Genomic DNA, 72,089 nt, shown 5'->3' with positions numbered 1-72,089 from the left:
ACAAGGATTTGTATAGTATACAAATCCTTGCTTTTAATTACTGTTGATTGAATTTTGATTGCTGAAATTAACAGAAACCAGTGGCGGATCCAGAAATTTTCATAAGTGGGGGCCCACTGACTGACCTAAGAGGGGGCCCGCTCCAGTCACGCTTCACTGAGTGATTCCCTATATAAGCAACCAAATTTTTCGGCGAAATTGTAGACTGACTGCAACACATTCAATTATATACACACAACGCAACACTTTACTAAAAAATAAAATCAGGGCGAACGGACTCGGAGCAAACAGGTATTAGGGCGAACAGAAACTAGGGCGAACCAGAATCAGGGCGGACGGACCCGGATTCTTTATTTCAGGGCTTTTAATACATTGTAGCTGACTATGCGGTAAGGGCTTTGCTCATTGTTGAAGGCCGTAAGGAGACCTATAGTTGTTAATGTCTGGGTCATTTTGATCTCTTGTGGACAGTTGTCTCATTAGCAATCATACCACATCTTCCTTTTTTATATATATTTAACTTACAAGTGGAAGTGCTCTACTAGTACTACTACTACATATTAAAATTCGAACTCTTAGTTATTTATACCTTTGCCGAAAACAACATCCACTTTTCAAACAGGTTTTCTGTGGCTGATAAGCCCTCCATTTTTATCAAATTGTCAACTATATCTACGCCTTTCCATTTTAGTTACTTATCGAGTTATTTTGCAAGAACTTCATGTAACAGGAAGTTGTCGGCACTTCATCTTCGGGTGACACTAAAGACCAAAATAAACAGGGATTACTACAAAAGGTTTCTGGAAACATATTGTATAGTGTGTATTATTTTTGCTACAGACAATTTGTGTAAACTAAATTTAGTTGATAAGGATTGTGTAGATATTAATTAACGTATCGATGTATGGGGAAAGGATACCATTTGGGGTGCTCCTCAGAAAGGAGGAACGTACGAGCTAGTAATTTCGTACCTTGAGCAGTTCGTACCGTTACAATATTTCGTATCCAAAACTACCCTTTTTCATTCAGCACGGTACCTTATTGGCAATCTTCTTATGTCGTACATAAAAGACTTAACGCATGTTTATTATTTCGTTCGAATTTGTTTTTTATGAACCAACTTTAATATGACGTGTTCTTTATTTTGCCATTAATTTGATAAAGGACTTTCATTAGAATTTTCCTTGGAGTTCGGTATTTTTGTTGATCTTTGTTATTTACCCTATTTTTTTTCTCATCCAAGATAGTATTATAAGAGGGGCAAAGGGTTTAACTGTTATCCTTTTTTTTTGGGGGGGGGGGGGCAATTTAAATTTTTGTTCTTTTGTTAATCTGTTATTCTGAAACTATATTTCATATTGCTTTAGCTGTTATTGGACTATCAGGGTTTTTTGTTATCTGTTTAATATTGTGAGAATGTATTTGCTGTTAACTGTTATTGAAAATTGGAATGTTAGCATTTTGACAGCTAATCTTCAGTAGAAATTGAAGATCCTTGAACATTAGTGTCTTTCCACTAGTCGGATATGGTGGTCCCGTATTCGGAGAAGAATTCCAATAATTAGCTACGAGATACATAAAAAAATATAAAATATGAATTTTTTTTTCAAACATTAATGAAAGTGAAATAGTGGAATTCACTTTTAGAGGCAAGTATGATCCATTTTGTCAAAATAAGCTCAGAAACATTGATGATGAATTATTCACTTGCAAGTCACGGAATAATTTGACCTCATTGAATCCGTTTTCATGTGCACTTCAATTAAACCCCTTAACCAGAGATTGATTACGCATGAGTTGTATGCGTGTTTGATTATTTAAAGGAAAAGAATGCCAACACTGAAAGTGAAACCGATTGACCGATTCGATCATCAAAAAAAAATTCTTATGCAGGTAAAATGAAAAATAATGATTTTTAATCTTAAAATGAAATTAAATAGACCTAGATGAATCCGATTCCACGAGTTCCGCTATCTATTTATATATTTCAGAGGATGATTTAGAGGGGGCTGCCCCCCCCCATTTTCTAGGAAAAAATTAGTTGCTTATTTAGGGGATCACTGAAGCATAACCGGAGCGGGTCCCCTCTTAGGCAGTCAGTGGACCCCCACTTGTGAAAATTTCTGGATACGCCAGTGTATTTATATCGATCATTTATATGGGCATCGGTGGTATGCGGGATGACTTTAGAGGTTAACTCGATATTTAATTAGTTGGCGTCTAGACCAAAATACACACGAAACGAAACTATATAGTATCATGCTTATGCCCTGTAAATTGTTTATTTTTTGGATAAATGTTTTACATTGTTATAAATCAAATATGAGAATTTGGGTAAAATCGGTGATCATGAATTAACATATACACATCACAGATAATCACACATATATATGTATATCATGTATATGTTACAGTGAATTAGTATAATGATATGGTTTATACTTTATAACAAAATTAAGTCAATAAGCTGGACGAAAAAAAGTGTTGTATATTGATTATCCCAGGACCATAACTCTACACAAAATCGTCAGAACGGAACACAATTTATACTTGATCTGTTACTTGTCATGATTAAACATGTTAAACAATACACCAAACTTCAAATCATGATCTTCAAGCACGAAGAAAAGAAATGTGGAAAACTGATTTGCCGGATTGTCAGACACACAGACGGAGTGCAAACGTCGTCGGTATGGGACTGATAACTGATCATATACCAAGTAAACGCAACCAGTTATTCGGAATCATTAAGTCTACTCTCTAGGACTGTTTGGCCAATTAAAAGTACTGGATGGTCAGCATTGTGTCAAATGGTATATGGTGGAGTATTTCCGGGAAAATCGAGCATAGTTTATTTGCCAATGATTGACATGAACCCGAGTGACCTTACATGCATAAACTCAACGCTGCATTTCATCTCTAAAGAAGCAAGACGACACAATGCAGATCCTGTTGTTACATTCGATCAGCCCTTATACTGGAAAGCAGTGAATATTATCCTGAATGAAGCAGAAAGTAGTTCCTTGAAATCCATGGTTGTCCGACTTGGTGGATTTCACACTGAGATGAGTTTTCTCGGATCTATAGGACACATTATGAATAGCTCCGGTCTTTCAGAACTATTAGAAACTGTTTATGCTTCTACTGCTGTTGGTCATATGCTTAGTGGTAAAGCCATTTCCCGTGCTGTTCGTGGTCATTTTCTTACTCAAACAGCTTTGACTCTTCTCATTACATCAGAAATATACAATTTTCTACAATATACACCTGGAACTGATACTGACGATCCTTCTCAATCATATTTAGATGACAAAGAAAACTTTCCAAAAGCGGATACAACTTGTGTTGATAATGAAAAGCCGTTAGAATCGAACCAAATTCTACCATCTGAAATCGAGCAATTGATAATAGTTTTTGAAGGTATCATACAAAGTAATATCTCGATCGAATCATTGAATGACAACCCAACTTTAAATATTATATCTGAACGCATAAGCTTATTTCGAAAATCTTTGAAAAATTGCCGCACTGCTTCCCTTTGGTTCCAGTATATGGATATGGTTGAACTTCTCCGTCAATTTATCACTGCTGAAAGGACAGGGAACTGGAACTTACACTTGAAAAGTCTCCAGCAGATGCTCCCTTATCTAGCTGCTTCAGGACACAACCTATATGCAAAATCAGTTCACATTTATTTACAACAAATGCAAAATCTGCCTGCAACGCATCCTTCCTTAGACAATTTATTCAAAACAGGACATCATGTTATCAGACGAACTGATCGTTTTTGGGTCGGTTTGTCTACTGATCTGGTAATAGAGCAAGCCCTTATGAGAAGTTTAAAGACAACAGGTGGTCTGACCAGAGGCCGTGGTTTGAGCGAATCGCAAAGACTTCAGTGGCTGTTATCAATGCCACAATGTTCACAAATGAATGAAGCAATGCAGAAACTTACTGATGTGAACTATAATACAAGTGAGCAGCACAAAGAACTTGGGAAAAGTAGGATAAATCAAGACAAAAAAGACGTTCAAATATTTAAGTCATTTTTGGGGGAAAGAAATCCTTTCAGTTCTGATATTAGTTTACGGAATATTGAAACTGGTACACTAGCTGATGAGAAAGTTAACGTAGAAAGATCAGTGGATATAGGAAAAGAAATATTAAAGTCTATGGAGGATCAGTATGCAGACGATTTTGTTTTCAAAAAGAACAAACAGGTGGTAACTTTAGCAAGTAAAACCAATATAAAGATTGATGGCGAAGAAGTGGTTGTTGACCCCCAGTTGCTATTTCAACGACTTGTTGCAGAGGCAAACAACATTTTTCCTGATATTTCTGAAGTTTTCAAGTTTGAACTGTCAAGTACTCCAGCGGCATTATTCGAACCGTCAGGACTAATGCGACAAGCTCAAAAGGCAACATTAGGCGATGCCTTATGGAACATTGGAGACTGTGCTGTAAACAGAAAACTTGACTCTGAGCTACATTATGTCATTGACGGAGGTTCTTTAATTCAATGCCTACCATGGAATAAAGGGTCAACTTTCGGAGAGATCTGTCAACAATATGTGGATTACATAAAACGACGATATGACCATGCAGTTATCGTATTTGACGGCTACACATCAGGGCCTAGCACAAAAGATCATGTACATATGCGCCGCACAAAAGGAGTGGAAGGAGCTAAAATCATTTTTAAAACAACGACCCCTTTTAGAAGTAAAAAAGAAAATTTTCTAACTAACAATGAAAATAAACAAAATTTCATAAATATGCTAAGTGATGCCTTAGTAAAAAACGACTTTCAGACAGAACATGCAGATGCTGATGCTGATGTTCTAATAGCAAAGACAGGTGTCAATCAATCAATATCACACCCTACAGTTGTCATCGGGGAAGACACAGATGTTCTAGTTCTTCTTATATTTCACTGTACACTTAGTTCACATGGACTTTTTTACAGATCTGATCAGAGCAATCGAAAACTCAGTTCGAACAAAGTTTGGGATATTCAAAAAACTAAGCTGTTGTTGGGACCAGAAGTTAGCAAATTACTTCCGTTCATACACTCAGTTACAAGATGTCAGTGACACGACCTCAAGACTGTACGGTATTGGAAAAGGTCCCGTACTCAAAAAGATGTCCGAAAATGAAGAACTTCGTAAATTAGCATTACCATTTCTTAGCAGGTGTTCATCTGTGAAAGACATTGTAAATTGTGGTGTGCAGATAATTGCTTATTTGTATGGTGGTGTTCCGCACGAAAGTCTAGACATCATTCGCTACAGAAAATTTGCAAACAAAGTACTGTCGAACTCAGTTACATTTCTACAAGTTCAAACGCTACCACCAACATCAGCTGAAGCAGAACAACACTGTAAGAGAGTGTTCTACCAAATAATAAAGTGGACAGAAGAAACAAATCTTAATCCTTTGGACTGGGGTTGGTCAATCACAAATGACAGATTGACACCTATAAAAACTACCCTTCCAGCAGCTCCGGATAAACTGTTAAACATAATAAGATGCAAGTGTAAAACAAATTGTGACACACGTAGGTGTACATGTCGAAAACACGGTCTCGATTGCACAATCGCCTGTTCTGAGTGCAAAGGACATTTATGTACTAACGCAGAAAAGATAGTATTTGAAGAAGACCAAAACGAATAAAACTATAATTGATATCAAAGTTCGTTTTTATTACATTATTATATTGCTCAAAAGACAAGATCGTTCAACATCTGTTATACTTGGTATTTTTTAACTAAAAGTGTTCAATTTTAAACCTCTGAACGAATTTGATGTTATCATTTTTTTAAACGTAGAAGACTCTATTCTACAAATTGTACGAGACACATGTAAAAAATTATGTCAGATTAAAAGAGAATTTTTAAAAAATCCAGTTTTCAGCGATTTTTCACCGAAAAAGTCTCAATTTACCACAAAATTACAATTTTCTTAACGAAATTGATGTTTATCGTCCTTTATATCATAGAAAGCTCTATTCTGCAAATTTTACGAGACTTGTGTTCAAAAAATTATGTCAGATTAGAAAAAAAATAAAATTTTCCGGTTTTCAGCGATTTTTCATCAAAAAGCCAATATTTACCCTAAAATTACGATTTTCCCATGGTCTGACACTTGCCGATTTTTTCTATGTCAAAGATATGGGGTGATACTGCCTTGTAAGCATAAAATAGTTTCTGTTGCAATTACTTTGAGGTCGGGTAAATTTTGAGCTAGAATGACTGGACTAATAACTTGATTTTTAAGTATGGGGGTAAAGTTCCGTGTATCCCTAAATCACGGTACACTTTTTTTTAAATTCTAATAGTTCTGAATGCTCATATCACAATAATATGAATAACGAAATTTTCAAAACATATGGCCAGGGATACATAATAAAGATCGCCTATAAGGCCTGTGTCGTTAGAACTAGTTAACTTAAAATTCTTTTATATGATAAAGAACACAGACCTGGGACTATTATACTAGGATGAAAGTCCTAATACAAGACTCAGACAGCTAAAGTATGTGTTAGTTTCCTTAACAATACACACAGGCACTTGTCTCAGAAAAAAACTCCTATATACCTTGTTATAACACTGTATATATAATAAGGTATATAGGAAATTTTTTTCTGAGACAAGTGCCTGTGACAATACAAGATAAATGCTGTAAAAAGTATTCCATTACAAAAAAATATTATCATACATTGAGTAAACAAATTCTAGATATATAACTCTATAAACATGTTCATAGAAAGTGGAATTCAATGCTGTCGGCTCTAATAAAATTATCTTAATTCATGCCAGCAAAATATCACATTTCTATAGAAATGGCTATGAGTTAACAGCATCAGCAATATAGTGAATCGGTTATTTTGCCATTTCTTTGTAAAAGAGTTAAATTTAATATTTACTATATTAAAATACTATGAAAATGTGCAACGGTCAACATAAAATAACCAAAAAATGACTGTTAACATGGTTAAAAATCTTTTGGAAAATCAATAGGACTTTAGATGCAGACATGTCTTCAAAAAGTAATTCTGTAGAAAACAAAATTTAGGAGGGAGGGAAAAGGTAATGATTGAAAATAGGAACATAAAAGGCAATTAAAGAGGGACGAAAGATACCAAAGGGACAGTCAAACTCATAAATCTAACACAAACTGACAACGCCATGGCTAAAAATAAAAAAGACACACAGAAAAACAATAGTACACACGACACAACATAGAAAACTAAAGAATAAACAACACGAACCCCACCAAAAACTAGGGGTGATCTCAGGTGCTCCGGAAGGGTAAGCAGATCCTGCTCCACATGTGGCACCCGTCGTGTTGCTTAAGTGATTACAAATCCGGTAAATAGTCTAATTCGGTAGGTCATATTCATGAAAGGGAAGGGGATTGTAGTTACGACGTAAGGAACATATCCGATATCATTTGTGAAACAGTTATTCCATAACGGTCAACCAACTCGTGATGGCGTCCGTAAAATTTACGAAGGGATGATTTCAACTTCACCATTTGGAACTCTTGGTTTAATAGCTTCCTTGTGAGCAACAAACCTCTATCAAGAAAATCATGATAGGAAATGCAAGCACGGGAATATCGTATCAATTGGGAGATATATACCCCGTATGCAGGTGCTACTGGAATGTTGCTACTTAGAAATGGAAAGTTCACAATTGGAAAGCTGAAATCATCTCTTTTGTCGTAAAGTTTTGTTTTCAACCGACCCTCATTGTCAATTTCTAGATGTAAGTCAAGATATGAAGCCGACTTAACTGTATCTGTAGTATCCTTTATCTCTAGTTCGATTGGATAGATGCGTTCCACATAGTCACCAAATTTTGAATTGTTTAGTGAAAGAACATCATCTATATAGCGGAAAGTAGAGTTAAAGGATATTGCTAACTTCTTATCTTTCTTCCTAAGAAGTTCCTGCATGAAGTCAGCCTCATAATAATAAAGAAATCTATACTCAAAAACCCTTTCAGTTGTGATTTTTCTTGAAAACTGTTGAAGATGTAGGTTATACGTAAAAAAGACTTCAATCAAACGACAAACAAACTATAATATGTGGTCTCTTGTGGAGATTTGTCTCATTGGCAATCATACCACTTCTTCTGTTTATATTAGGACATCAAGAGGGCAACATATAGTATAGTTTTCTACATATAGAGATGGTTAGACCGTATATATTTACGCCAAACATTTGTCATTTTAAACTGACAAAATAGTTTAGAATGTTATGTCAAAATAGATTTTGCAAATTGCCCTTCACATTTCAAAGTTAATTGTTTTGAAACATGTCAGAAATTGCTTTTGAAGTCACTTTTGAAAAAAACATTTTCTTAATGAGATTTGAGATTTATTATATCAATGTGATTACAATTTTTGATTTCACAACTATATTAAGAAAATAATGAAAAGTTTGTGTTCAAAATTATTTACTTTATCAACAGTTTGAATAAATAAAATGATGCCTAACGTAGAGCATTTTCATTTTACTTTGCAATATTAAATTTTGAAAATTGATCCAATCTGCAGAATTTTTTTTTAATTTTTAATGAGTAGAAAATGTAGAACGAAATGAAATTCGTGTCAATATTTGTGTTTTTAATTTTCAAATTTTCGACACTATTATTAAATGTTTCATGGTTTCTTTCTTTTTACTTATATAGATATCTTGAAGAACTTGTTATTGATGTATACGTATGCACTGTATATGTTGTTTCAACTAATTCCGAACATGAGTTAGTATACTGAAAAGTACAGTAATGACCACAAAGCTCTGAGGTTTTATTAATTAGTTTACCCGCAAAACATACACAACCTTATACCTACAAGTGTCTGGAACATGCCAAATATCTTTGTATATGTATATATGATAACATTGAGAATAGCAATGTGGAACGCGTAACAGAGACAAACCCAATCAAAGAGCAGAAAAGAGCTCAAAGCCACCAATTGGTCTCAAAACAGCGAGGAAATCCAGCAACGGAGGCGCGCTTCATACAGCTTTCCCCTTAAAAAACGTGTACTTGTTCAGTGAAAATGAAGTCTCACTAAAATCTATAATATAAATAAAAATGAATGAATTAAAATTGAAAAAAAAACCAAGCAGGAATAACAAAAGCTGATTTCTGCTCTTTGATCGGGTTGTTGTCTTTCGTGCAAAGTCCCCATTTCCATTCTCAATGTTATCATATATATTAACGGATATGTGACATGTTCCACACACATGTCGTTTTACAGTTGTGTGTTTTGTGGGTAAAGTCAATCATAAAAAATCAAATTTAAGGGATGATTACCATACTTTTCAGTATACTACCCTTTTTCGCATTAGTTGATACCACACACAGTGCATATACATCATTAACAAGTTCTTCAAGTTTAGCTTAAGGGCATACGATACAGTTTTGAACCTGTATTTACAAGTTGATGAAAATTTGCATATAGGCTATTTTTTTACCTTATTGAATCAAATATGTAATAAAAAATATAACTTCATGTGCTACTTTTTGAGTAAAATGAGGTCGAAATTTTGTATATTTGCTCAAAATTCAGATTTGTGTCCGTATTTTCTTTTTCGAAAGAAAGACATAACTTTTTTGTTTTAAAAGATAAACACAAATTGTTTTTTGTTAAATAATCGGTAATTTCTGTATTTTATAAGTATCATTAAAAATTATGCAATTTTATTCCAAAATAACTCTATATTTATCAAATGTTCATGAATAGAGGAAAAAAACGTTATTTTTTGCTGCATGTTTATCAAAATTAAAAAAACTGCGCTATTTACAGTTTTATAAAATTTGGTTCACATAATCTCTTTGCAAAATGAAACAAATTGCTGTTTTAAAAAGTAGGGATTTATGCACTCGTTTTCAAATTAAATCAGTTTGAATGATAAAAATCAGTCGAAAAATGCATCTTTTCCCGATATGTCATAGTTTGACGTCGCGAAAATAACATTTTACGTTAGCAACGTCATTACCTCCCCTGTAACTGTATCGTATGCCCTTAAAACAAGGAGAAAAAACTTTTTAAAAAAACCAGTGATCTATTTAAAATTGGTGTCGACAATTTGAAAATTTAAAACACCTATATTGAAGCAAATTTCATTTGTTCTGCACAATATAAATTAGAAAAAATGATACATATCGGAAGATTTTTCATAATTTAATATTGCAAAGTAAAATGAAAAATACTCTACGTTAGAGCATTTTTTCATTTTTCAATTTATAGTCAAAAGGAAAATACTTCAATATTTCAAGTCAAATTGAAAATTGCTCCACATTGGAGCATTTTTAATTTTTCAATTCTTCAAGTCAAATTGAAAAATGCTCCACGTTGGAGAGTTTTTCATTTTTCAATATTTAATATTTTCTTTTTTACAATGAAATTGAAATATGTTTTTTTTTCTAAAACAAGCAAATGCAAAGATTTTAATTTATTCAAATAATTTTTAACACAAACGTATTATTATTTTTCTCAATATCCTCGTCAAATAAAAAAATGTGATCTTATGATGTGATTATGGACTTTCCCAATTGATCTTCCTCTAAGTTCAGTATTTTTGTGATTTTACTTTTTATGAAAATTATACATTTCAAATCTCATTAAGGAAAATAAAATTATGAAGTGACTTCAAAAGATTTTTTTTACATTTTCCCTAGCAATTAACCTTAAAAGTTGCATAGCAATTTTCAAAATCTGACTATTTTCCCTTTTAAATGACAAATGTTTGGCGTAAATGTACACGGACGAGTAGTTTTCAACATTCGATTTTCAATTTTCAACAATGGTTTTCAACATTCAACATTTCTTTTAAACATTCAAAACTAGTTTTCAACATTCGATTTTCAATTTTCAACAATGGTTTTCAAATTCACCATTCTTTTTCAACATTCAATTTTCAATATTCAACATTCGTTATCAACATTCAGAATTCGTTTCCAACATTCAACAATAGTTTTCAAATTCAACATTTGTTTTCAACATTCAACATTTGTTTTAACATTCTTCTTCAGCATTCAATTTTCAACATTCAACATTCGTTTCCAACATTCAAAATAAGTTTTCAACATTCGATTTTTAATTTTCGACAATGGTTTTCAAAATTCAACATATTTTTTCAACATTCAACATTTGTTTTCAACATTCAATATTCGTTTCCAACATTCAAAATTAGTTTTAACATTCGTTTTCAGCATTCAATTTTTCAACATTCAACATTCGTTTCCAACATTCTACATTAGTTTTCAACATTCGATTTTCAATTTTCAACAATGGTTTTCAAAATTCGACATTCGTTTTTAACATTCAATTTTCAATTTTCAACAATGGTTTTCAAAATTCAGCATTTTTTTTTCAACATTCAACATTTGTTTTAAAATTCGATTTTAAACTTTTTAAAAATGGTTTTCAACATTCAGCATTCGTTTCCAATATTAAATTTTCGTTTCCACTAAGACTCGCCAGCTCCGTACGGCAAAGTTGGCCACCAGACATGGCTCAAATGAATGGGTATAACTTGGGTAAGACCCCACTGAAATGAATTTTTGGGAGTTAGGCCCATTTGGGAATTGCTGTGGTTTATAGTTTCTGTTAAGAAAAAAACCGTATATAACCTGCATTATTTTGGTAAGACTCGTCAGCTCCGTACGGCAAAGTTCACCGGGAAATGGCTGAAATGAAAGGGTATAACCGGGGGAAGGTCCCACTGAAATGATTTTTTGGGAGTTATGCCCATTTGTTAATTGCTGTGGTTCATAGTTGATGTTAAGAGAAAAAAAATACGTATACAACCTACATTATTTCGGTAAGACTCGCCAGCTCCGTACGGCAAAGTTCGCCAACGGACATGGCTCAAATGAAAGGGTATAACTGGGGAAAGGCCCCACTGAAATGATTGTTTGGGAGTAAGTCCCATTTGGGAATTGCTGTGGTTCATAGCTGCTGTTAAGAAAAAAATACGTATACAACCTACAGTATTTCGGTAAGACTCGCCAGCTCCGTACGGCAAAGTTCGCTACCGGTCAAGGCTCAGATGAAAGGGAATAACTTGGGGAAGGCCTCTATGAAATGAATTTTTGGGAGTTAGGCCCATTTGGGAATTGCTGTGGTTTATAGTTTCTGTTAAGAAAAAACCCGTATATAACCTGCATTATTTTGATAAGACTCGTCAGCTCCGTACGGCAAAGTTCACCGGGAAATGGCTGAAATGAAAGGGTATAACCGGGGGAAGGTCCCACTGAAATGATTTTTTGGGAGTTATGCCCATTTGGTAATTGCTGTGGTTCATAGTTGCTGTTAAGAGAAAAAAATACGTATACAACCTACATTATTTCGGTAAGACTCGCCAGCTCCGTACGGCAAAGTTCGCCAACGGACATGGCTCAAATGAAAGGGTATAACTGGGGAAAGGCCCCACTGAAATGATTGTTTGGGAGTAAGTCCCATTTGGGAATTGCTGTGGTTCATAGCTGCTGTTAAGAAAAAAATACGTATACAACCTACAGTATTTCGGTAAGACTCGCCAGCTCCGTACGGCAAAGTTCGCTACCGGTCAAGGCTCAGATGAAAGGAAATAACTTGGGGAAGGCCTCTATGAAATGATTTGTTGGGAGTTATGTCCATTTTGGGAGTGCTGTGGTTGAAAGTTGCTGTTGAGAAAAAAAATACGTATACAACCTACATTATTTCGGTAAGAATCGCCAGCTCCGTACGGCAAAGTTCGCCACCGGACATGGCTCAAATGAAAGGGTATAACTGGGTAAAGGCGCCACTAGCTGAAATGATTTTTGGGAGTTAGGCTCATTTGGAAATTGCTGTGGTTTATAGTTGCTGTTATGAAAAAATTATACGTATACAACCAACATTATTTGGTAAGACTCACCAGCTCCGTAAGGCAAAGTTCGCCACCGCACACGGCTCAAATGAAAGGGTATAACTTTGGAAAGACCCCACTGAAATGATTTTTTGGAAGTTATGTCCATTTGGGAATTGCTGGGTTGATAGTTACTGTTCAGAGAAAAAAATACGTAAACAATCTACATTATTTCGGTAAGACTCGCCAGCTCCGTACCGCAAAGTACGCCACCGGACATGGCTTTAATGAAAGGGTATTACTGGGGAAAGGCCCCACTGAAATGATTTTTTTCGGAGTTAGGCCCATTTGGGAATTGCTGTGGTTCATAGTTGCTGTTAAAAAATCCCGTATACAACCTATATTATTTCGGTAAGACTCGCCAGCTCCGTAGGGCAAAGTTGGCCACCGGACATGGCTCAAATGAAAGGGTATAACTGGGGGAAGGCCCCACTGATTTGATTTTTTGGGAGTTAGGCCCATTTGGGAATTGCTGTGGTTCATAGCTGCTGTTAAGAAAAAAATACGTATACAACCTACAGTATTTCGGTAAGACTCGCCAGCTCCGTACGGCAAAGTTCGCTACCGGTCAAGGCTCAGATGAAAGGGAATAACTTGGGGAAGGCCTCTATGAAATGAATTTTTGGGAGTTAGGCCCATTTGGGAATTGCTGTGGTTTATAGTTTCTGTTAAGAAAAAACCCGTATATAACCTGCATTATTTTGATAAGACTCGTCAGCTCCGTACGGCAAAGTTCACCGGGAAATGGCTGAAATGAAAGGGTATAACCGGGGGAAGGTCCCACTGAAATGATTTTTTGGGAGTTATGCCCATTTGGTAATTGCTGTGGTTCATAGTTGCTGTTAAGAGAAAAAAATACGTATACAACCTACATTATTTCGGTAAGACTCGCCAGCTCCGTACGGCAAAGTTCGCCAACGGACATGGCTCAAATGAAAGGGTATAACTGGGGAAAGGCCCCACTGAAATGATTGTTTGGGAGTAAGTCCCATTTGGGAATTGCTGTGGTTCATAGCTGCTGTTAAGAAAAAAATACGTATACAACCTACAGTATTTCGGTAAGACTCGCCAGCTCCGTACGGCAAAGTTCGCTACCGGTCAAGGCTCAGATGAAAGGAAATAACTTGGGGAAGGCCTCTATGAAATGATTTGTTGGGAGTTATGTCCATTTTGGGAGTGCTGTGGTTGAAAGTTGCTGTTGAGAAAAAAAATACGTATACAACCTACATTATTTCGGTAAGAATCGCCAGCTCCGTACGGCAAAGTTCGCCACCGGACATGGCTCAAATGAAAGGGTATAACTGGGTAAAGGCGCCACTAGCTGAAATGATTTTTGGGAGTTAGGCTCATTTGGAAATTGCTGTGGTTTATAGTTGCTGTTATGAAAAAATTATACGTATACAACCAACATTATTTGGTAGGACTCACCAGCTCCGTAAGGCAAAGTTCGCCACCGCACACGGCTCAAATGAAAGGGTATAACTTTGGAAAGACCCCACTGAAATGATTTTTTGGAAGTTATGTCCATTTGGGAATTGCTGGGTTGATAGTTACTGTTCAGAGAAAAAAATACGTAAACAATCTACATTATTTCGGTAAGACTCGCCAGCTCCGTACCGCAAAGTACGCCACCGGACATGGCTTTAATGAAAGGGTATTACTGGGGAAAGGCCCCACTGAAATGATTTTTTTCGGAGTTAGGCCCATTTGGGAATTGCTGTGGTTCATAGTTGCTGTTAAAAAATCCCGTATACAACCTATATTATTTCGGTAAGACTCGCCAGCTCCGTAGGGCAAAGTTGGCCACCGGACATGGCTCAAATGAAAGGGTATAACTGGGGGAAGGCCCCACTGATTTGATTTTTTGGGAGTTAGGCCCATTTGGGAATTGCTGTGGTTCATAGTTGCTGTTAAAAAAAAAATACGTATACAACCGACATTATTTCATTAAGACTCGCCAGCTCCGTACGGCAAAGTTCGCCCCCGGGCATGGCTAAAATAAAAGTGTATAACAGGGGGAATGCCCCACTGAAATGAATTTTTGGAAGTTAGGACATTTGGGAATTGGTGTGGTTCATATTTGTGGTTAAGAAAAAAAATACGTATACAACCTACATTATTTCGGTAAGACTCGCCAGTTTCATACGGCAAAGTTCGCCATCGGACATGGCTCAAATAATAGGGTATAACTGGAAGAAGGCCCCACTGAAATGAATATTTGGGAGTAAGGGCCATTTGGGAATTGCTATTGCTGTTAAGAAAGAAAAATAAGTATATGACCTACATTAATTCGGTATGACTCGCCAGCTTCGTACGGCAAAGTTGCATCGGACACGGCTCAAATGAAAGGGTATAACTGGGGATAGGCCCCACTTATTTGATTTTTTGGGAGTTAGGACCATTTGGGAATTGCTGTGGTTCATAGTTGCTGCTAAGGAAAAAAAATACGTATACAACCTACATTATTTCGGTAAGACTCGCCAGCTCCGTACCGCAAAGTTCGCAACCGGACATGGCTTAAATGAAAGGGTATAACTGGGGAAAGGCCCCACTGATTTGATTTTTTGGGAGTTAGGCCCATTTGGGAATTGCTGTGGTTCATATTTGGTCTTAAGAACAAAAAATACGTATACAACCTACATTATTTTGGTAAGATTCGCCAGCTCTGTACGGCAAAGTTCGCCACCGGACATGGCTCAAATGAAAGGATATAGTTGGGGAAAGACCCCACTGAAATGATTTTTTTGGGAGTTAGGCCCATTTGGGAATTGCTGTGTTTCATAGTTGCTGTTAAGAAAAAAAAAATACGTATACAACCTACATTATTTCGGTAAGACTCGCCAGCTTCTTACGGCAAAGTTGGCCACCGGACATGGCTCAAATGAAAGGGTATAACTGAGGGAAGGCCCATTTGGGAATTGCTGTGGTTCATATTTGGTCTTAAGAAAAAAAAAATACATATACAACCTACATTATTTTGGTAAGATTCGCCAGATCTGTACTGCAAAGTTCGCCACCGGACATGGCTCAAATGAAAGGATATAACTGGGGAAAGACCCCACTGAAATGATATTTTGAGTGTTAGACCTATTTAGGAATTGCTGTGGTTCATAGTTGCTGTTTAGAAGAAAAACCGTATAAAACCGACATTATCTCAGTAAGACTCGCCAGCTCCATACGGCAAAGTTCGGGCATTGCTAAAATGAAAGTGTATAACAGAGGGGAAGGCCCCACTGAAATGAATTTTCGGGAGTTAGGACATTTGGGAATTGGTGTGGTTCATAGTTGTGGTTAAGAAAGAAAAATAAGTATACAACCTACATTATACCGGTAAGACTCACCAGCTCCTTACGGCAAAGTTCGCCACCGGTCATAGCTCAAATGAAAGGGTATAACTGGGGGAAGGCCCCACTGAAATGATTTTTGGGAGTTAGGCCCATTCGGGAATTGATGGGTGGTCATAACATCATTTGAGTCGATTCTGTTTGGTTTTCACTATACATCTTTTTTGTTAGAGGTGGCTTTCCAGTGATAGTTCTATTCATATTTCTAAATAATTGTAGCGCTATGTTTCTTTTTTTTATTATTATTTAATTAAATATTACATATTAAATACATCCTTCATGTTGTTTTATTGATAAAAAACATATATATTACATAAAGACAATTATTTAACTTGCCGGTTTATCTCCAAGGACAACGAAATTTACGACAGCTTGAAGGGGTCATAAAACGTTTGCCTACGTATCTTTTCACTCTTCTTCGCGTTTATTAACATTTTATGATTTTCATATCAATTTGAGTATCGAACCGACTGCTAGCGTCCGGTTGGATATAGAATTTCGAACATCGAATAACGAACCGGTCGCTAACTCTACATATATTAGTTATGTAGAAACTATATATTTCTATACTCATTGGTAATCAATATCCTTGCATTAAGAAATCATGCTAGTTATAGCTTTTATTTACAGACGTCATTGGTGTTGTTTGTCGCACGTTTACTTTTAATGTTGAACATCTTTGGTCATTTAGACCATAAAAAAACAAACTATATCGTATTGGTAGCTAGAATTTCTATTAAACATAACGTTTTTGTTTATTTTAAAACAAACAGTGTCCTCCAAAAAAGTGGCTGCTATCATTATTGGTATTTAAAACGGACTGAAATCTTTTGAGAAACACTAAAAGCCGTGAAATTGTCGAATACCGCTTTGCTTTTGAGATTTTTCGAACGTTTGAGTCTATTACAGTTTTTTGGATTTTTAGACATATCTTCAAAATTGGCTGCTGGGGTAAAAATGGCTGCTATCTTGATTGGTTGCAAAAGTTGCTGTCAAGTTGAGTCATAACTTCCTATGATTCTCTTTTAATGGCTAATCATATATTAAAGAAAATGTTCATAAAGAAAAACCTCATCATAATACATGCAGAGAAAAACCTCATAACAATAGAGAAAACCCTCATAATAATAATGAAAACCCTCATAATAATAATGAAAACACTCATCAAGGAAGCTTTGGGTCAAGTATAGTTATCCTTTTTCTCATGATAAACATTTTGTGTGTGTTTACGAGCAGTCACTGAACCATGAAAATGAGGTAAAAAATAATGGGTCACACTGACACTTTGTAACATGAGGTATTATCCAAACATAAATTTTATACAAATAATTTACGCCGTAGTCGTCACTGTAATTGAAATGTTAGCTTTATCTCAAATTATGCGACTTTCTTCGGAGGCGAGTCATTTTGTGTAAACATAATTATTTTCAACGATACAATATATACAAAAAAAATAAAAAATGACAAGTCCTTGGACGAGTCCTCATAGCAGTTGTTGACCTTCAAACTATTTGAAATCAGTAATAGATAGGCAGAAACTGTAAATCACAAGGCTGTTGAGCTATACAAAAGCTACAAAAACTACCATATTGGAAAACTATCAATTTTATTGCCCTTAAATGTCGTTTTTTTAAATATTTTTTAGTGCTTTTAAATGAACTGGAGAACTATCACAGATAGGTACAAACTGCAAAAGTGATAAGCGTAATTACGAGATAACAAAATGATTATCTCGTTATTACGCGATATTTTTCTCGTAATTACGAGATAATTTTTTTTTGTGAACCTAATAGCTAGGCTTTCGTGATACGAAATATGCCAGGATATTGCCAGGATATTGATTACCAACGAGTATAAAATATATAGTTTCTACATAACTAATATATGTATTCGATGTTCGAAATTCTATATCCAACCGGCTTCTAGTGCTAGCAGTCGGTTCGATACTCAAATTGATATGAAAATCATAAAAATATTAAGCGCGAAGAGGAGTGAAAAGATATGTAATACGAAATAAAATTGAGAATGGAAAATTGAGAAAGCCTCTTAAGGTCACAAAAAAAATTATACGAAAGCCTATTAGGGTCACATTTTTTTTAATAATCTTGTAATAACGAATAAATAACTCGTAATTACGAGAAAACTCTCGCGTAATTACGAGATAATTATTGCGTCATTACGAGAAAACTCTCGCGTTATTAGAGATAATTATTTTTGTTATCTCGTAATTACGAGAAAACTATCGCGTTATCGATAGTTAAAAAAACTTCTTATCTGGTAATAACGCGATAATTTTCTCGTAATTATGCGATGATTATCAATTAATTACGAGATAAAAAAAATCCCATGATTATCTCGTAATTACGCGAGAGTTTTCTCGTAATTACGCGATAGTTTTTTTCGTAATTACGCGATAATTTATCTCGTAATTACGCAATATTTTTGTCGTAATTACGAATGTTTACGAGATAAATATTTTTTTGTGTGACCCTAAAAGACTTTCGTAACAATATAGTATAACAGATTGAAATAAAAGTAAATATGGCGACTCTTGGTCTTTTGATCCTTTTGTTTACATTATCAGAACATGACCTTACTCAATATATAGTCATGCTAGTCATATAAGAAAACTTTGTGTTACTAGTTTAACATTATGCAAATTATTTAAATAATCAAATTCAAACATTGTTTAAAGTAGGAAGTAGGATATTAAATTAATGACAGAATATTCAAACCAACTATAAATGATGACATTATTGGATCTAATTTTAATTGTGTTTTATTTGAAATAAAAAAATTTATTGACGTTAATAAATCATTTTAACGATCTCATACATAACACAATCCCTGTGTCTTTTCATCAAAGTTTTTTGGCTTGTTTTACTGTACACCGGTGTCTGAACATGCACTATACTTTATGCAAATAAAGTACAAAATGTTAAAAGCACAAATGACTTGGAATATCCTTGTCTTAATCTACTAATGACTGAAAACGTGAAAATAATCTTTTTTAAGAATTGTAATATCGCAAAATTTTTACTGAATATGTACAAGCGCATTGAAAAACGCTGCAGATAAGTTTGAGATACGTTTAAGGCACGTTTAGTAAGCCTAAAGATCGTTCATCATTTATTTGGACATGCATTTGAACCTATGCGGGATGTGTCTGAAACAAACGCTCCATGAACGTATAGAACGCACCCATGTCATATTAAAAACGTTTATCTGATATTCAACAAAACTGGAAGGCATATGTCCGTGAATTAACAAAACCAAGGATATCCAGAAGTAACTCTACACACGCTGAAAGCTCGTTATGCAAACGATACAGATATGATTGATAAGTTGAATGCGTTTAAAATTACAAGCGTATTGGCAGCGTAAATGGTTTTTGACCATGGCCGGCGTACGTCGGTGCTATACGCTGATGTGTGACGCCGGTATAAGACTAATCAGAGGTGCACAAATGCTACAAAAGGAGCAACTGTCTCTTGGTTGGGTCAAAGTCATTACCAAACTGCATTTCGAGAGTCAATTAGAACGTGACATGAAATAAGTTTTCCTCTGAGTATTTGATCTCAATATTTTTTAGAATGATAGAAAGGAAAAAGTTTAACACTAACAGTGACTTATGAATAGTAGTTAACTGAAAAGTAAAATCTTATTACATAACATTGTAAACTCTCCAAACTGTACATGTGATCGGTAAGTGCCTATATCTATTTTCCGAGTATTTTTTTTTGTGTTTTGGGGTGAGGTTGGCGTGGACGTGGGGTTGGGCAACACATATACACTAATGATCTGCACAATACATATTAAACACCATTTTTCAATAGATTACAAAATATTGCAACAAACTAGCTGTACTACAGTTTATGCTCTTAAAAATTGAGCAAATAATTCTGATCTTCCTAAATTTAGCTCCTATATGTAAAATCACAACCGATTACTTTATTCCCTCAACAATACTAAAGAAATCTTAAACCAGTATTGAAAGTAGACTCAAGAAAGGAACTATGGTTATATCCTTGTTCCAAACCATTATGCATTTGGATCTAAAAATCAAAATGTTATTTGAATACAGATGTATAGATTCATAACTATAAAATCGTCCTTTTTTTAGGTCATTATACACATGTTTGAAACCGTTTATTAAAACATTCTCCACTGAATGGTTACCTGACGGTCAAAACGTCGTCAACGAATCTAAATTATAAACGTTAAGAATAAAAATCTGAAATGGAAAGTTGTAGGTCCGGTCAGGGTCGATTTTGGCCTCAAATTTCAGGTTCATCTGACGAAAGATTTTGGACACGTTTTAAACACTTACATGTATTAAAGTGTCTATTACAGTTGATTCAATTAGTTTATGCAAAAGATTTTAACTGATTTACTCATTAAAAACGCTCTGATTCTAGCTTAAATATGAAAAACTATCAAATATGCCTAAAAATGTCACTTTTCAGATGGTTTTTGTCAAAAATGAAAGTGGCTGCATCCGTGTTCATCCTCAACGTTTATATATGTTGTGTATTATCACCAAATACAACTTACATTTCAATATTAAGAATGAACACAAATGTATCATGTGGCACCGTTAAAGTCCACAATTCCTCTAAAGTCCACAACACCGCTTAAGTCCACAACAATTTTTCACTAAAGTCCACAACGCCGTTAAAGTCCACAAACTTGCCACTTTCATTTAAGACTAAAATGCTAAAACTATGAAGAGTTCAGTAATTTAGCATGACTTTTATTAAAATGATGCTAGTATCCGATATATGTGCATTGTATTGCCAAAAACAGCCCATATTTATGTAGCAGAAGCTTTCTCCTTTCCAATAAATCACCAAAAGTTTACATTTTAACAATTTTGGAAAACTGCTATATTTTGTGGACAAAAAGGGGTCTTACTGGAACTACTCCTTTCAGAACACGTGTTAAAAATCAAAACACGCGTATCATTTTTAAGATTACATATTAATTCATATGATTTGCATGGTAACTATAGTACTGTAGCATACAGCTAAATAATCGCTATAATACAGGCTTCATATTAGTTTTCACTCGTGTGTTATCTCCTTTGCATTTTGAAATAAGATATCATGTTTTAATTAACTTATTTTATACCTTGGGGACAAAACTTTGTATATTTATAAATGCAGAAATTCATAACAAAAACACAAACATTTTCTATTACATTTCAAACTGCAAAGATTTTCCCTGTTATCTAAATAAATGTGTGTCTTTTTCTTTTGATTTTTTTTTTATTAAATATAGAAATGAAATACACGCACAGAAAAGGGATACTATCTTCTGCCTCAGTTTGTTCAGATTTCTACTAGAATAAGTCGACCGTAGGGAGGAACAAATAGCTCTCGAATGTGAGAATTCATAATTTTGAACAGCCTAAATCTCAGATATTGCATCAATGTCATTTTTAAGATTCTGATATCATAATAATAATAATTGTTTGCTCCGAGATAATGTACCTGTGTGTGTACATGTTTTAGCTGTTAACGGCGTGGTCAGTTTTCTTTTCTATATCACATTTATTTCATACTAATGGCAAATAAGTTCATGTCTGTTTATGCATCCATTATTTCTTTACCTCATTACCAGATACTTCTGGAAAAGGCAGCCAGTCAAATGACGTTTTAATTTAACACATGTGACATTAATTAATGCAGATTACTTCATACCATGAACGACAGATACTGTCCCCTGAAGGTATATCTTAACAGTTGGAAAATGTGTATAAATAGTATAGCATATATAGAAAAACACTATTGGATCGAATGACATATATTGTTGTGCAATTCACTTACATACATGCGGAAACTACTGGAAATTTCGAAAATATCCTTCTTCCAAGGACTGTCTATTGCATATGTGCAATTAATATGTCACAGTGATGCATAGGAATGCACATCAATTCATTCGTTGTATGGAGATAATCTTACGTAGTGACATTATTCACGTCTTATATAGTTATTAAGATAAAATTTATCGTAAACCAAGGAGAAAAAAACCATGGAAGCCGAATCTGGGAAAGAAAGTAAGAACGAAAAAGAAAAACCGGAAGTTGAAAGTACTATGTCAACCTCATCTAGTGTAAGTTTAAAACAATATCCTTCATCATGGAGTTTGAATTCATCATCGCCTTTGTTGCCGCGTCCAAGGAAACGTTCTCTAACCGTGTCGTCTCTTCCGCCTAATCCTGAAGATATTCTAGATAAGAGGGATCCGAAAGGACGAACACCCCTTTTCCTTGCTGTTAAAGATGGTGCCTTACAGGATGCTAAACGTCTGATGGAATTGGGATGTAAGGTGAATTTAACGGACAATTACAATGTCACACCTCTCCATGCAGCAACAGAAAAACTAAATGGGGATATGATAGAACTCTTATTGGAGTACGGTGAGTGCACATGTGTATTAACAATAAAAATAAAAAAATAATTAAATATATAATTTTCCAGAATCTCGTGCATAACAAATAATTCACACTTTCAACATTGTTCATGGTTCTTATAAAATTTAGCCCCAAAAAGACCTGCAGATATTCCCTACCACTGTCTTGGTCTTCTTAGGTTGGATTTACCCATATTTCAATGATTCATGTATACCATCAATTATACACCGCGCTGAAGTACGTCCATTGTTCATAGTTCATTATTCATTGTTCATTAATGAATAATGAAATAGTTCATTATTCACTATTCAATATTAAAAAATGAATAATGAATAATGAAATAGTTTATGTTTCATTATTCAAATTGAAGCGGTGAATAGTGAAATAAATATTAAAAAAAATTGACTGTGACACTATAGCTATATCCTGATTCGCAATGCCCATCAGAGGGTTTACGGAATTATTTAAATGCCACAATATGCGTAAAAAATGAGGAAATAGCCAATTTTGAATAATGAAATGGATATTTTGAATAATGGAATGGACTGGTAGGACCCTTCAGCCCCAAATTACAGATATATATTATACCTCAATCGAAAGCTTATCAAGAGAGGAACAAAATGTATATAGTCAATATGTTCCGCAACGCATATTATAGGATTAACGAAGGACTTAAATATCGAAATACGCGTGAACATTGAGAAATAGCAAATTTTGAATAATGAAATGGATATTTTGAATAATGGAATGGACTGGTAGGACCCTTCAGCCCTAATTACAGATGTATATTATACCTTAATCGAAATCTAATCAATTCAAAATTGGCTATTTCTCAATGTTCACGCGTAATTCGATATTTATGTCCTTCGTTACTCCTGTAATATCCGTTGCGGAACAAATTGACTATATACCTTTTGTTCCTCTCTTGATAAGCTTTCGATTGAGGTATAATATATATATGTAATTAGGGGCTGAAGGGTCATAGAAGTCCATTCCATTATTCAAAATATCCATTTCATTATTCAAAATTGGCTATTTCCTCATTTTTACGCATATTGTGGCATTTAGGTCCTCCGTAAACCCTCTGATGGGCATTGCGAATCAGGATATAGCTATAGTGTCACAGTCAATTTTTTTTATATTTATTTCACTATTCACTGCTTCAATTTGAATAATGAAACATAAACTATTTCATTATTCATTTTTTAATATTGAATAGTGAATAATGAACTATTTCATTATTCATTATTGAATAATGAATAATGAACTATGAATAATGGACGTACTTCAGCGCGGTCAATTGTACCATGTCTCCAAAAAAGATAAAGACAAAATCCTTGCTAGATTTTCTTCTAGATGAAAGATTCGTTTGAAAGTATCTTCTATTGCTTTCAGGAACCAAAATATGACATTTAATGACATTATTCATGTTAGTATAATAGTTCCAGTTTATAGTTGCTTTACACTAGGTTTTTAAGATAACATATACCATTGTTTGAAGTTTGCGGTAGTTATTTAAAGAATTTAATATTAATCAATAAAATAGCATACAAATGAATTATTGGTCATAGATAATGTGAATGTAAATTCGCTTCTCATTTTAAGTTTAAAGACCACATTAAGGGTTATAATAAATTAGAGGGGGAAATATATGACAAGGACATTTATAACCGAACAAAAATGTTGACCCGTTATTGTTCATTAATAACAACATTAACAACATTGACATATGGGACATTCTTAAGAGTTCGCTGTTTTATTGTAGTTTCCTGATTATATACATGCATGCATGTATTTACACATGTCAATTGCACATTGACATCGCCAGTCTAATAGTTACAGTTTATGAGAATGTTGACATTTATCTTTTGAAAGTTGAAGTATTGCGTATAAAAACATTGCCGAATGTTGAAAATATCATGATACAAACACAGTCGCTGGTGAGGAACACGTAAATAACAATAAAAAATCAATTGAATCAAGATTGATTGATTGGTTGTACATGTATGTGCATGTTTGGCGACACTTTCAGCATGGTATTCTAAAAAAAGAAGAAACTTACAAACCAAGAAGACAAACTTTTCATTACAGAAAATTTTACGAAATGCCGCTATGAATATGGTGATTATAGTCGAATAGAAAATTACACTTCCTTATGTATTTTGTTTAACATACCGCTCTTTCAAAACATCTCATTTTCAGTCTGGTTTCATACCCGGCTGCTTTACTTTTCATTCTATCTTGTATGCTTTAGACAATAAACTTTATACAAGTCTTACATCTGCTGATGTAGCGAGGCATTCAACCTAGCGCCTGCTTCAAAAGTTATCAAAGGAATGGTTTGGAAGATTCATCTTGAAAAGATCAAAAATATTTAAGGAATAACAGCACTGAAGATGTGATTTGTCGCTGTCGATTGGCGATTTGATGGTTGCAAATGCAGTGGAGGAAGTTGATGAAATATAGATCAGAATAGTGCTAAAACATCGCTACAATGTCGATGACTAAATATGAAGTCATTCTGTTCTGTACAAATTCAGAAAAAAATGTGACTAAAATGTTTAAAAGTTCAATAAGGAAGCAGGTTTAAGACAGATTCGACAAGTGGACGGACGTTACAACTCATCACTGTTAAGCTGATGACCAAACTATGAGTTCATTCTGTTCAGAATTCACCTTAGAAAAGTGTGATAGAAATATTGTTGGACGAACGAACGACCGGACTGACAAGGTGAATGTATTATATGTAAAGATATAATTACTGTTCGCCTAGTTGATATAAACTGTTGATATACACTGGTTACTGAACAACAAAAGTAATTAGTATATATTGTTTACAACAAACATAACTGAATGACAAGTGGTAAATTAAAAAAACTCTGATGACGCCTTTCTATGACAAATAAGGAAGTTTGTCAGTCAAGATCTGCCAAACACTGATAGCAAAATATTTAATGAAATCGACAAGCCATGTCGAGTTACAAGAACAAAAACATTATCAGTCAAGTAATTTTATGTAAAATTTGTTTACATATAAATCTATAAGAAAACAATAACATAACCTTTAACGGAAATTATGAAACATTTTGGAGATATATATTATTTTTCAATCATATCAGAAAGAGATGTCATGAAAACTATTTATAGTTAATCATGTTTCATGGAAATTTTGTAAATGATGTATACATTAACGTTTCGTTAATGTATTCTCTGTCCGACTATAGCAGCTTTAAGATTAAAGGGACATTAGCTGTCAAATTCATGTTCAGCGATTTTACCTAAATTCTCATATTTGATTTATAACATACTAAAACGTAAATTCAAATTACAAAAGTCACAAAATAAATATGCTTAACACATGACATGGGGAAAATCTCTTTGTTCTTACTGTACCTTTGCTGTGCATTATCCAGATTTTAATGTATTCTCTGTCCGACTATAGCAGCTTTAAGATTAAAGGGACATTAGCTGTCAAATTCATGTTCAGCGATTTTACCTAAATTCTCATATTTGATTTATAACATGCTATGTAAAACGTAAATTCAAATTACAAAAGTCACAAAATAAATATGCCATAAACTTTTAATACCGTATCATCATTTCTGGTGTATTTTAGACTATATCCATCGTGGTGACCTCCGAAGACTACAGACGGTCATATTGATCGATTTAAACATAAATAAAATATAAATAGACAGTAAAGTGCGTGCAATAGTACAATAACGACAGATTTAAAAAATAAATATTTTATCGTTTACCTGTATAAGAATATTTTTCGCGGGTCGAATCAACTAAAGAAATGGTTATGAAACGGTGTTTCCCTTGTTTCACCTTGCAATGTTACACATTATTTATGTACGTGCCTGTCCCAAGTCAGGAGCCTGGAATTCAGTGGTTGTCGTTTGTTTTTGTGTTACATATTTGTTTTTCGTTCATTTTTTTAAATTTAAATAAGGCCGTTTGTTTTCTCGTTTGAATTGTTTTACATTGTCATATCGGGGTCTTTTATAACTGACTATGCCTTGCTCATTGTTGAAGGCCGTACGGTGACCTATAGTTGTTAATGTCTGTGTCATTTTGGTCTCTTGTGGACAGTTGTCTCATTGCAATCATACCACATCTTCTTTTTATATTTACATTTTTTTTAATAAATAAACCACATGTTGAACTCGAGACCTGCTACATGTCTCCTCCTTGTTATTTTTTTTCAATTTTGCCCCTTTAACAATTTTATATAACCAAGAGATTACCATTATACTGCTTTCCGCAAGGGCAATCGATATACTTGCAGTTTTCAGTAAACATATAAATTAGTAAGAAAGGAAGAAAAGAAAGGGAATTGTAGCAAGTCTAGTTGAACACAGACGTGTCCATCTCAATTCAAAGTCAAACTAGGTTGCATGAAAACAAAATTTAAATTACGTTGAATTATTGACTTACAAGTTAATAATACAACAGTGATGTGTATTTTTAGCTTATTTTGACAAAACTAAACAAATTAAAATGACTGCTTATAGCTTAATATTATTTCTATATTCTGCTTTTTAAATGTTTGAATTAAACAAAACCGTATTCTAATATTTAAATTTGTCTAATTCGATTCAATTGCCGATTTAGTTAACTTTTTGTGGGACGATACACTAATTTTATCACATTGATGATGGTCTGAGGTAGCTATAATGTTTTGTTAACTTTCCAATGAACTAGAATGCATGGGTTCGTCAGCTTCACTTCAATCAGTTGTTTGGAGAAGGTGGTGTGCCTCTGTCGAGCACGTTATGCAAGTTTGATCAAAGTTAATGCCAAAGCTTCTGTTTTCCTGAGAAGTGAGGGTGCAATCGTATCTGTACGAGGAATTTTATGCTATCGTCTTATTTTTTTTATTTGACAGGTTACGAGTAAATGTATCCCAATGCATTCACACAGTGTGCCATGGGCACTGCTCGAATAATTAAGTGTAATTAAGTCGTCATTTCGTAATGATTGCATGCCAGTTTTTCATTTTATGTAACATAACATGTTGCCCTTATGTCCAAATATTTTGTAAAATATAAATCATAATTTTACATCATGTTTTATTTTAATACTGCGTAACGGCCAATACGTTCTAACTACGTATGAACTATTTACCACTGAACTTTATCAGAAATTATTCAATCAATGACTTTGATTGGTCTAGAGTCTAAAATTGCTCTTCTACAGCTAACTTATGTATATCATCTAGGCTTATTATTGAATGATATGCGGTTAATTAAGGCCTAATATGTCAAGCGTCTTCCATTGGTGTATAAAGTGTTTTAAATGACACAAGGAAATATGTAATTAATAGGGTTCATGTCAGCATACTGAGGTCAGACCATTTATATATGTGAATCATTTTCATTTGGATTATTAATTGCCCGAACGCTCGATATCATTTTATCATTCACGTATGAAACGTTATATGTATCTGAATTATTCATGTATATTTATTTACTTTTTTTGTCATTGTGAAGCTCGTGTCATTTCATATATGTATTATAGGTCACTTAGGGGCCATATTACAAACGTTTGTAAAAATGAAGACACAAATGGAGAACTAACAATGTTTCCGTCGCCTTTTTAACGAAATTAAGTTAAAGACATCAATGTTGGATGTTTTAAACAAACATATAAAAAGAAGTAAGGACATACCAAAACCTGCAAATAACCAAGTTGAACATGAACAAACTCTTCGTATTTACGTGTTTCTGGCTATTTATAATATACAGGACATTGCCTATACTACCGGTAATAGTAATATAAGTAGCATTGTACCTTAATAATTAGACAAATCTTGCAGTAAACTATGAAATACGGACTCCTTTGGCTTTATTTTTTGTCAGTTTTTACTTTGCATTTTTAATGTTATATAGAAACCTTTGTACTTGCATGGTTTTATGAGAATAAACTATCTAGAAGCATGTGTTTTTTATATTTATAAACAACATGAAATGATTGATTTTTTCAGGAGCAGATATAAATGCTAAGAATATACTGGGTCAAACTCCGTTGATGAGAGCTGTATTATATGACGATATTGATGTTGTAAAGCTTTTGCATCATTCAGGTAATTCAATTCACTATATTCTTACTGCACATCTTTACATGTTTGTGAGCGCTCAACCCTTCCATAACCTGAGAAAGTGGAGTAACAGTACAACGTAAGAAAAAACTATAGATATCAGTTGAAAAAGGCTTAACCGTCATCAGATGGATACAGAATATACGTGGACATGTACTTATACATCCCAAAAGCAAACAGACACGAAGTAAAGATCTTAGAGCACTCGCAGTTACTGACAGTTAATTCAAACTATAGATATCTGCAAATTTTAGAATCGTGAAAGTACATATTTGCAAAATAGTAGAGTTTTAATTTATAAATTACAAAATCCATATTAAACCAATAAAAGCAGTATTCAAAGATTCAATTACAGTGTTGAATATGTAACTTTTTTAATTAAGTTTATTTCAAGAATTGATAAGTTTGCCCGGATTGTATAAGCTTTCGGACTCGGTTTACAACATCTGGTAACATTTAGGATGTGCTATTCCGTTTGTATACCGTTATCACACCGCGGTTAAATTATCACGTTGTGATTGGTTTAACGCCGTCACGTGGTGACCCCCTATAGAACTGTAGAAGATTGGGTTAGTAAATTGCATGGGGGGTTCATGACACCACATCTCTTGTTAATGGTGACGTCATCTATTAATGCTGTTGTGTTTCATTGTTTCTTTTTCTAAAAAAAACTCAGCAGAAAAGTCGTGCGTGTGATGAAGTTGGCTTCCGGTTCACCACTGACTCCTACGGACCAAAGATGATGAATACAAATCCATAGGAGATTCAGCCTTCGGTCTCGCCCCCTTTATGGTTTTTACTTTCCCTCTATGGATCCGTAGCGAACCATATAACTTATATAAAACAGTGCCAAACGGACATCACGGTCAAAAAGGGAAAAGGGGAAAATTTACAATAGTGAAAGGAAAATCATCCCATATCACTTCTGGTTATCTACACAAGCAGATAAATCTTTTCTGAGATGAAAACCGTCGGAGAGGATGTTCCGGTTATGCTTGAGTAGAGTCATTGTCACCGCTTCGCAAGGGATGTTCATTTCTAAAATTCGAATTCAACCGATCAAATTTGCAAATCGGCGAATGCTATGCTATGGTGAACTCTCATGAAGAGACACGTGTATCGTTTACGGTTGTTCATGGAGTTAAATTCATGTAAAATCAATCGTCCCACGAAAAATTGCCGAAAACATTACTGATTGAGGACATCTTGAATGCTTGAGGGGAAGTGCAAACCTATCTTATCGAAATCTAATGAATATCACGATGTAGTATTGATTGTACATATTTTAGCAAAACTGGGGTTTATCATTAGTAGACTTTTATTGATCAATGCTGAATAAATGCTGCTTAAATTCCATTTACAAAAATTGCAACAATCACTTCAAAGAAAGGCAAGTAACTTGCATTTCAGTAAAGTTCTCACTAAATATAGAATTTCCCCGCTTGCATGTAATACTTCAATATATTTTTCAGACGGATAGAGTCCATTTGGAGTCTGTCACCATTGTCTACAGCCTGATAAATCATATTGTCAACGTGTAAAGCTGGTACTTGACAACATACTATACACAAAGTGCAGCCACTGTGACAAGACATTTTCATGTGTGGACCTCAATTTCATGCCTTCTTTTTTATCTTTAGATAAAAATGTCACAGTAGCTGCTCTTTGTGTTAGTATGTTGTGTAAAATGTCTGAAAATAAACATGTTGTCATACCTTGACAGTTGTACTTTTCCCCAATTATATTATTGAAGAGGACATTATCATTTAACAAACATAAATTTATGTTACAGGTGCTGACTTAAACGCAACAGACTGCACTGGGAAGACAGCGCTGCTAATAGGTTTACAAGAAGGACGAGTAGAATGTTGTTCATATCTTATAAAACACAAATGTCACGTGAACCTTGAAGACAAACTTGGACAATCAACACTTTATATTGCTATTCGTTGCTGCAAGAATCCCTCATCTGTTATTGTGCGCAAACTAATAAAAGCCGGATACGATATAAAGCGGGATAACTCTATATGGTTGAAAATGTCTGAATTGAATCGATATACTTTTAAAAGAAAGAGTTTTCTTGACAAAGTTAAAGACAAAGTAGTGAGAAACCGCAAATCAAAAACAGAGGATGAACTTGCTGATTAAATAGATACAAACCTCCACAACTTATTCAAAATAATGAAAACAGGGAAATTTTGATCAGCTGTGTGAAAGAAAACAAAAGTATTTTTAGTAGTGTGAATGAAGTAAAATACATATGCAGTATCTATTAGTGTATAGTTTCACATATTTAACTTATTTCTAATAACAAAGTCTGAACGGCTGTATTGATATATATATATGTATCTTACATACTAGCTTTATTCGATAAGACATTTATCAAGAAAGTCCCATTTGATAGGAAACTAACTGACATTTTGTTGAACATGCGGTATTTTGTCTCAACTATAATATATGAATATGTATGTAATTTTGATAATATGAATGCAAACGATCATACTAAATCTAAAGATGAAAACATTGCCAAACTTTCAAAGTAAACAATGTCTTCTGCAATGATACACACTAATTTTAAATGCGAGTACAACTAAATAAGAAAATATGAATGCCTTGTTAGAAGTGGACATTCATCTCAAAATGACCGAATCACATAATTTACAATGGAAAAGTTTCGAATGCAATTACATGTAACCATTACTGGTGGATAAACGGGGTCAGCTAAAATTTCCATGGAAATGAGATGTGCTAATGCCTAATACAACTGCAAACAAATTATCATTGACTTACTCTTTAAAAATTATATATAACAACAAACTTTGAAAATCGTTGACTCCGTCGTCGCTATGATCAACTTCGTCGAGCCGAGAATAAACTGAGACTATGGTTTATTATGGGACCAGCACATGCACGACTGTTTTTTAAGGAATGACAATTGCAGCATTAACTACTGAAAATTTACACAGGTGGTGTTTAACAGTTTTTTGTTGTTGAGAAATTGCTGCAACACTGCATGGTGACAATTAGATACTCAACATTTCATATTAGATTTTAATCTTACTATACATCACTTAACCCAGATCGGATCCTCATTACTGGTATGGCACACAGAAAAAACGGATCCTCATTACTAGTATGGCACACAGAAAGACCGGATCCTCATTACTGGTATGGCACACAGAAAGACCGGATCCTCATTACTAGTATGGCACAAAGAAAGACCGGATCCTCATTACTAGTATGGCACACAGAAAGACCGGATCCTCATTACAAGTATGGCACACAGAAAGATCGGATCCTCATTACAAGTATGGCACACAGAAAAGGAAATATTGAGTAAATCGTACGAGAGAGCACCCTAACAACACAAGTTTTACAACGATTAATATTTTTGAAATCGCGATACGTTTGTTTTTTTTTATGTAAAATTAATGTACCTTTTCAGAAGGCGGTTTTCGAAAAAGACAAAAAGATCATAGACCCATTGGGTCTTTGTAATGAAAGCAGAGACCAATATCCTAGACAAAGGATAATATGTTTTTGACCCTATTCCAATGTTGTAAATGTTAGACAGCTGTTATGGTTGACCTTATCCTTTGACCTTTTACCTTATTAATGGATATGCCAGAAACCATAACACTGACATAAGTCTTGAATAGTTGAAAAAGTTTGGGTCGTCCGGGTGCAACTTTGTAATTTATTGACCGAGATATTTGATCCTCAGTAAGGGTTTCTAAAAACAAATTAATTTGCACGAAATCTTAACCCAAAAGACATATGGGACATATTGAAATACCATTTGGGACCAATGACCTGTGTAGGGTCAAAGTCATGTCCCAGATATTGTCAAGTTTTTCAAATAGTTCTATAATCATTTTCCCTCTGCAACTTTAATTTCTTGCGTAATATTTTGATTTTAGAAGATATTGCTTAGATATTTGGCATATATATGATATCGAACAGTAATTGCACTTTTGAGCACTTTTAACAGGATTCTTTTTTCTTGTATGAGATTTTTATAAGTATTTCTCATAAGAAATTGAGGTCAAGGTAATGATAAATCCCTCAAGGTCAAGTTTATAATATTGACTTTGTTTTTTTTATCTTGAAAATAACAATAAATGGAGTCGAAAAAAGGTTTATTTCAAAATAGTTGAAATTAGTTATCAAAGGTACCAGGATTATAATTTAGTACGCCAGACGCTCGTTTCGTCTACATAAGACTCATCAGTGACGCTCATGTCAAAGTATTTATAAAGCCAAACAAGTACAAAGTTGAAGAGCATTGAGGATCCAAAATTCCAAAAAGTTGTGCCAAATACGGCTAAGGTAATCTTTGCCTGGGATAAGAAAATCCTTAGTTTTTCGAAAAATTCAAAGTTTTGTAAACAGTAAATTCATAAAAATGATCACATTATTGATATTCATGTCAACACCGAAGTGTTGACTACTGGGCTAGTGATACCCTCGGGGACGAAACGTCAACCAGCAGTGGCATCGATCCAGTGGTGTAAATAGTTATCAAAGGTACCAGGATTATAATTTAGTACGTCAGACGCGCGTTTCGTCTACATAAGACTCATCAGTGACGCTAATATAAAAATATTTATAAAGCCAAACAAGTACAAAGTTGAAGAGCATTGAGGATCCAAAATTCCAAAAAGTTGTGCCAAATACGACTAAGGTAATCTTTGCCTGGGATAAAAAAAATCCTTAGTTTTTGAAGTTGCGTTATGCCGTAACTAAACACTATCCAGTCTAAATACTACAGCTTCAACTTTTGGTTTTCTTCCCTGGAATGTTTGAACAAAATATATGATCATCCATAAATTAGGCAAGGATGCCTCTAGTCTTTTGATTTGCGATCGATGCCTTGAAATCTAGGTTATGATTACAAGTTAATTGTATATTCTATAAAGTGACATTTTTCATAACTTCATATTAATACATGATTAAGCCACAGGATACAAATGACCTTAAAAGTAGCATATTTAAATTCAAGCAAAATTATATAATAGATACATGTACTACATATTTTTGTCCTAATGCAACATCGTTTGTAACGTTCATTTTATTTCTATGATGTCACTACTTTTTATGACATCAATACACTATTGATGCTATGAAAACATACGCGCGATCGCAAACGACGTATGACAGATTTTAAATGTATGAATTGAAGTTGTTTTCTGTCAGTTTTTTCAAGACTGGAGTTAACAATATTGTAATTTAGGCTACGACGCAAAAACCCGTCTACCCCAATATCTTATTAATGTCGATTTGAATGGAACTAACTGACGAATGCCAGTAGCACATCATCAAGCTACATGCACTAATTCTATAAAATATAATTATTTCGTTCAGTTTATGTGTCGTGTTGTATGTACCGTTTTAGGTTCAGAGCACTCGTTAGATTAATATGTATAAACGGATAAACCCACGAGCCGTTCAAATGGTTGTCGAAACTATTTTCCAGATTTGTAATCTGATTCAGAAGTACATATACATGTATTTCGGTTTTTAGAAGCTTCTGTAAAAATTGTTTTTTTCATCAATAATTTATGAGCATTATTATTCTAGTTGTGGAAATGATAAAACATTTTGTTTATTGTCGTAAGATGTGTTCTATTTTGCCGAAATAATGCACAACAATTCTCTCATGTACATTTAATGGTAAAGTGCAATTCAAAATAAAATAAGAAATCCGCGTAAATCAAGAATAAAATAACTGTATTCAAATGTTATATTATTTGATAATCAAAGATAAATATTCCTTCGTCACAACCAATCCATAAAAAACCCAGATCTGTTATTGCCAAAGAATTCACAGTTTTATCTTGCACTTCCTCAATATTAAATGTATCTATGAAGTCTCCACTCTGGTCAAGAAGACACACATTATCCAAGTTTTTATTTGAAGGCTTACTTATATTTTGAGAATATATGAGAGTGTTGGCTTGTAAATCACAGATAAATGTATGATGGCATTCCATTTTAAAGATATCATTTCCTGAAAACCTGATTTTCTGTTCACCGTTCCGATTCAGCATGGTTATCGATTTGGTTTCTGGATCAGACACGACAATATCAGAGTTAGAATTTTTTATGACTCGATGTGGATGAGAAAACAAAATTTCATATGTCAGATTTCTTACATCTAGCGTTTCAGAGACTGAATATTTCTTTATGCAATCCACAGAAGCCACACCTATTGATATATCGAACGTCTGAGGATTCTGACAGACAATCAATGTATTATCCAGAATGTCAAATGCCAGTCCGAGGGGAAAAAAGTCGCAGTCGACAAAAGATGATATCTGACAAATAAAAAGTTAATATTAGTCGCTAAATATTACAAAACTATCCATAATCATTTCAAAATTTGTAAAGCACAACTTTAAGATATATTCATCAGCATATTAGAGCTGTGTCGGATAGAAATCGACCTTATGCAAAAGAATATCAATTAATCTGTTATCCTATCTCAGGTTGAAAAAACCTGTATGTAAAGAATGTACCTAAAGTTGATAAAAGAAAGTGAGAAAACAGGCATAATTTCATCTTTTATTTCGGTTTTGAATGTTCCAAAATCCATCAAAGTCTTCTACATGTATATGTATATCTAAAATCAATCAAAGTCTTCTACATGTACATGTATATCTGCACTTGCATAATGTCGATTTCTATTCGAAACAGCTCTTATATGTTGCCTAATTCAATAAAGTGACATTAAAAATGATTGGGATTTACTTACCTATTTTTTTATATTTTAACATGTTCATACTACAATGGATATATAAGATTTATGGTTTTCTTTGTAAATATATTTCAAATTTTATGTCGATAACATGTTTTTTTACATTACATATAGTTTTAGATAGAATACGGTATTGTTCCAAACACTCCTACTATATCCCCGTGTTACATTTATTTATGAAGATAATTGAAATATCCTTCTACTTCTTTGACCTATTTATGGGAAGTTAATATATGTCATCTTTGAACATAATAATTTTCATGTCCGTTTGAGCTGATATTAAAACTAACATTTTCTTTGCAACTGCGTAATATTTAGTAACATACAACTTATAAGTTTGGTTGGTTGCAATGCGTTTGACAAAAAATCATTGCCAATAAACAGACAATATCATTACGATAAGTGATTTTTTATCCGTTTGTCATCTTTTTTCTTGAAATATATCTGATATTGGTTTTAAATATATGGTTATATTAATTATATTTTGATGTTTTAATAATGACTTTAACTGCACCAGATACGCATTTCGACAATAAATGTCTTTTCAATGATGCTCGCGGCCTAAATATTTGATAATCCGAAACTTATTCAAACATCAAACCAGATGAACAAAAAGTTAAGCAATGGAAAACCTCACCAGTATTGTCCAAAGAGGACACATTCCTGACCATATTATATCCGTTTGATGTGAGATTATTCTGGGAAGTAACAGTTATCCTACATTTTCAGCCCAATTTAAAGCTAAGGAGGGGATATGATGAATATAATAGCCATTCCTTCTTGAACATGGTGGTAAAATTTTCATTTACATAAAAATTTCACATATAATTTCAATAGTTCATTCGAATAATTGGACCATACCTCCGAAAAGAAATTGCAGAAACAAAAAGATTTTTTCCAGTTACGCCACTTTGTTCAATAAACAACTAATCCTGTGATTATCCATCGACAAGTTCCCAAAAATTTCTTCCTCAAAGACTAGAGGTTTATATTTCCTGCAGATACATAGATGATTGCAATATGCCATGAATAATTGTTGTTTTAAAACAAGTTTTATTGTAGTGAATACATTCCAAAGAACCATGTTAGACTATTTATAAAAATGTTCAGTAGAGACTCCATTATGTGTTATTGGATTTCAGTTTGGTTTTCGTGGTTTTTGATGATGGTGGCGTTACATGTTTTTTTTAATGAACCTTTTGTATCTTTTCATATTCTTTTTAGTGTTTCTATAACATAGGTTTTCCGGTGTTTCATTTGTCACATATCCGTTTAATATTTTCAATATTCTCGGTATTTTTTTGCAATAAAAAGTATGAACAAATTAACTATTTAAGATGTAACTTATAAACATACCTGGCATAAATTTCTTGTGTCAATTTTAAATATTCGTCTAGTGTCTTTGCAAGAAACGTAGAGAAAACCTTTATTATCATATGTCATATCTTCTCCTTCGAGTCCAATGTATATGGACTCAGTTTCTGATCCCTGGGAATCATACATTCTTATCTTCAAATCGTTTTTACAGATAATCCAACATTTTCCATTTACATTTGGTAGGATAGTCTTTACAGAAGCAGACCTCATTCCATTTATTGTAATTGGAAAATTATAAATAAAAGAAAAAGGATAAAATACTGACTTTTGATGCTGGTGAGACGGTTGTATTTTTGTTACCTTTGTTATCAATCCTTTCATTCTTGTTTTCAAAGTTATCTTAGACTTTTCAGTTTTTGTCAATATCGGAGGATTTTCAGATTTTGTCAATATCGGAGGCTTTTCAGGTGTCGTTTTATCGTGTATTTGTTTGTTCCTTTGTCGTTCAATTTCTTCTATTGTGGAATAATGATCATAGTCTTCTAGATCAACTTCTTTGCATACAGCACCACATTGAACATCATTTGCACCAATATCACTAAATGTACTTTCAAGGGTAGCATAATCAGAATTAATATCTGTGGACATAAAATCTATATTATGTGCCCCGCTTTCATCTGCTAAACTACCACTGTTTTCAACTCGTTTTTTCAGTGATTTAGTAAGTGGCCAATTTTCGTATCGTTTTGGTTTACTGATTTTGGCATACGTGTAGTCTAGTCCTAGACCACTGTCGGGTCTTTCAGATTTCTGGATTTTCGTGTTTGTTGTATTTAACCGTGAAGAAGCTAGTGAAAAGAATTCGTCATTTTCAGTTGTATTGGTAGCTTCAGCAAATTCATCTAAATTGTTGCTGTCCATTTTAATTACGTTTGCATCAGTTCTTCTAGTGATTGGTTTTACAACCGTTGCATATACCGGTTCTTCATTTTTGTAATAGCCTTTCGAATTTAGAGTTTCAGAACACGATGACTCGGTAGTACTTCCTGTTAGGTCAGATGGAACAGACAATTGTGACCGTTTGGATAAATTGTCTACAGATTCATAAAGTTGACTATCTTGTAAAGTTTCAAGAAATGCTTTGTTTTCTTGTGCTCGATCAAGCGAAACTGTTCGAAACTCATCTAAATCTTTTTGAGGATTAGAAAGTTCATAAATACCGTTTTGGAGTGTGTTAAATTTTCTTGTTAAACAATTCCTTCTGATAAACGATGGTTCGTCCTTTTCCAGACTGGGATTAGATCCTTTTTTGTCTCCCATGTGCGTTTGTTTATTTAAAAACGTTTCTGGTCTAGCTAATTCATACAGACTTTCTCCTATATTCATTCTAGATTCTGGTATACCGCTTGATTGCCGTTGATCATTATCTTGTTCTTGATCAAAATCCAATTGAATTAGGAAATCATTTTTCTCAGGAAACTCGTTCGAGCTATTTAACGAATTGATCGTTGTACCTTGAGAATAGGTCCAACATGTTTCTCTTACAAACCCATCACTCAAATCGCTTTCTGACTTTCTTATCGAATTCGAAGGCAACGTTTGTGAAAAGTGCCAATTTGATTCTGATACGAACGATTTATTCCTTGAGGGGTTCATCTCACGGTTGATAAGTGGTTCGTCTTGGTATATATTTGACCTTATCGCTTGTCCTTTTGCAAGGTCTAACCAGAAGTCATCAAGATTGTTGAAGCCTTCACCTACGAAAGGGACCGAAGTAATAGATGGCAAATCATTAACACCGTTATTTACAGTTTGTTGGTTTTCCTCAGATAAAGGTTTAACACATAAAACATTCGGTTCACTTGCTTCATACACAATATGCTTAGTAGAACTGACCGGTTTTGTCAATTGAGAATACGACAGACTTTCAATAGACACATCAGCAGGTACTAACAATTCTTCTCGGTCCTTCTTTGACTGAGCTGATGGTTGATGTAGTTTCGCAATACTCTTAGTGCTAGCACAAACGGTGGGTAAAGGCATGTCAATACCGCTAACTTCTTCATAGTCGGAAATGACGGATGGAATAGTCGGCTCCAATATCAATGCTCCGTAGATTTCGTTAGAGACAGCGAACGAATCACTTTTAATACTGGCATTGCATTTTAACATGTTTAGACTACGATCCTTAATTTGGTTTAGATTTTCGTAGGTTGCCATTATTGTTTTAAATTCGTTTTACGATAAAATATAGAAGAAAATATCAACAACATTCGCAGAATACAGTCAACAACAAACTGACTGAGAATCATGTGTATGTAGGAAGTCCGGGATTAAATATAAAGTTCGTATTAAGATCTTATAGGGATAAACATTTACACATATCCGGTGAATATAAGTATTGTACTTCAGTTAAACAACTTACGAGAATATTCGTTTATAAAGTGGCAACTTAAAGCTAAATAAAAAAGTAGAAAAAAATACCCATATAAATCAAAAAGCAATTTTAACGACGAAGATGTGTTTAATTGCATAAAGTGATTACTTGCCAGCGACAGTATCAACACAATGGGTTTGTAAGTTCTTTTATTTGGGAGAATATAAAATATCTATAAAATAATGAATACATAATTATTGAATAATTTTATGTGATTGGTAATTCATACAAGAAACTCGCATTATCTGATACAAACACACACACATATATATATATACAAATATACAAGTCTAAATTGAAAACAACGTTCAAATCTATGATTGCGTTGGATAAAAACCGCAATTTTTATACGTATGTACGCCAAAAAAGTTTCGTGGTAGAGTTCTAAATACAGCACAAACAACATTTTCCAAAAGACCGAAAAATTGGAGAATATTTTAACAATACGTTTTTGACTTACAGGTCGAACAACTGATGTTCTTAAACCCTGCTGACTGCTATTGACGATTGTCAAATAAACGTATCACCAGATGTAACAAAATACAGCTTAAAAAATATTAATTTAATACCAAACAGAAAAAAGTATCTTGCGGGATAGATTGTATAAGGCAAACATTAGGTACAAAAATGTGTGCACCATATCCAGATTTCAACAATTAATGTCTCTTTAGTGATGTGAGAAATTTAAATCAAACGGTATTTGGAAGGCTATTCAATTTACCTTAATTAAGGATATACTCTTGAATTTTTAGTTGAAATAGGATAAACGGATCATATAAACCCGAAGGAAAATATAATACAAGCCCAAACGGAGAAATATAAACAAGTTTAAATTGAAAACAACGTTCAAACCTATGATCGCGTTAAATAAAAACCGCAATTTTAATACGTGTGCATGTCATTCAAAATTCTTGATACAGGGGTCGAAATACAGCGCAAACAACATTTTCCAAAACACGGAAAAAAGAGAAAAAATATATTTTAACAAAACGCATTTGAGTAATATGTCGAACAACTGATGTTCTTAAACCCTGCTGACTGAAATTGGCGATTGCAAAATAAACGTTTCACCAAATGTCACAAAATGTATTTTAAAAATTATTAACATCAAACAGAAAACAATTAACTTGCGGAAAAGGTGGTATGCCGCAAACATGAGGTGCAACAATCTGTACTCCTTGTCCGGATTTCGACAATTAATGTCTCTTTAGTGATGTTAGGAATCGAAACGGTATTTGGAAGGCCATATAATTTATCTCAATTTAGGATAGAATCTTTATACATATATATATTTACCGTTAAAATATATTATTTATGCAAAATTTACAGAAAATTGTATACCATTTGACCGAAGTGGGATATTCTTTTTATGCTTTTAGACATAACCACACCCAACGGCTTAAGTTTAGTTGTTTAATGGCTGTAACATTTTTTCCTGTCTAGAAATAACTTCAGTATTGTGTTGTTTATGGCATAAATCGCGTAGCGCGTTATCGGTATTTAACATGTATTTCGTATAGACATAAAAAGTACTTATCATTCCTTAAAATTGAATTCTAAATGCCAATATTAAGGAATAATTCATGAATAAATTTGATGACTTCACGGTCAAATGACACAATTATGTCTATGAGCTAATAGACAAAAAACTTAACATACCAGTATCACAAGACAAGCCCCTAACTTGGGACAGGCAAAAAATGAATGTGGCGGAGTAAAAATGTTTTTTTCATCAGCGCTCAAACCTCCGCGACCAACTAGGTCAGTGTAGTTTCCGTACATCACAAATATTAAGTACAAACTGTAAAACTTATTATCGCTATTTAACGAAAATTTCCTTTGATTTTGCTGACTGATAATTTCCTTTCTCAGCGGAATCGAGTGATATCAAAATTATCGCTAAAAATAAAGTAGGCACGTGGCGTTGCTAATGAAATTGACAACGTCGTCATACGTAAAATAACGATAAACAGATTACCAATGGTCATCTCAACTCGACTGCTTTTCTCACTTTCGCCGTACCGGCTCAAGCGAGAAGATCAATCTCATGGAGATGATCAACGATAATCTATAATTTGCAGCTGGTTGAAATCAAAAGATCGGTACGAGACAGAAAAAAACACTGAGATAAAAAAAAACCGGCACACATCACTGAGTAACTGAAAGCTAGTTCAAAGTCAATTACAGTAAATGATGCATGTTCTCCCAGACTAGGATATCTAATAAATTACTACATATTCAGTCTAGCTTGAGTATTTTGGTGTTTTACGTAACGAAGATACCCGATTACCAAGTTGAAAATTTTATTACAATGTCATATCAGAATTGAATTTATGTAAACAAAACAAAATCATCAATTTGAACTTGTCATATAAATGTCTTATCATATTATAAAGCGTTGTGTTATTCAATCAGCTATAAGTCTGATTGTACTGAGAAGCAATTGAGAGAAGAAGAGGAAAGATTAGACAACAGAAACAATTACAAGTTATTTAAAAAGTTCTGTATAATAACATTAATGACACAATTTTTTCTGAACCAGATGCGTATTTCGATTATAAATGTCATTTAAAACAATATCTGCATTTTAATACAAGTACCGACGAATGGACTTGTATGCTAGGTGTATTATCAGTGACTAAAATGCAACCGAAGATTTACTGTGCCAATTTTACTACACCAGACGGTAAGTGGTGATCATGACCTCTAGATATTCTATTTCTATCTTTCGTTATGTGTGTAATTATGATCTTTATGATACCTTCAATGTTTTTAGATAGTATGTGTGGATCCTTGTGGACTTTGATTAATTGTTGAACATCACAGTTATACGGATTTATTTTTCTTAACACCTCAAGATATTGGAATGATTTTTGGTATGTGAGTTAACCATGATGAGTTACAGATCACGTTTAAGTTTCGTTTCACTCCGCTGATTTTGGCCGAAATGACGGGCTTTCGACTTTAATAAATTATTGATAATCGAAGTTCTACGGACTTTTTTCTAAACAGCTTTAGATATAGGGCTGATTTTTGGTATGTGAGTTAACCATGATGAGTTTACAGATCAAGTTTAAGTTTAGTTCCTCTCGGCTGATTTTTACTAAAATTAAGGGTTTACGACTTTGAAAATTGTTGAAAATCACAGTTAAAGGGGTCTCTAAAAACACCGCAAAGGATCTCCTTTGTGCACAAAGGAGCACAACGGAGAACTAAGGACTCAAAGATGTTTTATAAGAGCACAAAGGACCTGAAATTCTCTTTAAAGCATAAAAAATTTAAAATTCCTGAAGAAAAATGTAAAATTTAAAAAGTGCAATAAAAATTGCGATTTTTATAATATACGGTTTAGTGTTATCGTCGGTATCGATTATGGAACCGACTTTGTATCCAGGTTATGTGATAGCTCTTGTATGTGCATTTTCAAATAGTTATGATATGATATGAATGATAAAAACTTCAATTACTATTCTTAATATTTGATTGTTGTAATATTTTTTAAGATAAGAGTCTTTACCATTTTATGAAAATTATTTTTTGTCTCGTTTTTCATCATCAGCTGTTTTCTTATATATGGTTATATGAATTGCTATGACAAAAACATTTCTAAAGTCACAAAGGGAACGGTATGGCAAAAATTCTAAAGGTAGGAAATTCGTTTGAATTAAACTTTGAATTTTTTGAAAAACTAAGGATGTTCTTATCCCAGGAATAGATTACCTTAGCCGTATTTGGCACAACTTTTTGGAATTTTGGGTCCTCAATGCTCTTCAACTTTGTACTTGTTTGGCTTTACAACTATTTTGATCTGAGCGTCACTGATGAGTCTTATGTAGACGAAACGCGCGTCTGGCGTAATAAATTATAATCCTGGTACCTTTGATAACTACTTTAGCTCAAGCATTGTTAAGACTGACATCTGCAAACAATAAACTAAAGATAGGCATCGTTAAACCTGTATATATTATATTAAAATTTGATTGAATGTTATCCCAATTACAATTGTACAATATACAAACTTTGATAACTATTTGCCAATCCGTATTTCATAAATTTCAATATACACTTTGTTTTATTCTGCTCAAAAACAAAGTATGTACCGAAATTATTTTACTTAACGATTCTTAAATTGCTTTAACAGAAACGTTTCTAAGACACAAGGGGAACAGGGTGGGATTTATTCTAAAGATAGGAAATTGTTTGAATTTTTGGCGGTTTTTTTCTCAGAAATTTCAATACACACTTTGTTTTAAATCAAATTTTATTCTACACAAAACCAAAGTATGCTCCGAAATGTTTTAACTGCCGAATAATATTAAAGTTTTTCCAAACTTGTTTCCGAATCCCATATTTGAACTTTATGTATATTGTAATATTTTATCTTGTAATTTTTCATTAATAAATACTGTTTAAACTAAGATAATTGATAAAAATTAAGAATAATTTTTCAATTTCCTTAGCAATGAAATAAAATATAGAATTTAAGATCAATAAAATGCTTTGATAGTAAAAATAATTTTAAACACGGTTTCGTAAATCTTCAACTTTAATACCAATTCAATAAAAATCAATATTTTTTTTCGTAAGAAATCACTTTTTCCCCATTCTATATATTCTATAAACAATTTCAGGTCCTTTGTGCATCTCATCTAAGTCGGCAGACTATCAAAATAATATGGTAGAGTGCACAATACAAGGAGGCTTTAAAACTGAATGTAGAAAAAGGTTACACAAGGTATCGGATGTATCATCAGAACGGAGCAGCAATGTAAATGTATCGGATATTAGATTAGTAACTGTAATAGGAGTTTTCAGAGCTTGATTGTTTATGCTCCAACAATGAGTGTTTTTAATCTGGATACGACCAGTGTAAATGAATGCAGCAATGATGTACAACATCTCTAGTGTTCAATGCTTTAGTTGATAATTTAATGAAGATTTTTTCTTTTTTTCTGAAGTGTTATTGAGTTATTCTTGTTCGCCAAACCAAAGAACTGCATGTGTAATCCATTTCTAGCTAATGGGTTCAATTCAAGGTCACATGAATTCAATGAGGTAGAATTATTCACTTGCCAGTTAATTATTCATTATCGATATTTATAAGCTTATTTTGACATATTCTGAAGTATACTGGCTACTAAAAGCGAATGAGTATTTCACTATTTCACTTTCATTAATGATTAAACATAAAAAAATAACATAATTATTCTTTACTTTTTATATAGCTCGTAGCTAGTGCCACTTTAAACATATGTTCAGAATAATTTATCTTGAATTTTGACTGTAAAATGTGTACAAAAGAATTTAATTAACAAGTGCAAAGCTTTCTAAGAATTGGAGATAAAAGAAAAATCAAAGCATCGCTATAAAAGAAAAAAATAGAAAAGAATGTACGCCGATACTATCTAATGTCAACTAATACATAAGTATCTCCTCGTGAAAAAGAACGAGTTAACAACAATGGAAGTCTTCGAGGGAATTTTTAGCAAACCATAATAAGATATCTCTTATCTCTTCTTGCTTTGAATTTTTTTTATGTTGGTTTATACTTTCTCCATGCATCACTTCATATTGGAGTTCAATAAAAAAAAATCTTATATGTCTTCATATCTTTTACATTATGTTTGGTTCTTTGTCAGGCTGCTGTTTGATACTTTACTCTAAACAAAACCGAGAGCAGACGCTTTGAATGGAACTATGATGATCAAATTCTTGGTTTTATTTCATTGACCGATTTTTCTGAAAAATTACATGTCAATAACTGTGGGACGTAAATGTGAAAGAAAAGGTATGTTTCAAGAAAAAATCAATTACTGCTGATATTAGAATTAGTCTATTCCTATACGGTGTAAATTTAATAGGTTTAGGTTATTATCATTCTTGAAAAACGAAAAAAAAAGAAAATTGCCAATCACGGTTTTTATTTATTGTCAAATAAAACAACTTACCAGACAAAAATTTGCATGTAACTTTGTTACTTGGAAATAAACGAGAGCTAAATGTCACTATAATAGGTACCTTGCCTGGTAGAACATGTTTATCTTTCTTCTGACTACGGTAATTTGTAATTGTATTTGCTGTTAAAAGACTATTGCGAATTGCTTAATTATATGTCTGTCCTTTCTTTGAAATGAACATTCCCCATTTCCATTCTCAATTTTATCGTGATTTTCTATAACTGGAGTTGACATAACATAAACACTCACAGTATTTCTATCTGTACCCAGATACTGTTACACCATATACATGATATAATATTTGATTTCCGTATATTTTGTAGGCGTAGTTCCTTTTTATTTTATTTCTTGTTATTATGATTCCGAATCAATTTAACTTTAAAATTAAGGTCTTACTACAGCTTTTACACATATTGAACACTATAAATGATCCATGCTCCATGAAAGTTGGATAAAGATCAGAGGAACCCTGTCACACGGAAACGTACAATGAAGAACCATTCTATCAACTTTTCAGATTAGGTTGAGGTCTGGAGCTGGCATGTCAGTAACTGTTTGTAGTCCTTTGTTAATTTATGTATTATTGTCATTTTGTTTAGTTTCTTTTGTTACCTATTCTTACATCTGACTCGGATTTTTCTGAAACTAAGGTTTACTGTGCGTATTGTTGTGTGTTTGTTTTTTTCTACGTTGTCTAGAGGTATAAAGGGGGGGAGGGTTGAGATATCAAAAACATATTTAACCCCGTCGCATTTTTGCGCCAGTCTAAGATCAGCAGGCTCAAGCCTTTATTAGTCTTGTATGAATTTTAATTTTAGTTTCTTGTGTATAAATCGGAGTTCGGTATGACGACCACTGAACCAGTGTACTTATTTTTTTGGGGGCCAGCTGAAGGACTTCTTGGGGTTCGGGAGTTTTTCGCTGTGTTGAAGACCCATAATTGATGACCTTCGGCTGGTGTCTGCTCTATGGTCGGGTTGTTTTTTCTTTGACATTGACACATTCCAAATTTCCATTCTCAATTTTAAGACCCCCTAGAAATTAACATATTTGAAAAAAGTCATTTTTTCACAAATTTACATAAATCTAAAAATATATGTTTGGATGAATGCCCTAGCTCGTATACAAAATATTTTCGAATTAATTGAGGCTTTTACAGTTTTTACAATTTATTCTGTTATGTCTTCAACACAAGAAATTTGATGCCTTAATACAATTATGCAAGACAAAATCCCCCAAAATAATATACTGATGATATGTGAATATTTAAAAGATGTTATGGGGCAGATTTCTAATTATTTTGATTTTCGATTCAAGAGGTAACAACGTTGCATTATCGTCCTTTAATATTCGAGATCATCATAAATCAATTAAATTAATGTGTATCAGAACGACAAAAGGTTGCTCAGTCTCGATCGAATATTTGTAGGTTCGATTTATACTTTTTGCGATAATTACTCAAAAGGAGTATGTCCGATAAAGACCGATTTTGGCCTCGCAGTTCAGGTTCGTCTGATTAAAGAATTTGGACACTTTTCAAACACTTAGTCTCTACTTCAGTCGATTTAATTAGTTTATGTGACAGGTTTGAACTGATTTAGTCAGTAAAGACGCTCAAATTCAAGCTTAAATATGAAAACTCTATCAAATATGCCATAATATATCACTTTTCAGATTTTATTTGTCAAAATGACAGTGGCCGCATCCGTGTTCATTCTCAACCTTTATATATATGTTATGTATTATAATCATCAAGCACAACTCATATTTGAATATCAAGAATGAAAACAAATGTGTCCACTTCCATTTCAAACGGAAACCAAAATGCTAAAATTTCGAAGATTTCAGTATTTTAGCATGACTCAACCATGCTAGTATCCAATATATGTGCATTGTATTGTCAAAACAGTCCATAATTATGTAAAAGAAGTATTCTACTTTGCAATAAATATCTCAAAGTTTACATTTAACAATTTTGTAAAACTTCTATATTTTGGGGCCAAAAAGGGGTCTTACTGGGCCTTCTCCTTTTCAAAAAGCATAAAAATTGTAATGTTTAAAAGTAAACACCTTAAATGGACCAGATAGGGTAAAAGCTTCGATTTTGGTCTGTACGAAAATATGACCATGACTTTCGTCAACATTGCGGCGCTAAAGCATCCTGTAGCTTGATCTCTTTAGTTTAAGTGATCTCGAGTAAAATTACAAGACATGTTAAATATATGATAAACTGTTCCTTGCAAAAATAATTCTATGTCATTTGGTCTCTAATAGAAGTCTTATTTGCAATCACAGCTCATCTTATCGTGAATCACACATATATACAAACAAATATTGAAGGGACCTTAAAAATTGTATCAAAGCAGAACGTGAGGTAGGTACTTGCGAGTCACTTGACATTGCGACTGACCAGTATAAAGAAATAACCTCTTTGAGCTCACCAGGTAGCACATATTGTTCATATTCATAAGTCATACATCAGGTTTTTTTTCAATACAACGTTTAAGTTTCTTATGTTTACAACCTATTTTAAATTGTCGAGTCTATGCATTTCTAACACATTCGTGATTGAAGAACATAACAAATTTATTTGTTCAGTGTAAACTATGTTCACTTGTTTGGTTTGTGTTAATATGTCTTTTGATTGAGTTAATGCATGTTCTGTGTGAGCCAAAGCTCCGTGTTGATGACCGTACTTTGACCCATAATGGTTTACTTTTTCAAATTGTGACTTGGTTGGAGAGTTGTCCCTTTGGCATTTACCATATCTTCTTATATCAAGTTATCATTAAAACGGCAGGTGTAACAATTTCTTTTACCTCTCGAGTAATTACTGCTGCATAAAAATTAACATATTTCGGATCTGGAGACAGGGGAGTCAGGTTTTCCGGGTTTGGAGACAGGTGGTAAGATTCTAACAGATTCCACATTTGGAGACGGCGAGTCAGTTTTTCCGGGTTTGGAGACAGGGGATAAGATTCTCACATATTCCGGATCTGAAGACGGGTATCAGGTTTTAACAGATACAGTATCTAGCGACGGCGAGTCAGGTTTTATTTCTATTAAGAAAAATCAACAAAGCAGCAAAATCTTTTACTGGGAAACAGATAATCATAATCTTCAATGAAACACCGTTCAGACGTAAAGTATCACTTATAAGTATAATAAAATACATTTTATATATTACAATAAAATTGTCAATATTTATCAATAATAAGTTCCAAATTACAGTTAATAAATAATGTTTATCAAAGCATCTCGTCATCAGTTTTACTTTGTCGTTACATTTCTCGAATTACAGACATCTGTTGACAGTTACTTAAAATTTACATTTAGAATCATATTCAAAACAGTGTGGTCCTGGCCATTGATTGACGACCTAAATTATCCCATTGACTGGGACAGATTAGGTGAACGTTTGTCTGTAACGACCATTGCTCACTTCTTGCTTATTATAGAATTTAAACTGTGGGGTCACCAAAGGTTCTTAACGCCTTTAATAATAAAATAATTCGAAAAATTATTCAGGAATAACCTTTATGTTTTGATTTATATTATTGATATAAATCAACACATCGTATTATTCCGGATTCGTTTTTCGAATTTTTTTATTTAGGTGTTGAGAACCTTTGGTGACCCCACAGATTCAGTGTCTTTAACAAGAACATATTGAGCAGTGATTGTTACCGACAAACGTTCACCTAATCTGTCCCAGTCAATGGGATAATTTAGGTCGTCAATCAATGGCCAGGACCACACTGTTTTGAATATGATTCTAAATTCATATGAGAAAAAAAACTGTCTTTGTTACAAGCGCTTAACATGCTTAATTGAAATAATGTCAAATGCCGTAGAGTCAATACTCCGTAGCTGAAGTCAGTTTGACACAAACTAACTGCCTCTATTTGTGTATTAGTTTCACAGTTTTGACACAAGCACACAGAGAGGTCTTTGAACAACTTTTCAAGGTAATAAAAACCATGAACACAAGAAACTGGCAATACACAAAATGATGAAGAACTTGCTATACAAACTACATTATTAGGTTGTTTTTGGTCAGAGGGAGAACTATTGTTACAGTAACAAATATGAATCACATTTATTCTCGCATATACTATTATACTGCTTATGGGGTAACGCTAGTCGGACGCATTTTGGAAATTTTAAGTAATTATTCAAATCAATGAAAGTTTTTGACGTGTTTTATTTGAACTGAGTTGTAAGGAATATTAAGAAAAGGAGGATCATCATAAACAATTTTTTTTTATTGAACCATGCATCTGATTAAATATGAAAAAATAGTGACGAGCTACCGATTGATAACCTCCGTACCAGTAGCTTTTCAGTTAATGTACAATCTGACAGATATCCTCCGTATAGCAACTTCTGTTAATGAACGAGTTAACTACTAACCTCCGTACTGCAGTACCATTTCTGTTAATGTAAAGCTAACTACTTACCTCCGTATATGTATTCATGAAAACCAGGCAGGTGTATGGCATCAAAGATCAAACAAAGGTCCAATATAGAATATATCCAAATGCATCTTGTTCGTGCTACATTAGATCTACATTACCGTCTTGTTCGTGCTACATTAGATCTACATTACCGTCTTATTCGTGCTACATAAGATCTACATTACCGTCTTATTCGTGCTACATTAGATCTACATTACAGTCTTGTTCATGTTACATAAGATCTACATTACCGTCTTGTTCGTGCTACATTAGATCTACATTACCGTCTTATTAGTGCTACATAGGATCTACTTTACCGTCTTGTTCGTGCTACATTAGATCTATATTACCGTCTTGTTCGTGCTACATTATACCTACATAACCGTCTTGTTCGTGCGACATTGGATCTACATTACCGTCCTGTTCGTGCTACATTAAATCTATATTACCGTCTTGTTCATGCTACATTAGATCTACATTACCGTCCTGTTCGTGCTACATTGGATTTAAATTACCGTCTTGTTCGTGCTACATTAGATCTACATAGCCGTCTTGTTCATGCTGCATTGGATTAACATTACCGTCTTGTTCGTGATACATGGGATCTACATTCATTTACAGTCTTGTGCGTGCTACATTAGATCTACATTACCGTCCTGTTCGTGCTACATTATATCTACATTACCGTTTGTTCGTGCTACATTGGATTTACATTACCGTCTTGTTCGTGCTACATTTTATCTACATAACCGTCTTGTTCGTGCTAAATTAAACTTACATTTTGCATCTCGTGCATGCTAAGTTAGATTTACAATACCGTCCTGTTCGATTTACATTTGATCTACATTACCATTTTGTTCGTGCTTCTTTTGATCTACATTACTGTCTTGTTCATGCTGCATTGGATTAACATTACCGTCTTGTTAGTGATACATGGGATCTACATTAATTTACAGTCTTGTGCGTGCTACATAAGATCTACATTACCGTCCTGTTCGTGCTACATTATATCTACATTACCGTCTTGTTCGTGCTACATTGGATTTACATTACCGTCTTGTTCGTGCTACATTTTATCTACATAACCGTCTTGTTCGTGCTAAATTAAACTTACATTTTGCATCTCGTGCATGCTAAGTTAGATTTACAATACCGTCCTGTTCGATTTACATTTGATCTACATTACCATTTTGTTCGTGCTTCTTTTGATCTACATTACTGTCTTGTTCGTGCTACATTGAATTTACATCACCGTCCTGCTCGTGCTACATTAGATCTACATAACTGTTTTGTTCGTGCTACATTGGATCTATATTACCGTTTTGTTTGTGCTACATTAGATCTTCATTACAGTTTTGTTCGTGCTACATAAGATCTACATTACCTTCCTGTTCGTGCTACATTAGATCGACATTACCGTCCTGGTCGTGCTGCATTTGATATACATTACCATTGTGTTCGTGCTTCACAAGATCTACATTACCGTCCTGTTCGTGCTACATTAGATATGCATTGCCGTCCTGTTCGTGCTACATTATATATTCATCACCGTCCTGCTCGTGCTACATTAGATCTACATAACCGTTTTGTTCGTGCTACATTAGATCTATATTACCGTTTTGTTTGTGCTACATTAGATCAACATTACCGTCCTGTTCGTGCTACATTAGATGACATTACCGTCCTGTTCGTGCTGCATTTGATTTACATTACCATTGTGTTCGTGCTACATAAGATCTACATTACCGTCTTGTTCGTGCTACATTATATCTACATTACCGTCTTGTTCGTGCTACATAAGATCTTCATCACCGTCCTGTTCGTGCGACATTATATCTACATTACCGTCTTGTTCGTGCTACATACGATCTACATTACCGTTTTGTTCTTGCTTTATTGGATTTACATTTCCGTCTTGTTTTTGCTACATTAGATCTTCATTACCATCTTGTGCATGCTAAGTTAGATCTACATTACCGTCCTGTTCGTGCTACATTTGATCTACATTACCGTCTTGTTCGTGCTACATGGGATCTACATTACCGTTTTGTTTGTGCTACATTAGATCTTCATAACCGTCTTGTGTGTGCTACATTGGATTTACATCATCGTCTTGTTTGTGCTACATTGGATCGTCATTACCGTTTTGTTCGTGCTACATTGGATCTATATTACCGTCTTGTTTGTGCTAGATGAGATCTTCATTACCGTCTTGTTCGTGCTACATTAGATCTTCTTTACAGTCTTGTTCGTGCTACATACGATCTACATTACCGTCTTGTTCGTGCTACATACGATCTACATTACCGTCTTGTTCGTGCGACATTGGATCTACATTACCGTCTTGTTCGTGCTACATTATATCTATATTACCGTCCTGTTCGTGCTACATTAGATCTACATTACCGTTTTGTTCGTGCTACATTATATCTACATTACCGTCTTGTTCGTGCTACATTAGATTGACATTACCGTCCTTTTCGTGCTGCATTTGATCTACATTACCGTCTTGTTTGTGCTACATTAGATCTTCATTACAGTCTTGTTCGTGCTACATAAAATCTACATTACCGTCTTGTTCGTGCGACATTGGATCTACATTACCGTCCTGTTTGTGCTACATTATATCTATATTACCGTCCTGCTCGTGCTACATTAGATCGACATTACCCTCCTGTTCGTGCTGCATTTGATTTACATTACCAATGTGTTCGTGCTACATTAGATCTTCACTACCGTCTTGTTTGTGCTACATTAGATCTTCATCACAGTCTTGTTCGTGCTACATAAGATCTACATTACCGTCTTGTTCGTGCGACATTGGATCTACATTACCGTCCTGTTCGTGCTACATTATATCTACATTACCGTCCTGCTCGTGCTACATTAGATCGACATTACCCTCCTGTTCGTGCTGCATTTGATTTACATAACCATTGTGTTCGTGCTACATTAGATCTACATTACCGTCTTGTGCGTGCTACATTAGATCTACATGAACGTCCTGTTCGTGTTGCATTGGATTTACATTACCATTGTGTTCGTGCTACATGATATATTACCATCTTACATCGGATGAAGCTGAACATCTTGGTCTTGCTACATGTATATTTGAATAAATTCAATATTTTGTGAGTACTACATTAGATCATCATAACCCTTTTGCGGCAGCAATGGAACTAATCCAGGAGGAATAAATATATTTGTTGAACCAAAGTTTATATTTATTTTAATGGACACCAGAGTAAAAAAAACAAAAATACCGAACTCCGAGGAAAATTCAAAACGGAAAGTCCATAATCAAATGGCAAAATCAGAAGCGCTTACACATAACGAATGGATAACAACTTTCATACCTGACTACAGACAGTACAAAACAACATTGCAAGGTGTGGCTTTTACAAGTAACAAGGGAAAACAAGCATAAAGTATATTGTTAATATTATGCGCTAGGTACTTCATAAGTTTTTAATCATGTAAATCGGTAAATAATATACCTTATTCGCGGCGCACAATTGTAACTCCATATTTAAAGTTGTTATTGCATGCTAAAGAGAATATAGAACTATAACAACGTCTTTAGCTATGTTTTGAACAAGTTAAACTGGAACGGTAATTATATACAACATCACATTACTGTAGAATAACAATGACTGAAGCATACAACATCGGAGACATACTGGCAGCTCACTCGCTATACTTTTGTATTAGACTTTAATTATCTGAGTTAATTTGCATATAAATTACATGACAGTCAAACTAGTGCCAGTAATAAGTTAAGACAGATAATGGGAGAACAATGTGTTTTAAACGACGCCATTAGTCTGATTTAAGGATAGTTTAAAGCCAATACAATTCACGTAACTGCTTCCGCTTGGATGCCCTTATCAAGTTCATTCAGACAAGCCTCTTATCAAGCTGACAAAATTAACGCTGTCGTAAGACCCAACACTCATATCATAGACAGTCAATTTGTCAAGATATTTTTGGGTTAAATCAGTTAAACTTATCTTGGTCTATCAAGATCATTTACTTTTGTGTCTGCCCTTTTTCACACGAATAGTATTATTTATAAATCTCTGAATAACCTTTAGAATTTCAATTGAAAAATTGTTATTCCAAACCAAAGAAAATCCTTAATTCTAATTAAATTTATGAAATACCACCATTTATAAATGAAGTGATATATCAATAAGTAACGATGATCATGACTCGTTTAATGATTTTTCTGTCGAAATAGCACATACATACAAACAGGCAAAAAACACAAAATATACTAGAAAATTTACAGAAAAATAGCTATTGTTTTGAAATCTTTTACATGAATCATTTTAAATGGTTTCATATGCTTTAAATCATGTTTATGACATTTTACTTTAATTTAATATTTATAGCATGAACGATTGTTAAGATTTTCAATTTGATTGAAATTTAACGTTAAATAGTTATCAAAGGTACCAGGATCATAATTTAGTACGCCAGACGCGCGTTTCGTCTACATAAAACTCATCAGTGACGCTCATATCAAAATATTTATAAAGCCAAACATGTACAAAGTTGAAGATCATTGAGGATCCAAAATTCCAAAAAGTTATGCCAAATTTGACTAAGGTAATCTATGCCTGGGATAAGAAATTCCTTAGTTTTTCGAAAAATTCAAAGTTTTGTTAACAGGAAATTTATAAAAATGACCACATTATTGATATAAACAAAGACAGACGAAATTGAGACTACAACAAACGGGAGAGATATGTGTTCGATCATCCGAACTACAAAACTTAGTCATGAAGGCATCTTATAGCTTTCCACCCAAAAGTCTGTGGTCCTCTGAGTACTACGATGTTGCACATACATATTAAAATAAACGATCAAATCAATCAATACATATTATTTATATATAATATGAATTCCAGTTGATAGAGCGGTCTGTACACTGTCTATGAAATACTAGTATCACATTAAGTCTATAGTCCTGCTAGTCTATGAAATAATAGTATCACATTAAGTATATAGTCCTGCTGGTCTATGAAATAATAGTATCACATTAAGTATAGAGTCCTGCTAGTCTATGAAATAATAGTATCACATTAAGTATAGAGTCCTGCTAGTCTATGAAATACTAGTATCACATTAAGTATAGAGTCCTGCTGGTCTATGAAATACTAGTATCATATCAAGTATAGAGTCCTGTTAGTCTATGAAATACTAGTATCACATTAAATATAGAGTCCTGCTAGTCTATGAAATACTAGTATCACATTAAGTATAGAGTCCTGCTGGTCTAAGAGATACTAGTATTAGTATAGAGTCAATACTATATTGCAACCTGTATATATAAAATAGATACATATTAATACAGTATAACATTACTGTTGATGATGATTACAGCCAGCCAGATAGGCTTACATAGTTTGAGATTACTCTGACGTCCAACAGCAGTTTTGGCAGACAAGCTGGGGCCGTGAGTCACTGTGAAAACTGTCTAAATATGAGAAAATAAAAAGTGGCAGGTAGATAAATCTTACATAAATGAAAAGATAAATGAGAAATGAACAAATTGATACCCGATTTATATAATTCCAAAGCGACGAAGCTGCGCATCTGGTTTGGACGGGCAAATATCCACTTTTTGATATGGGACGAGGTCTGACGTCCTACGGCCCCAACTTGTCAGGCAAGTTGGGCGTCCGAGTAATCTCGGACTAAGGCTTACGATGGAATTGAAATGTTAAACTCCTCTGTGACTCTCATTGCGTGAGTGTTGATGATAATTTTGAACCATTATTGAAGAAGTTAAAAATGTGACTAGAAGGATACCTTAAACGAAAATGATAGGTAGGACACAAATTAAGTGAAACCGACCCAACTGTTTTGAGCTGCATACTGTAAATTTCTGCAGTCATTAGAAGGTTAATTGTTCTTTTTCAATTTTAAATTAAATTCTTTTATTCTACCTAATTTGTAACTGGATTGTTCAGGTACTTGGTTTTATTTTGTATCATGTGAACACAAACGTTCTATTTATCTTACATCAAAGTTTCGTGTATAATCTGTTAGTTTAAACGAAAGTTTGAATTTTAAACGTAAAACAACCAGGCAGAAGCTAGCGAACAATAGCTAGCGAACAATAAGCCAGCGAACAATAAGGCGATATATCGAGAAACCATAAAACAGAATAAGACAACAACGGCCGTTAAATAAAAAAATATTTAAAAAGGCAGAAAATCAGTTAAAATATAGCAATTTAAACTCAATTTTGAAATGGTTTTTATCCAATCTATTGATTTAACAAGTCGCATAACTTTTTAGGCTAATATTCAGTACCACAATAACTATGCATCTATCAACGGATTATTTGTAGGTGTAGGGCCACCTATGCACCCTCTTCAATTTAGAACGTATGTAAAAGTAGTCATACCCTGTAAAATATAGCACCTTTTATGTCATTGTTTAATCTAGAGCTCAAAATTTGAAAAAAATGTCAAAAAATTAGGAGGGTCGGCCTATTCCAGGGCTTCTAGAGAAAAATAATGATTAGTTTCACGGAGAATGACTATATATGTCTTGTAGAGGAGAAACAGGCGCTTCTTTTGCGCTAGGTATCGAAGGGCGCTATGTTCAAAAATCTGAAACTAGAGCTCAAAATTTGAAAAAAATGTCAAAAAATTAGGGGGGTCGGCCTATTCTAGGACTTCTAGAGAAAAATAATGAGGGGTGTCACGGGGTATGACTATATAGGTCTTGTAGAAGAGAAACAGGCGCTTCTTTTGCGCTAGGTATCGAAGGGCGCTATGTTCAAAAATCTGAAACTAGAGCTCAAAATTTGAAAAATATGTCAAAAAATTAGGGGGGTCGGCCTATTCTAGGACTTCTAGAGAAAAATAATGAGGTTGTCACGGGGAAAGACTATATAGGTCTTGTAGAGAAGAAACAGGCGCTTCTTTTGCGCTAGGTATCGAAGGTCGCTATGTTCAAAAATCTGAAACTAGAGCTCAAAATTTGAAAAAAATGTCAAAAAATTAGGGGGGTCGGCCTATTCTAGGACTTCTAGAGAAAAATTATGAGGGATGTCACGGGGTATGACTATATAGGTCTTGTAGAGGAAAAACAGGCACTTCTTTTGCACTAGGTATCGAAGGGCGTTATGTTCAAAAATCTGAAACTAGAGCTCAAAATTCGAAAATAAATGTCCAAAAAATGGGAGTAGGGTCGGCCTATTCCAGAAGTTCTAGAAAAAAATAATGAGGGGTGTCACGGGGTATGACTATATAGGTCTTGTAGAGGAGAAACAGGCGCTTCTTTTGCATTAGGTATCGAAGGGCGCTATGTTCAAAAATCTGAAACTAGAGCTCAAAATTCGAAAAAAATGTCCAAAAAATGGGGGTAGGGTCTGCCTATTCCAGGAGTTCTAGAGAAAAATAATGAGGGGTGTCACGGGGTATGACATATAGGTCTTGTAGAAGAGAAACAGGCGCTTCTTTTGCGCTAGGTATCGAAGGGCGCTATGTTCAAAAATCTGAAACTAGAGCTCAAAATTTGAAAAAAATGTCAAAAAATTAGGGGGGTCGGCCTATTCTAGGACTTCTAGAGAAAAATAATGAGGGGTGTCACGGGGAATGACTACATAGGTCTTGTAGAGGAGAAACGGGCGCTTCTTTTGCGCTAGGTATCGAAGGGCGCTATGTTCAAAAATCTGAAACTAGAGCTCAAAATTTGAAAAAAATGTCAAAAAATTAGGGGGGTCGGCCTATTCTAGGACTTCTAGAGAAAAATAATGAGGGGTGTCACGGGGTATGACTATATAGGTCTTGTAGAAGAGAAACAGGCGCTTCTTTTGCGCTAGGTATCGAAGGGCGCTATGTTCAAAAATCTGAAACTAGAGCTCAAAATTTGAAAAATATGTCCAAAAAATGGGGGTAGGGTCTGCCTATTCCAGGAGTTCTAGAGAAAAATAATGAGGGGTGTCACGGGGTATGACATATAGGTCTTGTAGAAAAGAAACAGGCGCTTCTTTTGCGCTAGGTATCGAAGGGCGCTATGTTCAAAAATCTGAAACTAGAGCTCAAAATTCGAAAAAAATGTCCAAAAAATGGGGGTAGTGTCTGCCTATTCCAGGAGTTCTAGAGAAAAATAATGAGGGGTGTCACGGGGTATGACATATAGGTCTTGTAGAAGAGAAACAGGCGCTTCTTTTGCGCTAGGTATCGAAGGGCGCTATGTTCAAAAATCTGAAACTAGAGCTCAAAATTTGAAAAAAATGTCAAAAAATTAGGGGGGTCGGCCTATTCTAGGACTTCTAGAGAAAAATAATGAGGGGTGTCACGGGGAATGACTACATAGGTCTTGTAGAGGAGAAACAGGCGCTTCTTTTGCGCTAGGTATCGAAGGTCGCTATGTTCAAAAATCTGAAACTAGAGCTCAAAATTTGAAAAAAATGTCAAAAAATTAGGGGGGTCGGCCTATTCTAGGACTTCTAGAGAAAAATTATGAGGGATGTCACGGGGTATGACTATATAGGTCTTGTAGAGGAAAAACAGGCGCTTTTTTTGCACTAGGTATCGAAGGGCATTATGTTCAAAAATCTGAAACTAGAGCTCAAAATTCGAAAATAAATGTCCAAAAAATGGGGGTAGGGTCGGCCTATTCCAGAAGTTCTAGAAAAAAATAATGAGGGGTGTCACGGGGTATGACTATATAGGTCTTGTAGAGGAGAAACAGGCACTTCTTTTGCACTAGGTATCGAAGGGCGCTATGTTCAAAAATCTGAAACTAGAGCTCAAAATTCGAAAAAAATGTCCAAAAAATGGGGGTAGGGTCGGCCTATTCCAGGAGTTCTAGAGAAAAATAATGAGGGGTGTCACGGGGTATGACATATAGGTCTTGTAGAAGAGAAACAGGCGCTTTTTTTGCACTAGGTATCGAAGGGCGCTATGTTCAAAAATCTGAAACTAGAGCTCAAAATTTGAAAAAAATGTCAAAAAATTAGGGGGGTCGGCCTATTCTAGGACTTCTAGAGAAAAATAATGAGGGGTGTCACGGGGAATGACTACATAGGTCTTGTAGAGGAGAAACAGGCGCTTCTTTTGCGCTAGGTATCGAAGGGCGCTATGTTCAAAAATCTGAAACTAGAGCTCAAAATTTGAAAAAAATGTCAAAAAATTAGGGGGGTCGGCCTATTCTAGGACTTCTAGAGAAAAATAATGAGGGGTGTCACGGGGTATGACTATATAGGTCTTGTAGAAGAGAAACAGGCGCTTCTTTTGCGCTAGGTATCGAAGGGCGCTATGTTCAAAAATCTGAAACTAGAGCTCAAAATTTGAAAAATATGTCAAAAAATTAGGGGGGTCGGCCTATTCTAGGACTTCTAGAGAAAAATAATGAGGTTGTCACGGGGAAAGACTATATAGGTCTTGTAGAGAAGAAACAGGCGCTTCTTTTGCGCTAGGTATCGAAGGTCGCTATGTTCAAAAATCTGAAACTAGAGCTCAAAATTTGAAAAAAATGTCAAAAAATTAGGGGGGTCGGCCTATTCTAGGACTTCTAGAGAAAAATTATGAGGGATGTCACGGGGTATGACTATATAGGTCTTGTAGAGGAAAAACAGGCACTTCTTTTGCACTAGGTATCGAAGGGCGTTATGTTCAAAAATCTGAAACTAGAGCTCAAAATTCGAAAATAAATGTCCAAAAAATGGGGGTAGGGTCGGCCTATTCCAGAAGTTCTAGAAAAAAATAATGAGGGGTGTCACGGGGTATGACTATATAGGTCTTGTAGAGGAGAAACAGGCGCTTCTTTTGCACTAGGTATCGAAGGGCGCTATGTTCAAAAATCTGAAACTAGAGCTCAAAATTCGAAAAAAAATGTCAAAAAAATAGGGGTAGGGTCGGCCTATTCCAGGAGTTCTAGAGAAAAATAATGAGGGGTGTCACGGGGTATGACTATATAGGTCTTGTAGAAGAGAAACAGGCGCTTCTTTTGCGCTAGGTATTGAAGGGCGCTATGTTAAAAAATCTGAATCTAGAGCTCAAAATTTGAAAAATATGTCAAAAAATTAGGGGGGTCGGCCTATTCCAGGGCTTCTAGAGAAAAATAATGAGGGTGTCACGGGGAAAGACTATATATGTCTTGTAGAGAAGAAACAGGCGCTTCTTTTGCGCTAGGTATCGAAGGGCGCTATGTTCAAAAATCTGAAACTAGAGCTCAAAATTTGAAAAAAATGTCAAAAAATTAGGGGGGTCGGCCTATTCTAGGACTTCTAGAGAAAAATTATGAGGGGTGTCACGGGGAATGACTATCTAGGTCTTGTAGAGGAGAAACAGGCACTTCTTTTGCGCTAGGTATCGAAGGGCGCTCTGTTCAAAAATCTGAAACTAGAGCTCAAAATTTGAAAAAAATGTCAAAAAATTGGGGGTCGGCCTATTCTAGAAGTTCTAGAGAAAAATAATGAGGGGTGTCACGGGGTATGACTATATAGGTCTTGTAGAAGAGAAACAGGCGCTTCTTTTGCGCTAGGTATCGAAGGGCGCTATGTTCAAAAATCTGAAACTAGAGCTCAAAATTTGAAAAAAATGTCAAAAAATTAGGGGGGTCGGCCTATTCTAGGACTTCTAGAGAAAAATTATGAGGGGTGTCACGGGGTATGACTATATAGGTCTTGTAGAGGAGAAACAAGCGCTTCTTTTGCGCTAGGTATCGAAGGGCGCTATGTTCAAAAATCTGAAACTAGAGCTCAAAATTCGAAAAAAATGTCCAAAAAATGGGGGTAGGGTCTGCCTATTCCAGAAGTTCTAGAGAAAAATAATGAGGGGTGTCACGGGGTATGACTATATAGGTCTTGTAGAGGAGAAACAGGCGCTTCTTTTGTACTAGGTATCGAATGGCGCTATGTTCAAAAATCTGAAACTAGAGCTCAAAATTTGAAAAAAATGTCAAAAAATTAGGGGGGTCGGCCTATTCCAGGGCTTCTAGAGAAAAATAATGAGGGGTGTCACGGAGAACGACTATATAGGTCTTGTAGAAGAGAAACAGGCGCTTCTTTTGCGCTAGGTATTGAAGGGCGCTATGTTCAAAAATCTGAAACTAGAGCTCAAAATTTGAAAAAAATGTCAAAAAAATAGGGGGGTCGGCCTATTCTAGGACTTCTAGAGAAAAATAATGAGGGGTGTCACGCGGAATGACTATATAGGTCTTGTAGAGGAGAAACAGGCGCTTCTTTTGCGCTAGTATCGAAGGGCGCTATGTTCAAAAATCTGAAACTAGAGCTCAAAATTTGAAAAAAATGTCAAAAAATTAGGGGGTCGGCCTATTCTAGGAGTTCTAGAGAAAAATAACGAGGGGTGTCACGGGGTATGACTATATAGGTCTTGTAGAGGAGAAACAAGCGCTTCTTTTGCGCTAGGTACCGAAGGGCGCTATGTTCAAAAATCTGAAACTAGAGCTCAAAATTCGAAAAAAATGTCCAAAAAATGGAGGTAGGGTCTGCCTATTCCAGAAGTTCTAGAGAAAAATAATGAGGGGTGTCACGGGGTATGACTATATAGGTCTTGTAGAGAAGAAACAGGCGCTTCTTTTGTACTAGGTATCGAAGGGCGCTATGTTCAAAAATCTGAAACTAGAGCTCAAAATTTGAAAAAAATGTCAAAAAATTAGGGGGGTCGGCCTATTCCAGGGCTTCTAGAGAAAAATAATGAGGGGTGTCACGGAAAACAACTATATAGGTCTTGTAGAAGAGAAACAGGCGCTTCTTTTGCGCTAGGTATTGAAGGGTGCTATGTTCAGAAATCTGAAACTAGAGCTCAAAATTTGAAAAAAATGTCAAAAAAATAGGGGGGTCGGCCTATTCTAGGACTTCTAGAGAAAAATAATGAGGAGTGTCACGGGGAATGACTATATAGGTCTTGTAGAGGAGAAACAGGCGCTTCTTTTGCGCTAGGTATCGAAGGGCGCTATGTTCAAAAATCTGAAACTAGAGCTCAAAATTTGAAAAAAATGTCAAAAAATTAGGGGGGTCGGCCTATTCTAGGACTTCTAGAGAAAAATTATGAGGGGTGTCACGCGGAATGACTATATAGGTCTTGTAGAGGAGAAACAGGCGCTTCTTTTCCGCTAGGTATCGAAGGGCGCTATGTTCAAAAATCTGAAACTAGAGCTCAAAATTCGAAAAAAATGTCCAAAAAATGGGGGTAGGGTCTGCCTATTCCAGAAGTTCTAGAGAAAAATAATGAGGGGTGTCACGGAGAACGACTATATATGTCTTGTAGAAGAGAAACAGGCGCTTCTTTTGCGCTAGGTATTGAAGGGCGCTATGTTCAAAAATCTGAAACTAGAGCTCAAAATTTGAAAAAAATGTCAAAAAAATAGGGGGGTCGGCCTATTCTAGGACTTCTAGAGAAAAATAATGAGGGGTGTCACGGGGTATGACTATATAGGTCTTGTAGAGGAGAAACAAGCGCTTCTTTTGCGCTAGGTATCGAAGGGCGCTATGTTCAAAAATCTGAAACTAGAGCTAAAAATTTGAAAAAAATGTCAAAAAATTAGGGGGGTCGGCCTATTCTAGGACTTCTAGAGAAAAATTATGAGGGGTGTCACGGGGTATGACTATATAGGTCTTGTAGAGGAGAAACAAGCGCTTCTTTTGCGCTAGGTATCGAAGGGCGCTATGTTCAAAAATCTGAAACTAGAGCTCAAAATTCGAAAAAAATGTCCAAAAAATGGGGGTAGGGTCTGCCTATTCCAGAAGTTCTATAGAAAAATAATGAGGGGTGTCACGGGGTATGACTATATAGGTCTTGTAGAGGAGAAACATGCGCTTCTTTTGTACTAGGTATCGAAGGGCGCTATGTTCAAAAATCTGAAACTAGAGCTCAAAATTTGAAAAAAATGTCAAAAAATTAGGGGGGTCGGCCTATTCTAGGACTTCTAGAGAAAAATTATGAGGGATGTCACGGGGTATGACTATATAGGTCTTGTAGAAGAGAAACAGGCGCTTCTTTTGCGCTAGGTATCGAAGGGCGCTATGTTCAAAAATCTGAAACTAGAGCTCAAAATTTGAAAAAAATGTCAAAAAATTAGGGGGGTCGGCCTATTCTAGGACTTCTAGAGAAAAATTATGAGGGGTGTCACGGGGTATGACTATATAGGTCTTGTAGAGGAGAAACAAGCGCTTCTTTTGCGCTAGGTATCGAAGGGCGCTATGTTCAAAAATCTGAAACTAGAGCTCAAAATTCGAAAAAAATGTCCAAAAAATGGGGGTAGGGTCTGCCTATTCCAGAAGTTCTAGAGAAAAATAATGAGGGGTGTCACGGGGTATGACTATATATGTCTTGTAGAGGAGAAACAGGCGCTTCTTTTGTACTAGGTATCGAATGGCGCTATGTTCAAAAATCTGAAACTAGAGCTCAAAATTTGAAAAAAATGTCAAAAAATTAGGGGGGTCGGCCTATTCCAGGGCTTCTAGAGAAAAATAATGAGGGGTGTCACGGAGAACGACTATATAGGTCTTGTAGAAGAGAAACAGGCGCTTCTTTTGCGCTAGGTATTGAAGGGCGCTATGTTCAAAAATCTGAAACTAGAGCTCAAAATTTGAAAAAAATGTCAAAAAAATAGGGGGGTCGGCCTATTCTAGGACTTCTAGAGAAAAATAATGAGGGGTGTCACGCGGAATGACTATATAGGTCTTGTAGAGGAGAAACAGGCGCTTCTTTTGCGCTAGTATCGAAGGGCGCTATGTTCAAAAATCTGAAACTAGAGCTCAAAATTTGAAAAAAATGTCAAAAAATTAGGGGGTCGGCCTATTCTAGGAGTTCTAGAGAAAAATAACGAGGGGTGTCACGGGGTATGACTATATAGGTCTTGTAGAGGAGAAACAAGCGCTTCTTTTGCGCTAGGTATCGAAGGGCGCTATGTTCAAAAATCTGAAACTAGAGCTCAAAATTCGAAAAAAATGTCCAAAAAATGGAGGTAGGGTCTGCCTATTCCAGAAGTTCTAGAGAAAAATAATGAGGGGTGTCACGGGGTATGACTATATAGGTCTTGTAGAGAAGAAACAGGCGCTTCTTTTGTACTAGGTATCGAAGGGCGCTATGTTCAAAAATCTGAAACTAGAGCTCAAAATTTGAAAAAAATGTCAAAAAATTAGGGGGGTCGGCCTATTCCAGGGCTTCTAGAGAAAAATAATGAGGGGTGTCAAGGAAAACGACTATATAGGTCTTGTAGAAGAGAAACAGGCGCTTCTTTTGCGCTAGGTATCGAAGGGCGCTATGTTCAAAAATCTGAAACTAGAGCTCAAAATTTGAAAAAAATGTCAAAAAATTAGGGGGGTCGGCCTATTCTAGGACTTCTAGAGAAAAATAATGAGGGGTGTCACGGGGAATGACTACATAGGTCTTGTAGAGGAGAAACAGGCGCTTCTTTTGCGCTAGGTATCGAAGGTCGCTATGTTCAAAAATCTGAAACTAGAGCTCAAAATTTGAAAAAAATGTCAAAAAATTAGGGGGGTCGGCCTATTCTAGGACTTCTAGAGAAAAATAATGAGGGGTGTCACGGGGAATGACTACATAGGTCTTGTAGAGGAGAAACAGGCGCTTCTTTTGCGCTAGGTATCGAAGGTCGCTATGTTCAAAAATCTGAAACTAGAGCTCAAAATTTGAAAAAAATGTCAAAAAATTAGGGGGGTCGGCCTATTCTAGGACTTCTAGAGAAAAATTATGAGGGATGTCACGGGGTATGACTATATAGGTCTTGTAGAGGAAAAACAGGCGCTTTTTTTGCACTAGGTATCGAAGGGCATTATGTTCAAAAATCTGAAACTAGAGCTCAAAATTTGAAAAAAATGTCAAAAAATTAGGGGGGTCGGCCTATTCTAGGACTTCTAGAGAAAAATAATGAGGGGTGTCACGGGGTATGACTATATAGGTCTTGTAGAAGAGAAACAGGCGCTTCTTTTGCGCTAGGTATCGAAGGGCGCTATGTTCAAAAATCTGAAACTAGAGCTCAAAATTTGAAAAATATGTCAAAAAATTAGGGGGGTCGGCCTATTCTAGGACTTCTAGAGAAAAATAATGAGGTTGTCACGGGGAAAGACTATATAGGTCTTGTAGAGAAGAAACAGGCGCTTCTTTTGCGCTAGGTATCGAAGGTCGCTATGTTCAAAAATCTGAAACTAGAGCTCAAAATTTGAAAAAAATGTCAAAAAATTAGGGGGGTCGGCCTATTCTAGGACTTCTAGAGAAAAATTATGAGGGATGTCACGGGGTATGACTATATAGGTCTTGTAGAGGAAAAACAGGCACTTCTTTTGCACTAGGTATCGAAGGGCGTTATGTTCAAAAATCTGAAACTAGAGCTCAAAATTCGAAAATAAATGTCCAAAAAATGGGAGTAGGGTCGGCCTATTCCAGAAGTTCTAGAAAAAAATAATGAGGGGTGTCACGGGGTATGACTATATAGGTCTTGTAGAGGAGAAACAGGCGCTTCTTTTGCATTAGGTATCGAAGGGCGCTATGTTCAAAAATCTGAAACTAGAGCTCAAAATTCGAAAAAAATGTCCAAAAAATGGGGGTAGGGTCTGCCTATTCCAGGAGTTCTAGAGAAAAATAATGAGGGGTGTCACGGGGTATGACATATAGGTCTTGTAGAAGAGAAACAGGCGCTTCTTTTGCGCTAGGTATCGAAGGGCGCTATGTTCAAAAATCTGAAACTAGAGCTCAAAATTTGAAAAAAATGTCAAAAAATTAGGGGGGTCGGCCTATTCTAGGACTTCTAGAGAAAAATAATGAGGGGTGTCACGGGGAATGACTACATAGGTCTTGTAGAGGAGAAACGGGCGCTTCTTTTGCGCTAGGTATCGAAGGGCGCTATGTTCAAAAATCTGAAACTAGAGCTCAAAATTTGAAAAAAATGTCAAAAAATTAGGGGGGTCGGCCTATTCTAGGACTTCTAGAGAAAAATAATGAGGGGTGTCACGGGGTATGACATATAGGTCTTGTAGAAAAGAAACAGGCGCTTCTTTTGCGCTAGGTATCGAAGGGCGCTATGTTCAAAAATCTGAAACTAGAGCTCAAAATTCGAAAAAAATGTCCAAAAAATGGGGGTAGTGTCTGCCTATTCCAGGAGTTCTAGAGAAAAATAATGAGGGGTGTCACGGGGTATGACATATAGGTCTTGTAGAAGAGAAACAGGCGCTTCTTTTGCGCTAGGTATCGAAGGGCGCTATGTTCAAAAATCTGAAACTAGAGCTCAAAATTTGAAAAAAATGTCAAAAAATTAGGGGGGTCGGCCTATTCTAGGACTTCTAGAGAAAAATAATGAGGGGTGTCACGGGGAATGACTACATAGGTCTTGTAGAGGAGAAACAGGCGCTTCTTTTGCGCTAGGTATCGAAGGTCGCTATGTTCAAAAATCTGAAACTAGAGCTCAAAATTTGAAAAAAATGTCAAAAAATTAGGGGGGTCGGCCTATTCTAGGACTTCTAGAGAAAAATTATGAGGGATGTCACGGGGTATGACTATATAGGTCTTGTAGAGGAAAAACAGGCGCTTTTTTTGCACTAGGTATCGAAGGGCATTATGTTCAAAAATCTGAAACTAGAGCTCAAAATTCGAAAATAAATGTCCAAAAAATGGGGGTAGGGTCGGCCTATTCCAGAAGTTCTAGAAAAAAATAATGAGGGGTGTCACGGGGTATGACTATATAGGTCTTGTAGAGGAGAAACAGGCACTTCTTTTGCACTAGGTATCGAAGGGCGCTATGTTCAAAAATCTGAAACTAGAGCTCAAAATTCGAAAAAAATGTCCAAAAAATGGGGGTAGGGTCGGCCTATTCCAGGAGTTCTAGAGAAAAATAATGAGGGGTGTCACGGGGTATGACATATAGGTCTTGTAGAAGAGAAACAGGCGCTTTTTTTGCACTAGGTATCGAAGGGCGCTATGTTCAAAAATCTGAAACTAGAGCTCAAAATTTGAAAAAAATGTCAAAAAATTAGGGGGGTCGGCCTATTCTAGGACTTCTAGAGAAAAATAATGAGGGGTGTCACGGGGAATGACTACATAGGTCTTGTAGAGGAGAAACAGGCGCTTCTTTTGCGCTAGGTATCGAAGGGCGCTATGTTCAAAAATCTGAAACTAGAGCTCAAAATTTGAAAAAAATGTCAAAAAATTAGGGGGGTCGGCCTATTCTAGGACTTCTAGAGAAAAATAATGAGGGGTGTCACGGGGTATGACTATATAGGTCTTGTAGAAGAGAAACAGGCGCTTCTTTTGCGCTAGGTATCGAAGGGCGCTATGTTCAAAAATCTGAAACTAGAGCTCAAAATTTGAAAAATATGTCAAAAAATTAGGGGGGTCGGCCTATTCTAGGACTTCTAGAGAAAAATAATGAGGTTGTCACGGGGAAAGACTATATAGGTCTTGTAGAGAAGAAACAGGCGCTTCTTTTGCGCTAGGTATCGAAGGTCGCTATGTTCAAAAATCTGAAACTAGAGCTCAAAATTTGAAAAAAATGTCAAAAAATTAGGGGGGTCGGCCTATTCTAGGACTTCTAGAGAAAAATTATGAGGGATGTCACGGGGTATGACTATATAGGTCTTGTAGAGGAAAAACAGGCACTTCTTTTGCACTAGGTATCGAAGGGCGTTATGTTCAAAAATCTGAAACTAGAGCTCAAAATTCGAAAATAAATGTCCAAAAAATGGGGGTAGGGTCGGCCTATTCCAGAAGTTCTAGAAAAAAATAATGAGGGGTGTCACGGGGTATGACTATATAGGTCTTGTAGAGGAGAAACAGGCGCTTCTTTTGCACTAGGTATCGAAGGGCGCTATGTTCAAAAATCTGAAACTAGAGCTCAAAATTCGAAAAAAAATGTCAAAAAAATAGGGGTAGGGTCGGCCTATTCCAGGAGTTCTAGAGAAAAATAATGAGGGGTGTCACGGGGTATGACTATATAGGTCTTGTAGAAGAGAAACAGGCGCTTCTTTTGCGCTAGGTATTGAAGGGCGCTATGTTAAAAAATCTGAATCTAGAGCTCAAAATTTGAAAAATATGTCAAAAAATTAGGGGGGTCGGCCTATTCCAGGGCTTCTAGAGAAAAATAATGAGGGTGTCACGGGGAAAGACTATATATGTCTTGTAGAGAAGAAACAGGCGCTTCTTTTGCGCTAGGTATCGAAGGGCGCTATGTTCAAAAATCTGAAACTAGAGCTCAAAATTTGAAAAAAATGTCAAAAAATTAGGGGGGTCGGCCTATTCTAGGACTTCTAGAGAAAAATTATGAGGGGTGTCACGGGGAATGACTATCTAGGTCTTGTAGAGGAGAAACAGGCACTTCTTTTGCGCTAGGTATCGAAGGGCGCTCTGTTCAAAAATCTGAAACTAGAGCTCAAAATTTGAAAAAAATGTCAAAAAATTGGGGGTCGGCCTATTCTAGAAGTTCTAGAGAAAAATAATGAGGGGTGTCACGGGGTATGACTATATAGGTCTTGTAGAAGAGAAACAGGCGCTTCTTTTGCGCTAGGTATCGAAGGGCGCTATGTTCAAAAATCTGAAACTAGAGCTCAAAATTTGAAAAAAATGTCAAAAAATTAGGGGGGTCGGCCTATTCTAGGACTTCTAGAGAAAAATTATGAGGGGTGTCACGGGGTATGACTATATAGGTCTTGTAGAGGAGAAACAAGCGCTTCTTTTGCGCTAGGTATCGAAGGGCGCTATGTTCAAAAATCTGAAACTAGAGCTCAAAATTCGAAAAAAATGTCCAAAAAATGGGGGTAGGGTCTGCCTATTCCAGAAGTTCTAGAGAAAAATAATGAGGGGTGTCACGGGGTATGACTATATAGGTCTTGTAGAGGAGAAACAGGCGCTTCTTTTGTACTAGGTATCGAATGGCGCTATGTTCAAAAATCTGAAACTAGAGCTCAAAATTTGAAAAAAATGTCAAAAAATTAGGGGGGTCGGCCTATTCCAGGGCTTCTAGAGAAAAATAATGAGGGGTGTCACGGAGAACGACTATATAGGTCTTGTAGAAGAGAAACAGGCGCTTCTTTTGCGCTAGGTATTGAAGGGCGCTATGTTCAAAAATCTGAAACTAGAGCTCAAAATTTGAAAAAAATGTCAAAAAAATAGGGGGGTCGGCCTATTCTAGGACTTCTAGAGAAAAATAATGAGGGGTGTCACGCGGAATGACTATATAGGTCTTGTAGAGGAGAAACAGGCGCTTCTTTTGCGCTAGTATCGAAGGGCGCTATGTTCAAAAATCTGAAACTAGAGCTCAAAATTTGAAAAAAATGTCAAAAAATTAGGGGGTCGGCCTATTCTAGGAGTTCTAGAGAAAAATAACGAGGGGTGTCACGGGGTATGACTATATAGGTCTTGTAGAGGAGAAACAAGCGCTTCTTTTGCGCTAGGTACCGAAGGGCGCTATGTTCAAAAATCTGAAACTAGAGCTCAAAATTCGAAAAAAATGTCCAAAAAATGGAGGTAGGGTCTGCCTATTCCAGAAGTTCTAGAGAAAAATAATGAGGGGTGTCACGGGGTATGACTATATAGGTCTTGTAGAGAAGAAACAGGCGCTTCTTTTGTACTAGGTATCGAAGGGCGCTATGTTCAAAAATCTGAAACTAGAGCTCAAAATTTGAAAAAAATGTCAAAAAATTAGGGGGGTCGGCCTATTCCAGGGCTTCTAGAGAAAAATAATGAGGGGTGTCACGGAAAACAACTATATAGGTCTTGTAGAAGAGAAACAGGCGCTTCTTTTGCGCTAGGTATTGAAGGGTGCTATGTTCAGAAATCTGAAACTAGAGCTCAAAATTTGAAAAAAATGTCAAAAAAATAGGGGGGTCGGCCTATTCTAGGACTTCTAGAGAAAAATAATGAGGAGTGTCACGGGGAATGACTATATAGGTCTTGTAGAGGAGAAACAGGCGCTTCTTTTGCGCTAGGTATCGAAGGGCGCTATGTTCAAAAATCTGAAACTAGAGCTCAAAATTTGAAAAAAATGTCAAAAAATTAGGGGGGTCGGCCTATTCTAGGACTTCTAGAGAAAAATTATGAGGGGTGTCACGCGGAATGACTATATAGGTCTTGTAGAGGAGAAACAGGCGCTTCTTTTCCGCTAGGTATCGAAGGGCGCTATGTTCAAAAATCTGAAACTAGAGCTCAAAATTCGAAAAAAATGTCCAAAAAATGGGGGTAGGGTCTGCCTATTCCAGAAGTTCTAGAGAAAAATAATGAGGGGTGTCACGGAGAACGACTATATATGTCTTGTAGAAGAGAAACAGGCGCTTCTTTTGCGCTAGGTATTGAAGGGCGCTATGTTCAAAAATCTGAAACTAGAGCTCAAAATTTGAAAAAAATGTCAAAAAAATAGGGGGGTCGGCCTATTCTAGGACTTCTAGAGAAAAATAATGAGGGGTGTCACGGGGTATGACTATATAGGTCTTGTAGAGGAGAAACAAGCGCTTCTTTTGCGCTAGGTATCGAAGGGCGCTATGTTCAAAAATCTGAAACTAGAGCTAAAAATTTGAAAAAAATGTCAAAAAATTAGGGGGGTCGGCCTATTCTAGGACTTCTAGAGAAAAATTATGAGGGGTGTCACGGGGTATGACTATATAGGTCTTGTAGAGGAGAAACAAGCGCTTCTTTTGCGCTAGGTATCGAAGGGCGCTATGTTCAAAAATCTGAAACTAGAGCTCAAAATTCGAAAAAAATGTCCAAAAAATGGGGGTAGGGTCTGCCTATTCCAGAAGTTCTATAGAAAAATAATGAGGGGTGTCACGGGGTATGACTATATAGGTCTTGTAGAGGAGAAACATGCGCTTCTTTTGTACTAGGTATCGAAGGGCGCTATGTTCAAAAATCTGAAACTAGAGCTCAAAATTTGAAAAAAATGTCAAAAAATTAGGGGGGTCGGCCTATTCTAGGACTTCTAGAGAAAAATTATGAGGGATGTCACGGGGTATGACTATATAGGTCTTGTAGAAGAGAAACAGGCGCTTCTTTTGCGCTAGGTATCGAAGGGCGCTATGTTCAAAAATCTGAAACTAGAGCTCAAAATTTGAAAAAAATGTCAAAAAATTAGGGGGGTCGGCCTATTCTAGGACTTCTAGAGAAAAATTATGAGGGGTGTCACGGGGTATGACTATATAGGTCTTGTAGAGGAGAAACAAGCGCTTCTTTTGCGCTAGGTATCGAAGGGCGCTATGTTCAAAAATCTGAAACTAGAGCTCAAAATTCGAAAAAAATGTCCAAAAAATGGGGGTAGGGTCTGCCTATTCCAGAAGTTCTAGAGAAAAATAATGAGGGGTGTCACGGGGTATGACTATATATGTCTTGTAGAGGAGAAACAGGCGCTTCTTTTGTACTAGGTATCGAATGGCGCTATGTTCAAAAATCTGAAACTAGAGCTCAAAATTTGAAAAAAATGTCAAAAAATTAGGGGGGTCGGCCTATTCCAGGGCTTCTAGAGAAAAATAATGAGGGGTGTCACGGAGAACGACTATATAGGTCTTGTAGAAGAGAAACAGGCGCTTCTTTTGCGCTAGGTATTGAAGGGCGCTATGTTCAAAAATCTGAAACTAGAGCTCAAAATTTGAAAAAAATGTCAAAAAAATAGGGGGGTCGGCCTATTCTAGGACTTCTAGAGAAAAATAATGAGGGGTGTCACGCGGAATGACTATATAGGTCTTGTAGAGGAGAAACAGGCGCTTCTTTTGCGCTAGTATCGAAGGGCGCTATGTTCAAAAATCTGAAACTAGAGCTCAAAATTTGAAAAAAATGTCAAAAAATTAGGGGGTCGGCCTATTCTAGGAGTTCTAGAGAAAAATAACGAGGGGTGTCACGGGGTATGACTATATAGGTCTTGTAGAGGAGAAACAAGCGCTTCTTTTGCGCTAGGTATCGAAGGGCGCTATGTTCAAAAATCTGAAACTAGAGCTCAAAATTCGAAAAAAATGTCCAAAAAATGGAGGTAGGGTCTGCCTATTCCAGAAGTTCTAGAGAAAAATAATGAGGGGTGTCACGGGGTATGACTATATAGGTCTTGTAGAGAAGAAACAGGCGCTTCTTTTGTACTAGGTATCGAAGGGCGCTATGTTCAAAAATCTGAAACTAGAGCTCAAAATTTGAAAAAAATGTCAAAAAATTAGGGGGGTCGGCCTATTCCAGGGCTTCTAGAGAAAAATAATGAGGGGTGTCAAGGAAAACGACTATATAGGTCTTGTAGAAGAGAAACAGGCGCTTCTTTTGCGCTAGGTATCGAAGGGCGCTATGTTCAAAAATCTGAAACTAGAGCTCAAAATTTGAAAAAAATGTCAAAAAAATTAGGGGGGTCGGCCTATTCTAGGACTTCTAGAGAAAAATAATGAGGGGTGTCACGGGGAATGACTACATAGGTCTTGTAGAGGAGAAA

The 72,089-nt window shown here is 35.2% G+C and overlaps 3 protein-coding genes across 3 annotated transcripts in view; 1 reads left to right on the top strand and 2 right to left on the bottom strand.

Annotated features, from left to right (window-relative positions):
• The window catches only part of LOC139503513 (neurobeachin-like protein 1), a gene marked incomplete in the record, with an annotated part of 102,496 nt that extends 101,739 nt beyond the window's left edge, over positions 1-757 (bottom strand). Inside the window, 1 exon segment of the mRNA XM_071293304.1 lies at positions 590-757. Coding sequence (XP_071149405.1) covers positions 590-649 — 60 coding nt within the window.
• Positions 758-22,140: 21,383 nt separating this feature from the next.
• LOC139503518 (POTE ankyrin domain family member B-like) lies at positions 22,141-31,045 on the top strand. The gene is made up of 3 exons (XM_071293311.1): positions 22,141-22,672; positions 28,656-28,754; positions 30,562-31,045. The coding sequence occupies exons 1-3, from the start codon at positions 22,285-22,287 to the stop codon at positions 30,915-30,917; spliced, it is 843 nt and encodes a 280-aa protein (XP_071149412.1). The 5' UTR covers positions 22,141-22,284; the 3' UTR covers positions 30,918-31,045.
• A 3,376-nt stretch (positions 31,046-34,421) lies between these two features.
• On the bottom strand, positions 34,422-39,216 carry LOC139503516 (uncharacterized). Its single transcript, XM_071293307.1, has 2 exons — positions 36,883-39,216; positions 34,422-35,086 (listed from the first exon to the last, which is right to left on the bottom strand). Exons 1-2 carry the CDS (start codon positions 39,061-39,063, stop codon positions 34,511-34,513), a joined length of 2,757 nt encoding a protein of 918 aa, XP_071149408.1. The 5' UTR covers positions 39,064-39,216; the 3' UTR covers positions 34,422-34,510.
• Between the last annotated feature and the right edge of the window lie 32,873 nt (positions 39,217-72,089).

This window comes from Mytilus edulis, chromosome 14, assembly GCF_963676685.1.
Source record: "Mytilus edulis chromosome 14, xbMytEdul2.2, whole genome shotgun sequence".
In the NCBI taxonomy this organism is placed as follows: domain Eukaryota; kingdom Metazoa; phylum Mollusca; class Bivalvia; order Mytilida; family Mytilidae; genus Mytilus; species Mytilus edulis.
The sequence above is the reverse complement of the archived record's forward strand: the minus strand, read 5'-3'. Positions and strand labels throughout refer to the sequence as shown.

Excerpts from the sequence above, each read along its gene's own strand:
- LOC139503518 (XM_071293311.1), top strand. The coding sequence starts at position 22,285 with ATGGAAGCCGAATCTGGGAAAGAAAGTAAGAACGAAAAAGAAAAACCG. Across the intron at positions 22,673-28,655 it reads AGAACTCTTATTGGAGTACG|GAGCAGATATAAATGCTAAG; the intron begins GTGAGTGCACAT and ends TGATTTTTTCAG. Across the intron at positions 28,755-30,561 it reads AAAGCTTTTGCATCATTCAG|GTGCTGACTTAAACGCAACA; the intron begins GTAATTCAATTC and ends TTTATGTTACAG.
- LOC139503516 (XM_071293307.1), bottom strand. The coding sequence starts at position 39,063 with ATGGCAACCTACGAAAATCTAAACCAAATTAAGGATCGTAGTCTAAAC. Across the intron at positions 35,087-36,882 it reads ACACAAGAAATTTATGCCAG|ATATCATCTTTTGTCGACTG; the intron begins GTATGTTTATAA and ends TTTATTTGTCAG.